The sequence below is a fragment of the Asparagus officinalis genome, chromosome 3 (assembly GCF_001876935.1).
Source record: "Asparagus officinalis chromosome 3, Aspof.V1, whole genome shotgun sequence".
NCBI lineage: Eukaryota > Viridiplantae > Streptophyta > Magnoliopsida > Asparagales > Asparagaceae > Asparagus > Asparagus officinalis.
In genome coordinates, this window is record NC_033796.1 from 103,272,358 (window position 1) to 103,325,594 (window position 53,237).

The 53,237-nt window shown below is 36.8% G+C and overlaps 2 protein-coding genes and 1 pseudogene across 2 annotated transcripts; 2 read left to right on the plus strand and 1 right to left on the minus strand.

Annotated features, from left to right (window-relative positions):
* On the plus strand, positions 3,938–25,003 carry LOC109835474 (WD-40 repeat-containing protein MSI4-like). Its single transcript, XM_020403452.1, is given in 16 exon segments — positions 3,938–4,118; positions 4,121–4,151; positions 8,890–8,953; positions 9,314–9,400; positions 10,325–10,387; positions 11,499–11,564; positions 11,669–11,743; positions 12,293–12,368; positions 13,733–13,940; positions 16,645–16,726; positions 20,449–20,522; positions 20,715–20,826; positions 20,950–21,024; positions 22,070–22,149; positions 23,675–23,774; positions 24,623–25,003. Coding segments are annotated over 16 exon segments (1,371 nt in total). The 5' UTR covers positions 3,938–4,045; the 3' UTR covers positions 24,728–25,003.
* LOC109835512 lies at positions 27,684–34,993 on the plus strand (annotated as a pseudogene).
* Positions 30,720–31,608, minus strand: LOC109835475. Its single transcript, XM_020403453.1, has one exon. It carries the CDS (start codon positions 31,571–31,573, stop codon positions 30,794–30,796), a length of 780 nt encoding a protein of 259 aa, XP_020259042.1. The 5' UTR covers positions 31,574–31,608; the 3' UTR covers positions 30,720–30,793.

Sequence of the window (53,237 nt, forward strand, 5' to 3'; positions counted from 1 at the left end):
GCTGAAGAAAAAGAGAGAGAGAGAGAGGATATATAATATATATATATATATTAGGGTTTAGGGTTAAGGTTAAAATAATTAAAATAAATACTTTTGGGTACTTAAAAATTAAACTAATTACATAATAATTATCTACAATTAAAAACGTACATCTTGTGCTATTACAATAGTTGATACGGAATAGTCGAAATATACCCATATTATACAATTAAACAGAATAATTAATAAATAAAATATATTTACTTATATTTATAATCAAACAATTATGGGATAATTATATACACAGTGAAACGTACAAGTTATACTAATGCGACAGATAATATGTAACAGTAGAAATAATACAGCAAATTATACAAATAATACGTAATTAATAATACAACGTATTATACGAAAATATACGTAATAATAAAAATAATACAACGTATTATTCAAAATGACATGTAACAGCATCGATAACGCAACAGATAAATTTTATAAATTTTCACCGCATAAAATTAATTTATAAATATTAATATCATTTAAATAAATATAAAACTTAGACTTTAAATCATAAAAATTGTAGAAATTCGAGAAAAATATAAATACTATTTTAAAAATCATAATTAAATATTTTAAAATACTAAAAAATTATTTTAACCAGTATCAAAATTCTCGGTCATTACAGTACTTGTGCATATGAATAGTAATAGTACTTATGAATAGTTCGTACGTATGAATAGTAATAGTACGTATAAATAGTACTCGTGCATATGAATAGTAATAGTACTTATGAATAGTGCTCGTACGTATAAATAGTGATAATATTTATTAATAGTTTCCGGTACATATGAATAGTACCGTACTTATGAATAGCTATGTATGTATAAATAGTAACATTATTTCTGAATAATACCCCCGTACATATGAATAGTAACCGTACTTATGAAAAGTATCCGTATGTATGAATAGTAACAGTATTTCTAGCGGTGGACATGTACATATAGTTTTAATTAGTAATATCATGTCTTTAGAAATTTGGTCTTATATTTATTCATCAATTTTCATCAATATCATGCATTTTCTTTTTTTTGGGATTTGATCTAAAATTCATCAATTTTCGTCAATATCATGTTTTTTCTTTCAATATCAAAACTAAAAGGAGATGGATTTGGAAAGAGATAAACTTGCCTTTATTGATCTCTGAAATTGGAATCTCTATCCGTTACTGTTCTCCGAATTGCCAAAATCCCATTTCATTCCTTCCTCTCTCTCTCTCTCTCTCTCTCTCTCTCTCTCTCTCTCTCTTTCTCTCTCTCTCTCTCCCTTTCTTTCTTTCTGCGTTGTGTGAAGAAAACGTAAGGGGAGGGACCCTTTTATAGGAATCAAATGAGGGGTAGGTGAGAGGAGGTTAGGTGGTATTGGGTTAGGATTATAAAATATAACATTTTATGTTATTTAAAAAATAGGATTTCAGACTCCGTTCTCAGAAAGCAACGAAAATTTATAAATGGCACCGTCTCGCCATTCTAAGATCAATGACATAAATCTCGTGCCCATCTAATCAATAGAAAAATTACTGAAAATAAAATAGTATCAGTTTTCAGTAGACTCACGATACCGAGGCTAAAACTGCGAATCGATCTCAAATCGATTCCAATCTGATCTATTCATCCCAGAATAATCACCAATCATAATAAAACTCATTTATTATCTTTTATAATAATATTTTCAAAATTTTCGGGGTTTTACAATATGCACATATATACAGCTGGGTTCGAAACAAAACGAATCTAACCCAAAACCTCTAAGAAATCTGAAAATAACCTAACTAGTCGACTAATACCACCATTAGTCAACTAATGGCCTTATTAGTCGACTACTAAGCTTAGTAGTCGACTACTAAGACTCAAATTAGTCTATTTGAAAAAAATAAGTATTCTGTATTTTGACTGTAACTTTCACGTCCGACCTCGGAATGAGGTGATTTAAGATGAGTTGGAAAACTGTTGAAGATACCTACAACTTTTGTCTTGTCTTTGAGTTTTTCCAAATTCGATCTGTATCTATGTGTAAAACATAAATATTCTTCACTGTCGATTTTTCCAGATTCAGACTCGTGCATGTCGTGCATGATTTCACTCATATATTCATATATATACATTGGATTGATCTTAAATCAATCGCTAGCATACTCAAACATCAATATATGTTATTTATCACCATATAATATATTTATTATTATTTATCACCCTATATTTAAATTTACGGGGTTTTACAAAATATTACATTTAAATCCTAATTAAATTAAATAAATTAAAAGTTTTAAATATAAAAACATCTCTCTTTTATTTGAATATAAAACTACATATATAACAATATTTGTTTTTAAAATATAGCATAAAAATGTTATGCTATCAGCTTTTATTCTTCGATAACAAATCCTAAGAATATCTCTGAAAGTGATGTGACCCTTTTATAGAATTGGATTGGAGATCTTTTGAAGAGGCTGACGTTCGAAAATTTTAATGATTTGTCCCTGTTTTTTAGAAGTAGGAGTTGGGGGAAAAACTTTCATTGGTCAATACTGCCCTTGGCTCTTCTAAATATTACATTTAGATCCTAATTAAATTAAATAAATTAAAAGTTTTAAATATAAAACATCTCTCTTTTGTTTGAATATAAAACTATATATACCAATATTTTTTAAAAAAAATATAGCATAAAAAATTTATGCTATCAGCTTTTATTCTTCGATAACAAATCCTAAGAATATCTTTGAAAGCGATGTGACCATTTTATAGAATTGGATTGGAGATCTTTTGAAGACGTTGATGCTCAAGATTTTTAATGATTTGTCCCTATTTTTTGGTATTTACCTAGATTTTTTGGCAGGGTTTTCAATGGACTATTGCTTATTGAAGGGGTTTGTTAGAAGAGAAATTTCCCAAAAAAATTGGTGTACTTTCTTTAACAATTCAAGGTAACTATTTTGGATTTTGATGGCAATTAGAATTCGGGTTCAACTAAAGATCTGATTAGAAATGGTAAACGATTGAATTGAATCCTAAGGTGTTTGTATTCGTATTTGTGTAAAATTATCAAATTTAAACCCGAATTTGAATATCCATATTCGGAGTTTTTCAAATTCAAACTTGAATACTCAGTAGTTGATAAATATTCATGAATATTTATCGAATATCAAAGGATAATGATTCTGCTAAAGAATTTGATGTTGAAATAATATTTAAATTTATTAATAAAAATATTCATTTATAATTATGATATTTATTTATTTATTTTGAATATTAATTTCAATTATCTATGTCTCTCGAAATTAGTATGTAGAACTTAAGCAAAAAATGATAAGTGGGTTGAAAATATAACATAATTTGCATAAATTATATAAATGATAAGCAATAAAATTTAATTGAATATTTGATAATAAAATGAATGGAATATACACCTGGTTAAAATTCTATCCGTTCATGAATTCGAATGCTAACAATTATTTGTTTAGTGCTAAATGGACTATCGAATCAAATATAACTATCTGATTCACACTTATTCTCTAAATTGTTTCCATTCATTTCACTTTTAAATTTATAAACTATTCTATGTAAATATTCAAGACTTCTTTTCAATTCTTTAATTTAAATATTTTTTCTTTTGAGTCAATTTCTCATTTTTGTGTCCGTGGAACAAATTAGGACATAAAAAAATTTGTCCACATGTGCATTATATGATAAAAATATTTGACAAGAGAAAAAAATGAAGATATTCAATTACCTACATTGCGCGTGCATTAATAAAAGTTAAAGTGTTAATAGTTCTAAAAGTCTTATGCTTCTTATCGGACTTGAGCCCGACAGTCCCTAAACGGGGCCACAAGTGAATATAGGAGGATCCGACCCGTTTCTTTCCCCAAAACAAAAACCCTAAAATTCTCAGTGCTCTCTCCTGCTACTCGAAGAGCGAAGAGGGTTTTGGGGAAAAAATCGAGAGGAGGGAGAAAGAGAGGGAGGAGGTCTTGAGGAGAGAGAGAGAGAGAGAGAGAGAGAGGTTGAAGATGAAAGATAGAGCGAAAACAGGGGAGACGAGCGTCGACGAGAGGTACACACAGTGGAAGTCTCTGGTGCCGGTGCTAACCTCGTCTGGCCTTCACTCTCCTGCAGGTACACCGCACCGCTATCTCTCTTAGGGTTTGCCGCTTTCGGACTGCATTAGGGTTTTTGTACCGAAATCTAACCAATTAGGGTAAATTTGGCTGATTTGTGGAGGTTTATGGGATGTTTATCATAATTTTTTGGTTATTTTTTTTAGGAATGTTTGTTTGATTAGGTATTATAGGTGAAGGAGGTGATTTTAGAACGTGTGTTGATGTGGTCTGCGAAATTTCCCCAAAGATACCATCTTTGGAATGGTAAGAGAACGTGGGCAACTAAGAAAAATAGTTTAAGCTATAAGGGAAAAAATGGGTTTTGTACCGTTTTCGTACCATATTAGGGATTAGGGTTTTGTACCGAGATTGAACCACCTTGGCTAAATTGGGCCAGTTTGATTCTCGTGTTGGAAAGGGACAGCTTTTTCTCTAGCAGTGGTGTTTTATCAATTGCCTTTGATCATAGTTATTTGGCTAATTCCTGCAGGTACAACACACCGCTCTCTCCCCTCTTTATATACAGGGGTTTCCAATTTCAGATCACATTACTGTTTTTGTGCAAAATCGGATCACTTGGGGCAGATTTGACTGATTGTACTCTCTTATGTTGGAGAAGGGTGTCTTTTTAGAAGTCATATCATGTTTTATCAATTGGGTTTGTGGGCGTATAGGGATTTAGGGGTCTATTATTACTATTGGTTATCTGTTTAGGAATATTTGTCCTTATTTGGTTTCTAGGTTGTGTTTGTTGTTGATAAGAAAATCTGTGAGAGAGATATTGGAGAACTCACCTTAGAAGCTAGTTGTTAGAGAAAAGGAATCCAAATATCTAATAAACCCATAATGATTCCCCATATAATCAAATGTTGGGTAAATGGACCCTAATTTAGGGTTTGCCAGTTTCATGTTGCATTAGGGTTTTTGTACCAGAATCTAATGACTTGGGTAAACTAGATTTAAAAATGTGGCTACCTTATGTTGGCAACAACGGGGTATATCAAGTAGTGTGGTGTTTTATCAATTTGGTTCATGGGGTTTCAAGGATTTGGCCTTCTATCATAATTATTTGGTTACTTGTTCGTTAATGTTTCCTTTCATTTGGTTTCTAGGTTAAAGAGGAGATTTTAAAACAACTTTTGTTGTTGGTAGCAAAAATTTTTGTCTAGTTGTTAAGAGTGATCAAATCCAAATCTCAAATTAACCTATAAGGATTCCCTATTTAGTCTATGTTGGACTAAATGTACCTTATAAGCTATCACACTTCCACAATCCTGACAGCCGCACAGGCTGGTTTTGCACTAGTCTAGTATTGGTCAAATATTGCAATACGGACCTTACCCCTTTGGCTTTGTACTAGACAAATACTGTAATGTGAGCATCACCATTTGCTCCAAACAGCAATCCTAGACAAATACTGTAATATGAGCATCACCATTCGCTTCACATATTTGCAATTGAGAAGGTGCGGTTAGCACTGCTAATGCTTACATAAACCTAGGAGAAGTCACCCCTAAAAGCTAGTTGTTAGATGGAAGCAACCGAGATCTCTAAAAAACCCACATCACATTTCCATCTAATTTGCTTCCATCTATCAACTAGCTTTTAGAGATGTGGGTTTATTAGAGATCTCTAATAAACCCATTAGTCAATATATTGCAACTAGGAAGATGAGGTTAGCTCCGAGACCATTTGTAAAGACCTAGGATTAACTCATCCATAAAAGCTAGTTGTTAGTAGTGTACTAAATATTAGATTGGGGCATCTCAGAGAGAAGAAAAATGCCATATTGATCGGTGGATATTGGAGATTCAGATATAATTAGTAGATATCGGGGTTGCAATATCAGATAGTGCATTCATGCGTTCTCTGTGCATGGTTGTTGTGGGCTGGTTTGTCTGCAGATGCACATACGCGTAACATGTGTAGGTGTTTGCGCATGCATTTGTGTGTGGGCTCATGGGCGGGTGTCTATGCAGATGCACAGGGGTGTACGTTTCTATGCATGTGGGTGTGTCTGAGCGAGCGAGTTTATGTGTATTATAGATGTTCATACTTGATGCCATTGGAGATGGAGTTGTGGAAAGATTGTATCTGTTTTTCATGTTTATTGAGGATGGATTTGTTGAAAGATGGTATTGTTTTTCATGTTTAAACCCTTAGGTCATGTTTGGATTGGGTAGTGTTTTGAGGTAATAAGCCTTTATCCCTTAAACTAAAATAGTTGAATGATTGGGTCAAAATTATGGGAGGGATTAGGCTGGGCTACTTAGTCCTTCAAAACTAAATAGTCAAGAGACTTTGAAAAAACAAGGGAAGGGAGGGGATGTTATTGTAGTCGCGAGAATATTTTCACTTGGGATGAGACCTTAAAATATCAACTGACCCCTTTCTTAAAAATTAGCTAAGGTTTGCTCTCTGATTATTTAGCTCACCCAATTTTGTGAATCACAACTCTGGAGAGCGTGGAGCATGTTAGTCATGGCAGCAATTTAGAATGGAGAACTCAACTCCTTCGATTAATTTTTATAACGTTAATGAACCCAAGACAAGAGTAATGCATCCGTTTTTATCTAGTATAGAAATTTTCTTATGTTGCCTTTGCTGCAGGAATGTGGTCCGATGTAAAAATATCTCATTTAGCATATTTCTCAAACAATAGCTAGGTTACAACTATTTTGCTTCATATTTGATTGGGCTATATCCTGTGTGTATTGGACTTTGTAGTACTTTCTTTTGTCATACTTTATAGAATTATGTATTGGTATGTGTATTATTTTATAGTGTTGTTCAATCAAATAGTTTTGCATTGGGCAACGTTTAACATCCTTCCAAACTTTGTCAAAATTCCCTCAAGACTTGTATAGTTGCTAGGCATAAGGGTGTTGTGGACATTTGTTGTTATGTCCTAATCCTATACCACCTTATAATGATAAGTACATATGTATTGGAGGTGTTTATAATAAATTGAACCAAACAGATCATTGAAAATTTAATTCATTATAGTCTATTGGATTATTTTATCCCAAGATTATAATGAGATAAATTAATCCCAGAATAAAATAAATCCCAATCCAAACATTGTCTTAAATTATTAAAAAAGTTACAAGTATGTCCAAATGTATATTGCTAGAACTTGATCTATTTTGTATACAACTTCAAGTTATGACTCTTTGTCATCTTGTAGGCTAAAGCTTACATAGTATTAATGATGAAAATGAAGGAGGGGTGGGGGGATGGGGGCTGTTTAAATGGCGCTATGGAAAAAGAAACTTATCAACAAGCAATCAAAAAAGATAAGGGCTTATTGTTAGAAAAAATAGTGATGAATGCATGGTTAGGGCAGTGTTGCTGGATTGTTAAATAGTTAAATTAAAAGTCTAACTCACTATAGTCTACTGAATTATTATATCCCAAGACAATAATGAGTGAAGTTAATCCAGGAATAAAATAAATCCCCAATCCAAACATGGTCTTAAATTATTAAAAAGTTAATAATATTTCCAAATGCATACTGCTAGAACTAGATCTATTTTGTATATAACTACAAGTCATTACTTTTTTCCATCTTCTAAGCTAAAGCTTACATAGCATCAATGATGAAAATGAATAGAGGGGTTTCAATGGTGAGAAATCTGTAGAGAGAGAAACGTATCAACAAGCAATTAAAAAAAAGATAACTTATTTGTAGCATCAATTAGTGATGAATGCATATGGGGCAGTGCTGCAACACAGTCCTCCTTTTAAGGCAACATGATTCACCTTAAGGAAAACGGTCGGGTATATAAAAAGCAATAAAACTTTTGCAAAATAATTTTGTCTTAATTAAACCCTAATTTTCTTCTTTTACTTATCTATATAAGTGGATATTTGTTTGGGTTTTTAGACCTCAATTGAGCTCTAAATCCAAACTTGATCCTGAATACAAATAAAAGCATATCGATTTTTTGTAACCAAAATGCCACACACTATATCGTGAAAATCCCAATATTTTACCAAAAATTGCTAAAAGTGATAAATGATAGTGAAGCCATATTGTTTGTGTAAGCCTTATAAAGGACTCATTGGCGATCGGCCATGTTGGTCGATATTGAAATTAATGGTTGTTAGACAAAGGGAACCCGAATCTGTAATAAACCCACACTTGACTCCCCTTTTGTCAATGTGAGAGTAAATGTACTTCGACAATTTTTGTTTTCGTATTTGAAAGGGTAGGGGAATGTGGACAACTAAGACGAAGAGCTTGAGTTAGGAACAAACTTACAACTTGAAGTGCCTAGCTAGGGGCTATCACCACTTCACCTTTTCTCCCATCAAAATTGCCATGGATTTGTGAATGACTTAAGGAAGAATAGGTCAAGGTCCGTTGACTGGCCGTCTACATGATCTTATTAGCCAGTGTCTGAGGTGGAAAACTAGCTATTGGAGAATCGTGGTAACTAACTTGGGGGAAGATAAAGCAGAGAGCATTCTTAAATTGGTTAGAGATCATTCTTTTAAGTTATTTGTATAGATAAAAACATTGAATAAATACTTGCTATCTATGTATTACGTGCAATAGTTTTTTTGTTTCAGTCCCTGGAATGGAATTGAAGGCTCCTGTCTAAGACGACATGAATTTTTTGTATTGCCTATTCATCTGCTATCTATCTATTTATATGTTTGTTATGTATGTTACATTTATAATAGCTACCAGGGTCGCTTACCCCTGTGTACTCATCAATAACTTCTGATTTTTTTTCCTTTGCTAAAAGGTGGGGTCCACAACTGGAGAAAGCCACATACAAGAATCGTCAACGTCTTTACCTTTCAGAGCAGGTAGTGCTACTTATCTTAATCTAACATGGGTGTTGAAGGATTTCATCACAGCTCTTGAGCTATAAACCTTTTGGCTTCATGTATTCGGACTTCGAGAACATGAGGCTTAATTGGTAGTTGTAAATGCTGTTTTAGCTTCTCCTTAAATAAACAAATTAGTCTCTGCATAATATTTCATTTACCTATATTGTGGACCTTTTTAACTTGTTAATTGGTGAAAAATGAAACAATTACTTAAGTGGCTTCCTATGTAAAATGACTTTGCTGAGTAAATTGACCAATATAATTTTGCATTCATAACTGTCTGGCTGATTATTGTATTCACTGGTTCCATGATCTCATTACTATCCTTTTTTGCAGACTGATGGCACTGTTCCAAACACTCTTGTCATAGCAAATGTTGAAGTGGTTAAACCGAGGGTTGCAGCTGCAGAGCATATATCCCAGGTTGTTTCAGTATTTTATTTATTTATTTATTTACGTACTAATCATCTAGTTGACTCTGCTTTGCTTGAGGTGGTCCACATATAGTTTAAGGTATACCATGTAGACCATGAACCTGTTAAGCTGTTTTCTCTAAGAAAACAGCAAAGAACAAATTTAAGTTGTTCTGTATGCTCTGCTCTGTCTTTTCTTTTTCTTTTTGATGCATGTTGGGTTAATTCGAATCATATGGTATATGATGTCTTGAAACATTGTATGCATATTTGTTGTTTTTTCATTTGAATAATGGTTGCCCTTTTATTTTTGTACTATTTTTTGGCCCAATGCCATTTGGTGTTCTTTTTTTTTTTGGGGAGCAAGTGTTAAACTAATATATCTAGTTATCATTCTCAAGTTGTCTAATCCGGTAGTTCCTTTAGATGATTAGTTGGTCGAATGCAAGTTATGATGGGAAATGTTTATATAGGACAATGTACTTCTAGTTTTGCTTTCTTTGGATGATATTAGTGTATATCATATGTAGAAGTTCATACTTTATGCTTTAGCATGTCCGATGCATGTTGACTGAAAAATTTAGTTTTGAGCATTTCAGTTTGGTTTCAAAGAGTTCATAACTTGATACACTAAACTTGACCAAAAGACAGTTTTTTGCCTACAATCCTGGTACTTAAAAACAGTTATTTTGGTAGTTTTTTGCAGAGATGGTCAGCTTTTTTGAGTTCATCTTTGATGCTGCACACAAATATTAATGCACAATTGTTTGTTGAATGCATTGATGAATGTGCCTGAGATTTTTTTTTCATATATGACTTATGCCTATGATGCAGAAATAAATGTCACAAAGTTTGTTCTCTCAGTACTGTAATTTTTTGCGCTTAGAATGATATAAATCTTCATGATTATAATAGCATGATAATCACTTTGCAGTTCAATGAAGAAGCACGTTCTCCCTTTGTGAAAAAGTACAAAACTATTATACATCCAGGAGAGGTATAAGTTTATCAAACCCTTGCGTTTCTTAATCTCACTTTTCCTATTTTTATTATGTTTAGCCGGTGGTATCTGAAAATAATATGCATGATAAATGAATTATGTGCATAGAATTGCTTTCTTTAGTTTTACTATATTAAGATAAGTCAGGGAATCCATGTTTACTAAGCAAAGCACTGCATTCTTGATGTCTTTATAGATTTTTGGAACTTAGTTATTCTGCAGCTTGGTAGTTCAAATTTCAAAATACTTTTTAGCTGATACATGCTAAGCGAAAAGTAACTAATTGATTAATTGTAGCCAACTCTGTTCGACTATTTAATACGATAAAATGAGGTTTTGCTACAAAAACTATCTTTATGCAACCAGTGAGTTACAGAATTAGAAAAACACTTCGTGTATGCTATACCAATCTTTCGTTTTGCAAGAATTGTGTTAGAGAATGTCTAAGAACTTTTTTCCAGATGTCTTCCTTACTAGATATATGTGAAGATGGATTCATAAGCAATATCTCTAAATGACATGGTTGGCTCGAGGTCTAAGATTTATTTTTATTTTTTGAGAAAAAGTTCAAGGTCAAGACTTATCTCCATTATCTAGAATATATTGAACAAGTGCTTGGATCTTATATCCTATTGTAGCAGTCATATTTCCTGTGGTGCTTTCAGCACTAATGCGGTGCTTGCTAAGTGCAAAAACTTTGAATGACATTTTCTTTTTGAAACACCTGGTTCCCTGTTCTATTTCTTGCTGAAGATGGCTACCATGCAGATATAGGCATCCTACATACATATATTAAGTTAAAGTATAACTACTAAAAATGTAGTCTGTTAATTGGTCTGAAAATGCTATGTTAGTTTGGAATAAATGCTAAATGATTCGAAGGCCTAGCCCTTTTGGATTATGTTTGGACATCATTCTTGTGCACTGTTGAGGGCAGAAGAACCTATCTTTCAACTTGTGGAATATTGTTGAAACTTAGGTCCGAGTCTCTGTCTACCAATTCCAAGATTGTTTCGTTCTATTTTCAGATAGGAATTGTTCTAATTCTGTTGAAGTTTGTTGAGTTATATGAAATTTAAGTGCACTATTGACTGGTGATGTTGTGCAGGTCAACAGAATCAGGGAACTTCCGATGAAAAGCAATATAATAGGAACTCATACAGACAGTCCTGATGTATGCTGTATTCTTCTCTCGTCTACTTGCAATAGCTTGCAATTCACAGTTATTTTATGCAATAATATGCCTGCTCTTAATCAAACTTTTTTGCTGCTGGACAGGTGCTCATTTGGGATGTGGATGCGCAACCAAATCGTCATGCTGTTCTTGGAGCTGCGGATTCTCGTCCTGATTTGGTCTGTTACTAATGTTATTACCTGGTCATGTGCATCCCCAAATGTTATCCTGATATCTAATATATAATATATAACATGTAATATATCAAGTGATATAGAGGGGTCTGAGGGAGCTTATTTTTAGAATCTTTTAAGATATGTTAGCTTTTGGTAGCTTTTATGATAATTTTTTTATAAAAATTGTATGGGTACAAAAGTCATTTACTTAGTAAAACCTAACTTATCTGGATGAGCTATACACTAGTAACTAGTTTTCCATACGTTGGGGAATCCCTCCTTTTTGAAATGGTATTTAAAAGCTAACTTGAGATGTTACCAAATAGTTAGACGTGGAAAAGCTAGAAGCTATTTTCACAAAATAAGCTCTCCTAAATACGCTCATAATGTGTCATAATCCTTGATAGTGGTAAGGTTTGGTGTTGAAGGACAATGTGTAACTTGCACGGGAATCGAAATAGGAGGCAGTTAGTTTCGATGTTCTCACAGATAGAGACTTTTGCTCTTTCAGTGACTTAATTGTAAGTTAGTAACTCAATGGTTGACTTGCAGGTGTTGACAGGGCATCAAGAAAATGCAGAGTTTGCACTTGCCATGTGTCGTTCAGATCCTCTTGTTCTATCTGGAGGTCGGATTTTGGCATCTAACCATTATAATTTATACCGCGATTCAACTTTCTTTATAAGCATGAAGCCTATTCATTGTTGCAATTGCTGTCTGTTTCTAAGTCACTGCAATTAAATATCATGAGTCAGTATGATGAGTTTGTTTGCTTTGAAAAATAGAGGAAATGAGATGTTTGTTCTGTAACATTTCTGTTGTCCATAATATATACGATGAAACACTGAACAAGGTTTCGAAAGAGATAGGATGCAGGTCAGGCATTTCAATTTATGCCAAGATTCCCAGGACTAAATGGAACTCTATGATAATGCAAGTATTGGATTCTCTGTGTTGGAACGCTTTTTGTTCATGAATTACTATATTTTTCTGTCTAGAAGATTTGAGAAGAATCCTTGGGAACCAGTTAGATACTAAAATCCCACTCGATAAATAATCTAGGCTAGCTTGCCTGTATGGAAGTGTCATTATCATTAGTCATTTTGATATACTCCCATGGTAATGGGCAATCCATATAGCATTTTAAATCTATAAAAATTGCCCAATTTTGGTAATCTTTATTATGCTGAACTTTTAAGTAAATCCCTGTCAGTTATAGGCAAACTGGGGGTTGCTGATTGTAGGTACTACTGTACTAGAATTGCTTCATTTGCATCTTTATTGCACAGATAGAATTGTTTTATTTGCATGTTTATTGCGTAATCCAGCTAGTTAAGCTTTTGACATGGTAACATAACTAGTCCTTCATCTAAGGTCTTATATGTCTCAGGTTAGAAGGACATTGGTTTCAGTTTAAATGTATTATTACCTTGGTTATTTTACCTTTCCAAGCAAGTTATATTTCTGGAGAACCCTTTCAATATGGAAAAATGGATCATGAAAAGGGGATTTTAGAAGGATTTTAGAATTGCTAATTGCTTCACAAGCGTTTGTGGTTCATGGCCCAATTTCTTAGCTTTTAGATAAAGTAATGATATGATACTATTGAACTGATAAGCTGTTGGGTCATGCAGTTTACGATTATGCCACCAAGCAATTATTACTTGGACAATCTTGTGGGTTGTGATGCAAAAGGAAGCGGATAATGCTTACTATAGGTTATGCATTCATCTCTTAGGATAAAGCGTCACGTGAAATGAAGCGGATAAAGCGTCCCTTGAAAATGCATCTCCAATTTCCTTCTTATTTGTAGCCACGTCTGATTCTTGTTAAGATCTTGTAGTTGGTCTATTTTTTGGAGTGGAATTGGTAAATTTCTGGTTTATTTGCGTAAAGGTATTTTGGTAACGTTATTGTACTAACTTTATCTTTGGCAAGTTTTCACCCTCGTCTCTGCTTGTTCCTCATTGTAATATGTGTTAATTTTTGCAGGGAAGGACAAATTAGTTGTCTTATGGAGCATACAGGATCATATTTCCTCTTTATCAGACGCCTCAGCTACTAAATTGTCTGGATCCAGTGGCAAGCAGCCCACAAAAATCGGCGAGGAGAAAAATTCAGATAGTCCTAAAATTGAGCCACGAGGCGTATTCCAAGGGCATCAAGAGACTGTTGAAGATGTCCAGTTCTCTCCTTCCAGGTATCTATAATTTCTAAAGATGCTAGATATGCAATTATCTCTCATTTTGTTTACCGTTGTATTCAATCTTTTGCCTCTCAAAAATGGAGTGGCCTTATATTGTTTACTCTAGAAATGATGTATTCTAACATCTTAATGCTAGCCATTCGTATACTTGATCTTGTTTTTGAAAATAGACAAGCTCTCTGGTTGCTGCAAATGGATAAAATATCTAGCTACTACCTAAAAGTGTGAAGAATGAAGATTATTAAATTAAAACTGTTTGGTCCATTGTACTTGTTTGGTTTGGCAGAACTTAATTTAGCCAATTTTTAGGCACTCCCTTCCTCTCCCAACTTCCCATCCAGTTCTACCACCTTCATCACCTCTTCTTAGCCGCCTTTCCACTTTGTCATTCTCTCTTTCCATTATGCCTTTTTGGTTATCTGAGAAAGCTAAAAGAGAGCTCTACCGGCATTGGATCTATTCTAGCAATAGGTAGCGTCACCCTTTTTGTCTAAATTTCTTCATGACTTCCTGTGCACTATAAGCTAACTCTACGGAAACAGATTGAAGTGGATAAGGGTGGCATTCTTGAACTTGCACTGCTCTCGTTGTTCATTGTAGGAAAGAGAGGGGTGGTGTCTGAAGTTCCCAGTTAAATTTTCATTATAAGTATGCTCAAATTATTCTATAAGTTCATAGTTCCAAAAATGCATGTGCTGCAATTTCCATAGAATCCAAGGTTAAGCTAAAAGTGGTGAGGAACCGCTTAGGCTTTTTGGTGTTTTAGCGGCAAAAAACACCAATAATAGAAGTGGTCCAATTTAATTATATATAAATATGTTGGAGGAGAGGACTGCGAGGAGGAAGTGGCTTAGACTGCAGAAGGAGGTGGAGGAGCTTCGACGGAAGATGTTGATGGTGAGCTTCGATGAGGAGTTCAAGAGGAGTTGATGTCGTGATGGTGGTGGTGAAGGCAGAGCTTTTTGGAGAAGGATTTGGAGGTGGATGTGATGACAGGGGGCGGATTTGTCAGTGAGAGGTGGCGGAATTGGCCGAAGGCAGTGGACGAGATGGCTGGACCAGGAGTTAGGGTTAAAGTTTATTTTCATCCAGAGTTGCAAAAGCGGAGAGGAGAGAGAGAAGTAGAGGGTTTTACGTAAGAAAGTGGGTCGTGTTTGGGTCGGGCATAACATGAACTTGTATTTGTTTTTTCACAGCATTGTTAAGCTCTTAAAAGCGCTTTTTGATGCTTTTACGAGCTTTCTGCTATGTTTTTGAGCAGAAAGTAGCAGAAAGCGCCATGTCTGCTTTCAGTAGCCGCTTTTGACGAGAGTGGAGCGGTGAGGCACCGCTTCCACCTTGCGGATCCCTTTAGTGACCAAAAGTGGGATTTGTCTCAACACTAGAATCAAAGATGCCCTTACAGGAGTTTAATTTGTGTTTCTCTCTTTACCATTGTTTTTGAAACATCTTATAATAGCCTCACCATTATAAAATTATTCATTTTAGTTGCATGAGCGTTGCATATGCCAAAGATGTTTTATTTTATGGTTTTTCTCATATTAGACGCTAGTACAATCATATTTTTATATTACGCCTCCCCATCTTCCTATTTATAGTTTGCATTCTCAAATTCTCTTTTAATTTTTTTAATTGCTCCTCAATTTTGTCCTAATCTGTTATTATGGTGGGATTAATTCTTAACCGTTGTTAGTAATCCCTTGATACCTTTGGTTTTACTCCAGTGACTGAACTTGGAAGAGGAGAGTGGAGAGTGAACTAGGGAAAGGAGAGAGAGAGGAGAGATTAGGGAGAGAATCTGCTTAGAGAAGAGAAAGACGTGGGAGAGTATAGGTCCATGGGAGTTAAACAAGTGTAGTACAGCCTAACCAAAGGCACTAAGGGAAATTATCATTTCTTCACATTTAAGCACACCATCATAACATGGACAGAATTTTACTTTAGGTGTAACTGAGAACATCTTAAAGAATTTTGGGCAATTATTAAAAAATACGAGGATTGAGGGCATAAATATATAAAAATATGATAGAGCTTAACATCTAATATGAGAAAGCCCCTTTATTTTAAATAGGGGTAAAATTCGGACATCTCTTATAATTTTGTTTTACAATAGAGAATCGTGTCATATTTATAAATTTATCATGATGCCCTCCTTTATTTTCATTTAATGAGGATTACTTGTTGGAATGAGCTAATTTTCTAAATACCCCTAAAATATATCAGATCACCATTCAGTTTATTGCGTCATGCTATTCAGAACACGCAACCAAGATTTCAAACTCCAAGTATCTCCCATGGAAGTCGGTTGTGTCAAGTGAACGATACACGAGACTTGTGATAATTTCTTCTTGCAGTTGGCAAATACAATTTATTGTGCATGCTATTTCAACAATACAACTAATGATTCCAAACCCTGATTTTTCCCAATGGAAGCAGGTTATGTCAATTTTAAGCTACATGAGGGGCATCATGATTTCTTTATAAATGCATGATTTCTGGGATCTTAAGCCAAAATAGAGAAGGTGTTAGGAACTTCCCCCTTAAGATTAACCCCAAGCTCGGTCCGTTTATTATGCATTCTTTTTGGTGGACCTTAAGCCAAAATAGAGGAATCTGGAAGTTCCCTCTTAATAGTTTTCTAATTTCTTTTGTGTATTATTCGTGCTTTTGATATTGACATCTTTTTATTGTGTTGAAGTGCACAGGAATTCTGTAGTGTAGGTGACGACTCTTGCCTCATTCTCTGGGATGCTCGTGTTGGTAGCGGTCCTGCTATCAAGGTAAGGTGTTTCTTTTTGGCTGAGAGCACATGTTTCATAGTAGTAATCGGTGTTATTAATGCACGAGCCTCAATGCGGGGTGCAAAGCCAGTTTACGTGCACATGCGCAATGCGCAATGCGATGCGCACGCCCGAGTGAAGCGAGGCGCACTACACATAGAATTTTCCAGGATATAACAAACATGCATAAAGAAATATGTGATCATGAAACTTCACATAAAAAAGATATCAATGACTCAAAATAAATAATATAAACTATCAAAGTCATAAATAGAGTCTTAAGTCATAATACTAACACGCCCAAGTATTCACTAATATCGATGAAAGTTAAGTAATCTACTATAACAAAGCAAATAAGTAGCAAGATAATAGTCTAATGACTCTAATCATCCTCCTCAACAACAACATCCCCTTCAAGGGGAATATCTTCTTCAGTTTCCTCTACTTTGTTAAAACTCTTCATTTTCCGACTCTGAAAGCGGTTCCCTCCTTCTCGATGATGAACCACCACCACCACTCGAAGATCCCAGACCCCTACAATATTTATGAGTCTCAAAAAATATTAAATGAACAATGTAGCAAGCAACTACCAGCACATATCTAATAATCAACCAAAGCTTAGTGAATATTACTGCAGCAGCAAGCATAGGGCAATCAGTTCTAACTCAAAAGTCTCAAACAAAAGAAAAAGAAAGCCAAAAAAAAGAAGAAAAGAAAAAGACGAAGCAAGAAAAAGGAAAATGAAGAGAAAAGAGAAGAAACGTACCTCAGAGCTGGATTTTGATTGTTGCTTGTGGATCTCGATCATCGCTGGATGATATTGAAGAAAAAAAGGGAACAAAAGCGTAGAAAAAGAAGCCCTAGTTGTTATTTAGGATTTGGATTTAAATGTTAACTGGGTCCATACCTAATAACCCTCGAATCTGTTTTAAAATATGAAACAACATCTAAGTTCTTGAGGTCATCGACTCCTGCAAGGCGCACAGGGGCGCGCACATGATTGAAGATCACCCAATGCGGAGAGCCAATCTTGTGCGCCGAAGCGCCCGGCGCCCGAGGCACGTGCCGGACAATGCTTTTAATAACACTGGTAGTAATGATCTTTTGCACCTCTTACCCCTCCTGCTAGTACCTATACCTGATTTGTTTGTTTGTACCAAGCATTGAAACAAATAATGAGGAAATAACCTATACATTGCAACGCACAAGAAGAAATATATCAATTAATGTTTGGAAAATATGGCATCTTTGAACCCTATTGTGCAAATTATCCATAGTTATCAATTTTTTTCACTGTTTTAAATATTCGCGACATGGGCGATATATCGGCTGATTTATCCTTTCATAAGGCTTGCCACAAAATGATATGGTCTGTATGTCCTTTACCGCTTTTTGGCAATTTTTGAGCAATATAATCCTTGACTTGGCCAGCACATAGATGGATATGCCCTTTTATAATATTTCTTGTAAAACGATATGTTGTTTTTGGCAATTTTTGGGCAATATATCGTGACTTTTCTGATATATCAGGTGACATTTTGTCCTAACAAATTGGCAAAAATGTTACAGTGGTGATTTGGATTAGTATTTATTTTAAAAGATCAGTTTGGATTTATGGTTCAATAAAGGTCTAAATCCAAACAAATATCTGCTTATGTAAGTCCAAAAAGAAGAATTAATGCTTAACTGAGACCAAATTCTTTTACAAATGGTTTGCAATAGATAGTACCTTTCTTCACAGTTTCTTTCTTTAGTGCATCAAGAATGAATATCTATGATATAAATATGCACATTATCCGATATGACACTCCAATATTTAATAAGTATCCCCGATATATCCCGATATCTACCATCTACTGTGGAATTTTTTTCCGTCCGACATGTCCCTGACATCTGAAATTTAGGATACCGCTTCTTTGCAATTGCTCATAATTCTTTATGTACCTGTTTCTTTTATAGTCATAGATACATGTATACACAACTTCATGAAAGATTGGAATTAGCGCATCCTTTTTAAGGGTAGAGTTGTCCGCTGGTGAAATACACAAGCACATCTCCACGCTAGTAATACAACATTGAAGTTTTTTTCTTTTGAAATTGATAATGTTTACGACACAGAAGGCAGATGCAATCATTGTGATATCATTATGTCTTCAGAATTTATTGCTGGAGATGTGTACTTCAATTAACTTGTCAATGCTAATCAATTGAAACATCTATTTGATGAATGAAAGGTTATCTTCTGAAAGAGGAGTGGTTATATTACCTTATTAAGTGAACCGGACAACATGTAGCCCAGTCTTGGGCGTGACCTATGTTTAAACCATAGTTTTAATGTCTTGGGTGTGACCTATGTTAAAACCATAGTTTTAACCTGGGAGCCTGACTTGTGTAGTAGACCTGATTAGTTTGACCACATTATTATAATGAACTTAGTGTATGCGGAATTTGAATATCTTTCGTTTTTCAAGGGGGAAAACGCATACTAATAATCTTTTTCATAGATAGAATAGAATAACCTAACTTCTTATTAGGATTGATTTCATCGTACCTTTTGTTGAGAGTTCTTAACCTCTGTGTATGTATTCATTTAATTTCAGATACTTGTTGGTTGTAACTTAGTTGATCGGTTAATAATCATCCTTTTTAATCTATGTAAAGTAAATATGAATTGGTCAATCTTAATCTGTCCCATAGTTATTGAGAAGACAATCCTCCTTGTAACTTTAGATACTAATTAGTTATAACTTAGTTGATCGCTAAAATTGTCTATTTTTCCACATAATGATTAGTCAATCATAATCTGTCCCATAGTTATTGAGAAGAATATCCTCCTTGTATGAATTTTGGATTTATTCAAGCAGCCTTTTCTTTTTTGAGATATGAGTGCTCATAGCATTCAGACTAATTCTTTTCAGTAGATGTTTATTTGATGTTTGTTCTACATATCGAAGAGTACCGAGATGGATGAGTAAACTTAATTAATTTTGGTCACATGCTTTATAGTTGCTGGAATATACATACATAATCCTCATCCCTCATCCCAACTTCGGAGGTTTGGTGCAGTGGCAATGACTTTAAGATGGTATCAGAGCAACCCAGGTTCAAATCCCCCTTGACACAAATTTAAAGCGGATTTTCAAATAAATGACACCGCTGCATGAGTCAAGGTCTAGGCCCATAGAAAGGGCACTCGACTTGTGGGGGTATGTTAGAATATATAGTATAACTCTCAACCCTCACCACAACTTTAGAGTTTCGGTGCAGTGGTAGGGACCTTAAGATGGTACTAGTATGACCCAGGTTCCAATCCCTTGGCCACTAATTTAAAGCGAATTTTCAAAAAAATAAGACTGCTGCATGAGTCCAGGTTTAGGCCCATGAAAATTGCAGTCGACCTGTAGAGGTATGTTAGAATATATAATATAACCATTGACCCTCACCACAACTTCGGAGTTTGGTGGAGTGACAAAGACTTTAAGAATAGTTTTTAATGGAATATCACCCTGCTTATGCTGTCAGTCTGAAGCAAAGATGATATCTGGTTTGCATTTACAATATTGTAATTGTGACAGTTAGCATATATTCTTTTTTTTTTGTCCACCTAATCATTACTTGGAGCGGCTTACACTTTTTTATTCTCTACTTGTGTTTTTATCAGTTCACTCGAAAGAATTTAGGATATTGCTTTGGGTAACATCGAATCTTGGCTTCAATGACAGGTAGAAAAGGCTCATAATGGTGATCTTCATTGTGTTGATTGGAACCGCCATGATGAAAATCTTATACTGACTGGGTACGAGGCATGGCGTCCTTCTATTTAACTTTTCTACTGTAATTGGCATGTCATATGTTGTTTAAATTACTGTTCTTACAGCATAGCGCTAGAAGTTTTATGATATTTACTTGGCTGTTTGGCTTCAATGATTCAATCTCAAACTAGTCTCACCGTCTTTTATAAGCTTCATTTGTGATATTGTCTTCTCAGATCTGCTGATAGTTCTGTTCGTTTGTTTGATCGTCGTAAACTGATTTCTGGTGCTGTTGGATCACCTTTGCATATATTTGAAGGTCACACATCACCGGTTCTGTGTGTGCAAGTAAGTGGTTCATCGATTTTTATTCACTCGTCTTTTTAAGTTATTATTATTTTTGGGTTGTTTTATGATGCTCTTTCATACCTTTCTTGGTTGACTTTTAACTATTCCTAATTGTTCTTCCAGTGGTGTCCCGACAAAGCATCAGTTTTTGGTAGTGCTGCAGAGGATAGTTTTTTAAATGTTTGGGACCATGAGAAGGTAAATATGATCTTCCATTTTCTGTATGCCTCAGAACTAGAACGAGTTAATAAAAGATACAATGAGTTAATAAAGATATTTAGCTTGCAGATTGGAAAAACCAAATAATGGTCTATAGTATATCACGCTAGTTTAACATTTTTTTGTCTATTTATTTGGGAGGGGAATAGTTGGTTGGAGTGGCACAAATGGTTATATAAGATTGGTTAGCGAAAGGAATTAGGAATCCTTTCTATTTGTTTTTATGATATATGGTATGTGAATTTTATCCTTCAATAATAGTATATTCTTGTTATCTTTGTCTGGTATCTTTTAGTTCTTTTAGTTATTTATTTAGGTTTTTCACTGTTGAAGGAGGGAAAAAGAAAAGTGGGTGAGCATATGGTGGTCATTCTGTAGTCAGAAGTTACAAGCAAAAGTGCTTCCCAAGAGTCTTCATTAGACTCCTTTAATTTTGATAAATACCCATCATTTGTTCTTGTATGTGGCACTCATTGATAACTCCAGCTCCTAATATGTATACCGTAGTTTGCGTCTTCATACTAAATAATTCAAAATAGTTGGCTACATCTCATTTTTATCCAGAATCACAAGTTACTAGGCCTAAACCTCAACTACTCTAATGACAGGTCAACTCAATCCTTGAATGAAGTAGGTTGACTTGACTTTATGCAGGATTGACATTTTCACTCCAAATGGTGGTGGTTATTATATGCTCAAGTTCATTAGAGATGTTACTTGTATATGTTTTGGTTAGCTTCCACCAGCTGTATTTCATGCTGTGTAGGCTTACATGAGATGTACACTGTAGTTAATGTGGAAATTCGATCTGTTTTTAATGGTTATCATCATTCCTTTGTCTTACTTGCAGCATGCTTCTGTTATTACTGATATTTTTGTTATCCCAGCAAGGAAATAATTATATATAGTTTATATGTGTGTGTGCACGCGCGCATGTCCAGTTCACTAATTTTGTGGGTCCATAGTAAATTCCATGTTTTTGAGACCCTTATATTTACTGAATAACGCTAAACTTCCATGTTAGGTTGGCAAGAAGCAAGATCAAGTGGGAACAAGGACGCCAAAATCACCTCCTGGTTTATTCTTTCAACATGCAGGACACAGGTGATAACCACTCATGTATACATGTGTTTATTCTACCTTTGAAGTAGAATGCTTTCGCATTTTCTTATGATTGAGATCAGAGTTCTGGTTCAGAACTATAATTATATTTAAAGAAATGATGGAATTAATTTCTTTTTTCCCCTTAAAGTTATTTTTTTCTGATTCGGTCCGATACTATGTTTTTTGGTATATTCTGTCTGAAGATGCAGTATTTTTGTTTAGTGTGTAGACTTTGACTATTTTTTTTAATAATGTTCTATTCAGTTTTTTTAACATTAGCATATCTTTTTGGTATATTCTGTTTGAAGATACAATAGATTTGTTTAGTGTGTAGGTCCTGAACATTTTTATTTTCTATTTAGTTTTTTAAACATTAGCATATCACTATTCTATTTATAATAACATTACTTGGTTAGCTCATCATCTTCTTTTCATTAGTGGTTCTGGATGTTTTCAACTGGAATTGTAATGTTCTGTTCAAACACTTGACGTTCTTCAGCAGGTTGTCAAGCTTTGTTTCAGATTCTCCTTTAGATCTGTATGATGATAGAGAATGTCTTTTAGTCGAATGATTTAGTTACATGCTCTAGGACAAGATGATTACCTTTTTATATGGAGAAAATCATGAGTTGGGTTTCTAGTAGCTCTCCACAGCTAGCTATCAGCTCTGTTCCATCTTTGTTTTATTTCAAGTCCACCATCTTTTGTTAGCATTATGATACTTTTTCCTTGTGGTGGATACAATATCAGTAGGACAGTTTCTAGATCATGCGAAGAACATCCCAACAATTACCATCCCCATTATTATTAGGATGAGGGTTAATATAACTATTACCGAATTCCCTCTCATGCCTTACCACTAGGCACTACCAAATTCCCTCTCCTGCATTGCTACCCTTGCGCACTGCATTTGTGAATCTAATTATCCTATTCAACCCCCCCCCCCCCAAAAAAAAAAAAAAAAAAAAACACACACACACACACACTCAACCGACACCCAAAGAAAGGGAGAAAACGCGCGTGCCTTACCACCAGTATACATTATGTTTCTTTTTATTCTAAGTCTGCCCATATCCATGAAAGGTCAAAATAATCTTCACAGGATGATATACTTAGAGTGAGTGCGACAAGCGTAAAGCTGTTTCTTCTTTGTCTTCTCTGTTTTTCGTGTGTATATATTTTCTGGTTTTTGAACTGACGCTTGACCTCTAGTTAGTGAACAGGTGGTGGTCTGGTTTCTTATTCAAAGGGAGTTGTGTTCGTGTCTTTATATTTTCTGGTTTTTTGAATTGATGCTTGACCTCTAGTTAGTGAACGGGCGGTAGTCTGGTTTCTTATGCAAAGGGAGTTGTGTTTCTCTAAGATGGTCTTGCTAAAAGATCTAGTTTAAATCTGTATGCATGCAGGAACTGATTACCTGGAACTTAAATAAATAGGTTCATGCTTGGTTGTTATTATTTCTGTAGTTAACTTTTCAGTGGTAACATTTCCTTATTGTAGTTTTGTTTCTCATCTTTGGCTGCAGAGATAAAGTTGTTGATTTCCACTGGAACACTGAAGACCCCTGGACCATTGTTAGTGTATCTGACGACTGTGAGAGCACTGGTGGTGGTGGGACTCTGCAGGTATGTTTGTGCTTATTTTGTTGAAAGTGTACTAGATGATAAGTTTGTTGCATGGAAATTGAGAATAAACAAAATTAAATATGGTATTTTGGTCCTAATTTATTGTCCCTTATTGTCCCTTTCACATTTCACATCATTCAATTCTTTCTATACTAGAAGGGGTTTAGTTAGCAATAGAGCCGAATTCATCTATGAGGCTCGAAAAGAATTAAGTTAGATTCATTAATTGTGGGATTGTTAGCTAACTATTTCCCTTTTGAAGTTCAATAGTTCTAATTTGTCATCTGATTTAATATTTGGTGCTTGCATTTAAATGGAACAATTGATCATATTTGAGATATCAACCTATCTGTTTGATAAGATACATGCACAACCAGGTAGCATCCCTGCAGATTCCATTAAGAACTAGAAAAGGTGAAAGGAAGACGAAACTATATCCATTTAGGCTGATAATTGTACCTAGTCATGCAATTTAGATAGCCAAAATCATCTACAACACGGACCAAAAAGCATCTACAACGCGGACCAAGCATCTTATATTCGAGTACCAAGCATCTACAACACGGACCAAAAAGCTTAAACAAGCATAAATGTGATGTCATTCTTTATCATTGCATGCATGCATGAGAACTGTCTTGCTAAAGCCTTAAGCTTCAGGATTATGGTGCTAGTGTTCCACAATCAACTAAATTTGCTTGCGAAATCTTTTCTACTACCTTTATTAAAAGTGCAGTGTTTCCGTAATTTCATCATAAAATTTGATGTTATGTGCGGGCTTTGTTAGCTAATATATGTCTTTTGTTTCGGTTTCTCTCTGCCCTCACGAGTTTACGTCGTGTTTAATGCAGATATGGCGCATGAACGACCTAATCTACAGGCCGGAGAGTGAGGTTTTAGAGGAGCTGAACTCGTTTAAAGATCACATACTATCATGTGCACCTCTTAGGACCTGAAAGCTTGGTTAGCATGCTCCTATTTCCCCCAGGGGTTCAATCTGGTGTCTTTGGAAGAGCACATATGTTCAGCATTTAGCATCTGTAATAACCATTTTAAGTTAATGTGGGATTGTATGTCATTAGATAGTAGTAAGCTATCATCATTGACAATTGGAAACTGCTTTAACTATTAACTGTTTTGTTGTTGTTGTTGTTGTCACTATTGCTGCTGTTGCTGCCTGCATTGTCATTGAGCAGTCATGAAACTGTGTTGGCTTAGTGTTTTCTAAATCTCAGTATCATGTGTTCATGAGCAACTTAGCATCATGCTTTCACTGATTTTCACAGCTTCATGTCTTAGTGGCCTCTTTGTAGTAGAAGGCTGGGAAATTATGTGAATTGAAGATGGCAGGTAGAAATGAATGAGTTCAATGTAGTCCATTGGTGTACTTGGTTGTAGAAGTTCTTGGAATTTCCTTTTTACTAATCTTTTATGTATTTCCATGGTATCTAGTTAAGGCTAAGTTTACCAATTTTACAGTTTGCTTTGTTAGGGGGGAATGCCATATCAGGTTGTATTTTATGTGCATTAAGTATTCACTTAGCTAAGTTAAATGCGATATATTTTTACAGTTTTTTTCTTTTTTTCTTTTTCCTTTCTATGCATTTTAGATACAAATGCCATTTTGTATTGATCGTGTTAACAAAATGCGCGCAAATGATTCAGGTCATTTAATTTTTTATGTAGGTCTGTTCCGACCAAATCAAGCAAATAACTTTTATTTTAATCAAAATACTACTTAGTTGTTGAGATAATTTATCTTTCATGTTTAATCTCTAACCATTTATAAATAGCTTTCAGTAATATTAAGATTAATTAATTATTGATTTAATTAACATAGAAAAATGTGCTTAAATAATTTCGTTAAACAAATGATCATTTTAACTTTGTAAATTGAGAAATGAGCAGTAAAGTGATGTGGCACTTAATAATTTTGAAATCTACCCCTCAAATCATGGAAACTCTGTTTAGGGTTGGACATAGTCTGGGTCGACCTGTGGACTAATCCGGCCAAGCCCGTCATTGGTCACAACTTGGCCAGCCCGTAGTGGGTCGGGCTTGATCCGGCTCGTGATATACTCAGGTCACGCATTGGGTTGGGTTTGGGTCTAGTCCTTGACCTGATATCAGAGAAATAGACTCAGCCCACCATTGACCCAGCTCGATGCAAAATAACGATCACAAGGATAGCAAACAAGACATTTTCTTGAAGAATTTGATGAATATAACTCGGAGGAATTCGGCTCTTTGAACATTAATGGTTAACATTTTTTTTCTTTTTCCCTATTGTATTTGTAATTTAAATTTAAATTAAAGGAAAGTTGTTAACTTCTTGTGGATGTAAATCTTTCTTCAAAGTCCAAACCATAGACATCTATGTTTGCGATGTTTTTCTGTATGATGTTTATCTTTGTGTGTGTATATATCATCTTATATAAAGAGTGAAGTAGCAAAAAAATTATTAATAGATATGAATACAAAGTTAATACAGTTTAGAAATTAGAAATGAAAAAATTAGGAAAAAGTTAAAAAAACCTATGGGCCGACCCATGACCCGTGGGCCGTGGGCCAACCCAACCCGGTCCACCCCTAGGTTGATCGTGGGCAGGGTAAGGTCCAATCTCAGACCCGGGATCAGAGAAATAGGCCCGGACTACTCTGACACGGGTAGCCCAAGTCAGACCTGGCTTGGCCTTGAACTCAGCGGACCGGGTCACAGGTCTGAATTGGTCCAACCCACGCCCACCCCTACTCTTGTTAGACCCGTAATTATTAGAAGCCAATTAGCCAAAATACCAATTTAGCCTATAAAGTGACACACTCTGACCAATAAGGCTTAAAAAATGGTACTGACGATAATAACACCTATAAATTAATACAGTTCCACTTAAATATACTCCGGTCACCAAAATTTTGATTTGTGCTAGAAAATTTTGAAACTTTGCATATATACCCCTCGTATCTCTCACACTTATAAATTTATCATCGAAATTAAAATATTTGCATAAAAATCTAACTCTCTTTCATTTTAGCTTCTCTCCCCACTTCCCTCACTTTCCTTCTCCACTTCCTCCGCTCCTTTCTCCACTTTTAAGTTAGTGTTTAAGGGGAGAGAGGAGAGAAGGGAATGAGAGGAGAAGACTGAGATGAGAACATAGAGACGTTAAGGGGAGGAACATAGGTGGAGGAGGGAGAAGAAGAGGTGAATGTGAGGATTTTGGGAAGGAGGAAAGATGAGAGGGAGGAAGAAAAGTGAGAGGAAGAGGATGAAACAGATGGTGGAGAGAGGGAAGGAGAGTTTTGGAAAGGAGAAAACAGAAGAGGAAGTATTTTGGGAATGGGGAGAGTGGAGAGAACAAGATAGATGGGAGAAGAGGAGGATGAGGGAGAAGAGAAGGATGAGATGGGGAAGGAGGGGAGGGAAGAAGGGAGAGAGAAAGAGAGAGTGTGTGCAAGAGAAATTTTTTATAGATATTTCAAAATTTAGAGGGTAAATGTGTAAGTGTGAGATATATTAAGGGTATATACACAAAAATTTTATACTTTTCACCGACAAACCAAAATACCGCGGAGTAGGTTTAAATGGTTAACTAATTAATTTATATATGTTATTGTCACCTGCGTATTTTAGCCGAAGGCGATTCAAAAACAGCCCCTCAAATCATAAAATTTGGTATTAGGTTCTCGAATTCTCATACCCTGTCCACCATCTAAGGCAGAGGCAACAGGACACGAGACTTGGGGTCTTCATGCCAATTTCAATGATCTGAGGGACTAATATGAATTAAACCCAACGTAGCCTATGATCAGAAAATATTTTCGAGATTCTCATGCTTTGCGGGTATTTATATACGTAGTGATAAATGAATCCCGTAGTAACTTCCAAAACCCTAGAACCCCCCACCGTCATCCATGGCCCAATCCTCAATTCCCTCCTCCGACGTTGAGGCGGCGTCCCGCAGCGGGTTTCTGCGCATGGGCCTGATTCCCGCGGTTTTTTGCGGGGTCACGGAGACGGGATACGCAGTCCCCAGCAAGATCCAGCGAAAGTCCATCCCTTTGATCCTCGCCGGCGCCGACGTCGTCGCCGTGGCCCCGACGGGATCGGGAAAGACCGTGGCTTTTCTCGTACCGATGATCCAGAAACTGAGGGAGCACGTGCCGGGAGCCGGGGTTAGGGCGCTGATCCTGTCGCCGACGAGGGATTCGGCGATTCAGACCTTGAAGTTTACTAAGGAGCTCGGGAGATACACTGGTCCGCTCTTTAATTTATTTTTGTTGGTTTTAAAAAAAAAAAATCCATTTTTGGAGTAGGGATCACTGAAAGGTTAGATTTTGATGACAATATGCTAAGCATGTATTAGATGTGTTATAACTGAGATGAATGTGGCGCAAATCATAATTTTTTGCTCTTTTCACACGAAAAGGAAAGCCAGAATGTGAAAAAAAAAACGATTTTTGAATTAGGAACATATAGAATTTGGTTGCACTTAACTAGTAAGTCATTATTCATTTTCCTTGTTTAGCTCAATGTAAAAGGTGATATTTTTTCAGGGTTAATTGAATATTGACATGGTTGAAATTTTTTATTCCTTTGCTCTGGTTGAAATTTTGGCGGATATTACCCCTCGGTGAAGTAGTTAATGTATCTTAGGTAAAAGAGTGAGGGGGAAAACAATCATTTATGGGGTCTATTTGCAAAAATCAAACTAAGGGGTAATACATTTTTGCGATATTACATGAGGTCTAGGTGCGAAAGAAGGTGAATTGGGTGTCCATAGAGCCAAATGTAGTTATTTTTTAACTGGATTTGTATGACATATGATCTTGATGACGTAGCGCAACACAAGATTTAAAGTATGTGAAGATACAAAAACAAATAGTATCAAAGGGGCACAACTAAAAGGTGATGTTTTGATGAGATACGCTTATTATTTATCAGACATACTATCACTAAAATATATAAGCTATAAATCATAATTTGTTGTTCTTTCAGATGAAAAAGATAGGTAAATTGTGTATCCATAGAGCCAAAACAAAGTTAAAAAAAAGGAACACATGACTACATGAATATAATTTTGATGGCGTAAAATAAAATTTCGAGTATTTAAGTTTAAAAGCAGCTTTACTTGTTTATTTTATTGGGTTTACTATAGTAATTTTGACAGTTTGTCGATTTATGTAGATCGATCTGTGCGCTGGTCTTTTGGTTTGTAGAGATGGCATGGAAGACCAATTCGATGAACTGGCCCTTAATCCTGACGTAATTATTGCGACCCCTGATGGTCTCATGAATTATATCATTGAGGCTGAAGGAATGTCTCTCCGTACTGTAGAATATGTGGTGCTTGATGAAGCTGATAGTCTCTTGAGCATGGGGTTTGCTGAGCAACTGCAGAAGATTCTTTTGCAGCTAAGCGAAACCCGCCAGACTCTAGTATTTTGTGCTACCCTGCCTAAAGCCCTCGCTGAAGTTGCGAAGGCCAGCCTTCGTGATCCGAAGCTCCTGTTGCTCGATGAAGCAATCAGCTCAGATCATCTTTCTTTGGCGTTCTTTACAGTACGCCCTGACGAGAAAGTTGCTGCCTTGCTGTATTTAATCAGGGAGCAGATTGGCTTGGGACAACAGACGATGATATTTGTTTCTACAAAGTATCATGTGCAGTTTCTGAATGTTCTTTTTAGAAAAGATGGCATTGAGTCTTCAATGTTATATAGCGATATGGACCAAGATGACCAAGATGCTCGAAAAATCAATATCTCGAATTTTAGAGATAGGAAGACTACGGTGCTTATTGTGACAGATGTTGCTGCAAGGGGCATCGATACTCCCTTGATCGATAATGTGGTGAACTGGGATTTCCCTCTGACGCCTAAAAGTTTCGTTCACAGAGTTGGCTGAGTAGCTCGTGCAGGTCGAAAGGGTATGGCCTGTTCATTTGTCACACCGGAGGACATGCCTTATCTCTTGGACCTCCATCTCTTTCTCTCAAAGCCTCTTCGACCTGCTCCAACAGAGGAAGAGGTCCTTCAGGACATGGAAGGAGTCTATTATAGAATCAACCTGGCACATGCAAACGCAGAAACAGTGTATGGACGTTTTCCCCAGAATGTCATAGATCACGTTTCTGATAGAGTTCGAGAGATCATCGATGGATGCACTGAAGTAATAAAATTGCAGAAGTTATGTGCAAAAGCGTTTCGCAAGTATACGGAGAGTAAAGCTCAATGTAAACCTTCAACGGAATCCTTACAAAAAGCAAATGATTTGCCTCGAGAAGGGCTGCATCCAATGTTTATGGGCAGCTTGTTGGGATCCGACAAACTGACAGCAGTTGCATTTTCTGATCGTCTGAAAATTTAAGAGCATTTAGGTTCGTGCTCATTTAGTTGAATTTTGCTTAATTTGCTAGTTTCAGATGTAGTATTTGTTGAGTTCTGCTTAATTTTAGGCCTTAATTTAGTAACCATGGATCCAACTTTTTTTTCCCAGTCAACTTCACTGTTTGATTGGTATGTAGCTAGAGATTCTGAGTCCATCATGAATTAAGTTCAACATTTATCAGATGGATATTTGATTGATATTTAATGATTAACTCTCTTCTATTTGTATGCACCTATGCGACATAATCTGCTTCTCTGTGCATGTATATGTGTATTTTTCTTACATGTATTTGTATATATTAGAGAGCAGCGTAGCTACATACAAAATAGCAAACAGAGAGCTTATGGGACTAGAAATCATAATATAATGAGGCCATAATATATTCCACCCATTAGTGCCTGAGCTATGGTGGAGATAATTTCACTCCTCATGTATCAGTAAAGACCATAGGGCACTTCAATCTTAAATAAAAGAATTAATTAGCGAATTAAAGATACAAATTCTCCAGTCATACAAGTATTTTTTTTATTTAAAAAAGAAGAATACAAAGAACCATCAACAGTCTTAATAATAACAATTTTCTTACCTGTCAATGCTCAAGCTCTGTTCATGTAGTATTCTCTTTTATTGCTTCCGTTTAAAATGTCAATTTCCATATCTGAACCGAAAGCTTTACATCACACCTCTTACTCGAGTTCGAATGTGGTATAAGTCTCTTCTTACCATTGGGTACTGCTACCTCAATTCCAGCACAGGCAATGCGGACTCCAATCATTTTGGTCTTCAAGCCAGCAATCTTAACCGCAACCTCTGTCTCCATCTCAATCTTTATCCTCAGGCTCCTTTTTCTCTTTAAGCTCTCTGTCATTCTCTCGTCTATCGCCCTCCCAGTACCTTCCACCAAGGCCTTCAGTTTAGTCGTGTTCCCTGTCCTATGAACAAATGCCGGAAAATACCCATCGCCTATTGGAACTCCGTCATAGGTGGCAGAAATGGAAAATGGGCTGTAGAGAAATTTTACCTTGGTATTTTGATTGTTCGCAATGACGGTGAGGTTTAAGGATGAAGCAAGTTGGTTCTTGCTCAGTTTAAAGGAGACAAATCGTAAGGAGGTGATGGAATAATCTGGACGATGGGGATGATAAAGAACGTAGAAAACACCAGTTGCTATAGCAAATATGAAAACAAGAGCGAAGAGGAGAAGCACGAGCCAGAGGAAGAGGGTGCACGAGCGATTCTTTTGGCGTTGGCGAGCCCGAAAGGGTGGAGGCGGAGGCTGATGATAGGCTTTTGCGACAGGAACGAGACGAGCAACATGACCAGTAACGGTTGCATTTAATGGGCGAGGAGGTCTATGATTAGGATTTGGATTTGAATTATGGTCTGGCTTAGAGGAGGAAGGAGCTTTCTCATCCATCTCTACTACCTTTTCGTAATGGAGATATCAGAGGAAGAAGAAATTATCTCTTTTTCCTCTCTACTCAGTCACTATTTATAAAGGATAAACCAATCTTTCCATGAAATGGAAAGTGTTCAGTGGATGGAATTGAATTGAGTTGGCGAGGGAAATTTCTGATTTTTTTTGAATTTTGAAGGTAATAAACACATTCTTCTTTTACTTACAGGTACAATGTGCTTTGCAATTTCATGATTGGCAATATCTAATCAGTTGAATTTTAATGACCCACATATTAAAACAAGACAGCTATATACATGCACATATGAATATCTTTTTGGAAATAAAACTGTGACATGCAATAAAAGTGCTGGTATATACATGCGGCCAGGGTATCAGCAAGTCCTATTGAGTGAGTTGTGTAGCTATATAAAATGAATTTTCTATGAAGAATTATAGCTTTCTATGTTTAAACCTCCAACAGGCATCATGAAAATAATAGGAATAATAAGATTATACCTCCAAACTAGCGTCGCCGCTTAATTCAGTAAAATTAAGTATGTGTAAGCACGAATAAATGAACTTGAATAACAATGAAATTCTCTACGATATATTCAAAGTTAGGCATACAGAAAGGTAAATTATTAAAGTTGAAATTATCTGAACTTCAGTGCTAAGTTTAAATACCTGAGAGAAGTTACAGTTCTATCTGATATTTTTTTTAAAAATTAAAAATGCTGATCAGATCTGATTGAAAATAGAATCAACCTATGAACTTGACAGATCAGTCACTTTTATTCCGATCCTCAAGCTTTTTTCTTGAGTTTGTAAGTAAACATTTAGTAAATGACTTATTTAAGAAGTTTTTTGTTCTCTACATATTATTTGTGCAAGTACCTTTATAGGATTCTAGTTTCAGAGCCGTGCATGGGATCAGCCAGTAATAATTTAGATGGATTGGGAGGTAACAGCTTGCCTAGGAGCTAGAAGATGAGACGAACTTTAGAAACCGTTCTAATGACTCTTCGGAAATTTTCAACAATTAAATCTACTATAACATGTAGCCTAACCCTCTTGGGCATCAAGAAAATCAAATTTAATAAATCAAAAGAAGCAAAATCAAATTTATATTTTGGTGCAAGCTCCTTTATAGGACCCTATTTTTACAGTCGTGCATGGATCAGCCAGCAATAGTTTAGTTGGATCAGAAGGTAACAACTTTTGCATGAGCTAGAGGATGAGACAACCTTTATCAATTGTTCTAATGACTCTTCCGAAATTTTCAACAATTGAATAAACTATGACATAGTGCCTAAACCTAGTGTGTGTGTACACGACACCCCCCCGCCCCGGGGCATCAAGGAAATCAAACAGTTCTAACTAAGAATTAAGAAATTAAAAGAAACAAAATGAAAATTAGATGGACGAAAATGGTAAACCATTTTATTGTTAATGGTTTTTTTTTTTTAATTTGCCCCAGTACTTGTGCCTTTGGAAATGGTGTGCTAGGCAATATGGTGTCAGAGACCGATCCATTTATTTTAGATATCACTCAAGACATAGAGGATCTCGATAAGTTCATTTGACCTGAAGACGGAAACTGGTTCCTATATATCCTGATAGTAATACAAATGTATATAAGGATTTTACAGTATCCTCGTAGGAATTTTTTTTATACACGGGATTAAAATTTACTTTTGGTGAGTATATACTGTTGAACCAAATGTGCTCGGAATCTACTTATAGATTATTGCTCAGATATTAGAGGGGAGGGTTGTGAGGGCAAGAAGCTTGTAATTTTCTTGCTTGAAGACAAGCTTTCGAGTTGACTAGAGATCCTTGCCTTCACATCGGCTACTTTAAAACACTCAAAACTTGGCATGATAATTGACATCCTTTTATGACACCCTCAGTCCTTAACTAGAGATTTAATTCAAACATCGCAGGGCGTCATTTATCAGTTCGACTCTAATGCAAATGGCATCAACCTTTGAACCTGTTGATAGTTTGGTCTGAGTCAGACTCTTGATATTTCCTTTCTTCTTGGCTCAATTGTTCTGCTCGTGGTTTTTCTTCAGTCATCTGACTGTAGAATGAATTGCTAAGAATCCAGAGTTATGTTCTATGAAGTGAATGGATATAGGATAGCAAGGTGGTTTGTTTTGGTCAGATTTTGGAATACATGAAATACACAGACATACCTTAGATCCCTTCTGTTTAGCTTATGCAGCATGCTGACACCCGAGGTCAACTAATCGCGTTAAAGATATATCCCAGTCAGAAACTAGGCAACTGGAGGTCGTTAGATTTTGCTGAGTTAAGAATAAAGGGAAATCTGACATTTATTTCGCCAACCATTTGATTCCTTCATCTAATTTCTATTGCCTAAATCAGATTATCTCTCAGAACTACTGGATTTGGAATGAGTTGCACTTTTTATTTTCAGAACAATCTTGAAAATCAATTCTATCAGGGTATTGACTGTAAAACATAAATAGAAGATTGGAAAGGCTAACTTGGAAAACAAAGGGAAACGAGACTGCATAAAAATGTATTAGTACAATGGAAATTAGTAATTAAGGGTTCTTAGCTAAGCTTATTATCAAGTGAACTGAAAAGATTGTGTTGCAGATTTCCAGGTTCAATCCAATTTGATGTGCCTGTAGAAGTTCGCAAAATGGTCATCATTATGTGTCTTATCTGAAAAGACCAGTATTTACATGTTAAGTATCCTGTCATAATAATACAAGTTGTCTGAAAATTCGATATGATTATATACTATGATCGTTCTAATCCTTAAACTATATGGTTCCCTAAGATCTATGTTTTAGGGAATTGGCAAACATTTGATAAATTTTCTGAAACTATTGTGTTGGTAGTTTTTTTTAGCTCTTGTAGGTAACACAGGCTACTGATTATAAGGATACTGATGCTCCTAAGAGATGAGAATAACATCCTTGTGATTGCTCATGCTACTTGTTTGTACTCGTATCTGCTACTTTCTTAGTATGATAAACTTAAAATTTGCGGCTTTTGTTGACTATTTCATGCAAATAGTTCAAAATTTAAGTGTTACTAACAATTTGATTATATCTTAAAGAGTTGCTATTTATCTACCGAAATCACTTAAATTGTTAGACATCGACATCTTCCATGACACTGACATCGGCATGTACACTGACACTGATTCATGAGACACCACACTACTGATCCTTATGAGCTTTATTTTATATTATAGTTCTTATATTATATTATTCATTATTTACTTCACTTTTCCTTTGTAAACAATTTGGATTTGCTCTGACAATCTTGGAATTGGATACCAGATTCAAGGCCTGAGTTCGCAGATCGAGAGTAGTTCGTGAAAAGCATCGGTTAGCTGCGTCAACGTCATAGTCTTAATTTTCCTTTCCAGTCAATATACTATTTTCTAGTTTACTCTTCAATAAGAAGATTATTTCCTAGTTTAGTTACACGAACCACTTTGTGATCATATTTTAATTTCCTAGTTGAGACATTGATACCGTACTTGTCATTTCTCTTGATATATCCTTCTGTTATTGGGACTTTTTATTACTGAATTTATGCGCGACGCATAAAACAAAGTATCAAATTGTCCACCATATGTTTTTGTTTTTGGTAAGCAATAAAAAGTAAAAGGAAGTAGAAGTGTACCTGTTGAGGATCGTCGTCGCTTATTTGGCTCAGAAACCTGCCGAAATCAGTCCTGTTCTTCCTTCACAGTGCACCACCAAGAACACAAAGGGAGAGTTCACTGATCTCCTCTGATTTCACTCACAAAGAGGAAAGGGATTGCACAAAGGGGTGAGAGCACAAAGCTCACAGGAGGGGGATCGCACAAAGCTCACAGAAGGGAGATCGCACAAAGCTAGAGGAGGGCTCAAGCTCAGCTTTTTTCACTCTCTCTTCTTCCTTCTCTCAACTCTCTCTTTATCATGGGTTCATCCGACAGGAAGAGATGGGCTAGAGAAGAAAAACGGAGGGAGCCGACCTATGGATGGGCTAGGGCATGGAAAAATGGGAGCCGACATCAGAGAGAGAACGAAGGAAATAAAGTCAGCAGCAGAAGACAAAGGGTGAGGGAAAATGGGAACTGGGCCTAGTAGCATGGGCCAGTATATTTGGGCCAACTAAAATATCAACAATCTCCACCTTTGGCCCAAGGTAGTGCACAGAGAAACAACACGGAACTGCAGGACTCATCATCGCCAAATTATTACTTGTATGATCACAAAGAAGATACAAGCAATGGAAGAGAATACACAAAGTAAACTCAGATCACTAAGATCGGGGTAAAATCACCAAGCATACCAAGTCCACAAAGGACCGAACTCTACCAAACGGTCATCGAGTTCAAAGAGAAAAACACAAAGCTATTAACAAGCACAAAGCAAGTTAATAGGCCACAAAGGCAACAAACAAAGCAAAGTCAAATTACCCAAAATCAAAATTCAAGATTCTTTGACACGAGATAAATTTTTCAGCAGGCAAACACTTAGTACCCATGTCAGCAGGATTAAATTCTGAGGGAATTTTCTCTAACTTGACAATACCCTTTTCAACTATATCCCGAATGTAATGAAATCTAACATCAATATGTTTAGTTCTATCATGAAAAACAGGATTTTTGCAAAGTTGAATAGCAGATTGACTATCAGAAAATACAACCACATTTTTATCAAGAAAACCAATTTCAGATATAAGGCCCCTAAGCCAAATAGCTTCTTTAAAAGCTTCAGTGGCAGCAACATACTCAGATTCAGTAGTAGATAAAGCAACAATGGGTTGTAATTGGGATTTCCAACTTATGCAAGAGCCACACAAAGTAAACACATAGGAAGTGGTAGATTTTCTATTATCCCTATCATTTGCATAATTAGAATCTACATAGCCAGCAAGTTTGACACCTTCAGAACACTTAGAAAAGGTTAATCCTACATCCACAGAGGATTTCAAATATCTTAAAAGCCACTTCAAGGCATTCCAATGAGGCATACCAGGGTTTGACATATATCTACTCAAGCAACTAACCGCATATGCAATGTCAGGCCTAGTACTAACCATGAGATACATGACAGATCCTATAGCATTCGAATATGGCACCTTCTTCATATCATTTATTTCAGTTTCAGTATTGGGAGATTGATCCTTACTTAACACAAAATGGGAAGCAAGAGGCACATTCACAGATTTGGCATTAGACATAGCAAATTTACTCAAAATTTTTTCAACATATGAACTTTGGTTTAAAACTAGAGTAGATTTGTTTTTGTCCCTAATAATATTCATGCCTAGGATTCTTTTAGCATCACCTAAGTCTTTCATGTCAAAATTTTCACAAAGACAATTTTGAACATGCTCAATAGACTTCAAACAAGGACTAACAATCAACATGTCATCCACATAAATTACAAGAAATACAGGCACAGAGTCTATATTCTTATAATACAGGCAATGATCAGCAGAACTCCTTTTAAACTTTAAAGATTGCATGCATTTATCAAATCTAATATTCCATTGCCTAGGTGATTGTTTTAAACCATACAAAGCCTTTTTTAACAAACACACATGATCAGGCAATTTAGGGTCCACAAAGCCCTCAGGTTGGTGCATATAAATATTTTTATCAAGATCACCATGCAAGAAAGCAGTAGTTACATCCATTTGTTTTAATTCCCAATTAAAATGAGCAACTAAAGCAAGCATAATTCTAACAGTAGTGAATTTGACAACAGGAGCAAAAATTTCAGCATAATCAATTCCCTCCTTTTGAGTAAATCCCTTAGCTACTAACCTAGCCTTAAACCTAACACTTTCAGATTCTTGTTTCACCTTAAACAGCCACTTACAGTCCACTACAGAACAACTAGCAGGTTTAGGAACAAGTTTCCATGTTTGGTTAATTTTTAGGGATTCCATCTCACTCTTCATAGCACTAATCCATTCTTCAGAATATTTTGACCTTAATGCTTCTTTATAAGTCTTAGGTTCATTGCACTCAAGGGATTCAAACACATTAAAGGCAAACTCAGACATATTACAATCAATCAAATTGCAATCTCTATATCTTTCAGGTTTCCTAATGGTTCTTTTATTTCTATCCCTAGTGAGTTGATAATCATTCAAATCATGCATGTTATCTATTTCCTGCATATCATGCTCCACCTCATTTGGAATAATCTCATCTTGATTTTCAATAATTATATCATTCAATTTTTCTTCAGGAAATGATTTGGGTTGATTAATAATAGGCTTTTGCTCCACCTCATTTGGAGCATCATTTTCAGGAATAGGAACATGTAAAGGTAAACAAGGAAATTCATTTTCATTAAAGACAACGTCTCTGCTTATCACTACCTTAAACCCCGGTTCACTCTTATTCCAAAGCCTATAACCTTTTACCCCTTCAGGGTATCCTAAGAAAACACATTTTTTAGATCTAGGTTCTAACTTATCAATCTTTTGATGCACATAGCCAGCACTCCCGAAAATTCTCAAATTATTTAAATCAATAGGCTTGCCCGTGAACACAAATTCAGGGCATTTCCCTCCTAAGGAAACAGAAGGAGACCTATTAATCAAATAGGTCGCAGTACAAACAGCTTCTCGCCAGAACTTCTTGGAGAGCCCAGATGTGGCCAACATAGCCCTCACCCTCTCTAAGAGAGTTCTATTCATCCTTTCAGCAATCCCATTCTGCTGGGGTGTGTAGGGAACAGATTTATGCCGTTTAATACTCAATTGTTTGTTACAAAACTCAAGACCATTGTCTGTCCTAAGAGTTTTAATTTTCTTTCCCGTTTGGTTTTTAATCATAATTTTCCAGTTTTTAAATTTATCAAAAACTTCAGATTTTTGTTTCATGAGTAAAACCCAAACTTTCCTAGAATAATCATCAATTATGAAAAGAAAATATTGGTTCCCTCCATGCGTAGGCACACTAGAGGGACCCCACACATCAGCATGCAAATATTCAAGAACACTAGTGCACTTAGACTGATTAGGAAAAGAAAAAGTAGGAAAAGTAACCCTATGTTGTTTTCCTAGCACACAAGATTCACAGAAAGGGACGTGGGATATTTTATCACTACCAAAGTGACCTCCTTTATGCAAAATTTCTAATCCTTTATTACTCATGTGACCTAATCTATTATGCCATAAAACAGATTTATCACCTATCACAGAATTAACAGAATCAAGCACAGGTTCAGCATGACAAATATACAAATTGTTTTGTTTTTCAGCAGTAAAAACAACAAGAGACCCTTTTTGAATTTTCATAACCCCTTTACCCCATTTTCCCTCCAAACCATCATTTTCTAGAGATGCACCAAGAAATCAAGTTATAACGTAAATCAGGAACATGCCTAACATCCTTCAAAGTAAACACAGAACCAGAGGAAAACCTAAGGCATACATCACCAGTTCCTAAAACATTGCATTTCTTTTCATTTGCCATTGACACAAAGCCATTCTCTATTTTCTTGTAGTTTGAAAACAAGGTTTTAAAAGGAGTCATATGAAAAGTACAACCAGAGTCTACCAACCAATCTGATTTACACAAAGGATCAGATAACACAGAGTTCAAATATGCATAATCACACAGATTATTAATCATGAAAATCTCACCCATTTTGCCCTCACAGACAGCCATATTAGCATGTTCATTTTGCTGATTTTTCTTAGGCTTAGGACAATCTTTAATAAAGTGACCAGTTTCATGACAATTATAGCATTTTTTAGCTTTAAACCTAGACTTAGATCTACCCCTTCCATTTTCAAACTTTTTCTTACTTGATTCCCCATTACTAGCATTCTTTTGGTAATTAGACCTATTCTGAGGCCTACCCCTCACATGCATAACCTCACCAGAATTTTTATTTCCCCCAGAATGTTTTAAATCTAATTCCTTACTCTTAAGACCATTGACCACAACATCAAGGGTAACCTCATCTCTACCATATTTAATAGCAGATTTCACATCACTATATGAGTCAGGAATAGCATTTAGAAGGGCAATAGGAGTATAATCATCTATATGTTTATCACCAGTTAACTTAATATCTGAAATAAGTTTTGTGAAAACATCTAGGTTCTCCTCAATGTCCTTAGACATATCCAATCTAAATTTGAAAAAATTTTCAAGCAAAAACATTTTACTGGGCAAAGAGGTTTCAGTATAGAGTTCTTCAAGTTTATCCCAAAGAGTTTTAGCACAGTCCAAAATTCCAACTTTTCTAATCACAGAGTCAGATAAGTTCAAATAAATTGTGGAACAAGCATTTTCGTTCATTTCCGCCCGTTTATTTTCAGTGTCAGAGGTTAAATAAGTCTGACCAACAGCCCTAACGGACTTCTGTTGAATTAAGATGATCGTCGTCGCTTATTTTGGCTCAGAAACCTGCCGAAATCAGTCCTGTTCTTCCTTCACAGTGCACCACCAAGAACACAAAGGGAGAGTTCACTGATCTCCTCTGATTTCACTCACAAAGAGGAAAGGGATTGCACAAAGGGGTGAGAGCACAAAGCTCACAGGAGGGGGATCGCACAAAGCTCACAGAAGGGAGATCGCACAAAGCTAGAGGAGGGCTCAAGCTCAGCTTTTTTCACTCTCTCTTCTTCCTTCTCTCAACTCTCTCTTTATCATGGGTTCATCCGACAGGAAGAGATGGGCTAGAGAAGAAAAACGGAGGGAGCCGACCTATGGATGGGCTAGGGCATGGAAAAATGGGAGCCGACATCAGAGAGAGAACGAAGGAAATAAAGTCAGCAGCAGAAGACAAAGGGTGAGGAAAAATGGGAACTGGGCCTAGTAGCATGGGCCAGTATATTTGGGCCAACTAAAATATCAACAGTACCGAGCACAAACTGTGCTGTGCTAATGTGCTGTTAATCTCTTCTTAGGACCGTGATTAAGCAAGATATCGATGGACACTCTTGCACTCCACCCATCGACCTCTGTCCCGTTATGTCAATCTTGAAATAATTTACGTGTGCTTTCTATTTCAATGAAGTAGCACCGAGCAAAAATTTGTATCTGATACAAAATCTTGAAAGAAGTTTTTTTTTGAGGCTTTTATGTTTCCTGACACTTTTACTGGAGGTTTGAGCTCCACAGTCACTTGTGATTGTTGATGATAATAAATCTAACAGTACATCATCACTGGAAGCACTTTGTCCAGAATGCCTTGAAGAACCCTCCACCATGCCGTTAAGATACACACCAATAAGAATGCCTCGAACGGAGACACAATACACAGAATAAAGGTACAAAATTAATCACAGTACTCACGGATATACGTGGTTCACTCCTTCGGAGCTACTCCAAGGTGCAACGACGACGCCCAATTCTTTTATATTCTAAAAGAATTGGATCAAAGAGAACACTCTCTCTTGATCAAGATACACTCCAAGAACTCTCACAAACCCTAACTCATCCCCAAATTTACTACAAACCCAAATCTTTAAACTCTAATCAAAACATGCAATGAGAGGGAGGGAATGTCATTTAGTGGGGGTGAATTACACTGAGGGTATTTTGGTAACTTACCATCTATAGTTAATATTAACCCAACCATGGTTTAGATTTTTTAACATAAAACCTAACAGAAGGACTAATATCAACAACTTAAGACAATCTGAGGGACTTATATCAAAATACTTAGATATAAGGGACTAATATCTAAATTGCTCATATTTAAGGGATTAATATCTAAAAAACCCTTTGAACTTTTGTGTGTTAGTCTGTGTAAATCATAGTATTATATGCACTTGTAATAATAGGACATCTTGATAAAAATGGTCTAGCATTAAGGTTGTCAATGTGGCTCTGTACATGTTGATTGCATTAGTGGAGTTTTTTCATCTGTTACAAATTGTGGTAAATTTTTTTACAAATTTGGCATTTCATGACTTATCTGTTTTCTTGGCTTGATCTAATATCAATTATTCTATGCTTCAAAAGTCTTTATTTATTCTCTCTGAGCTCAATTTGTTTAAAAGCTTATCGGTAATTATTCGGACGGTGTCAATCGATGTTAACATCTTTCGGTAAATCTTAAGTACACACTACTTAGATTTTGCACAGAATTTAGCATTCAACAACAGAAGGAATGAGCTTTAAATCATTAAGCTAAAGGTGGTGGTATAAGCAACTATGTTCGATTCTCTAACTTGTATTTTTGTGTTGAATTCTTTTGTGTAGAAATTTTACTTCTTTTTGGGTAAATGAGATCATTTCATTAACCAACTAGAAAATTATATGCACACTCTCCCCAGTCATATGCGTGTAAGTAATATGTGTGTCATTTTGAGATGATCATTAGCATATATTTGGGGTTCAAACTATTCCAATCGGTTTTTATTAGATTAATTGTCATCGCTAAAAACTATCTTTGTTAAGGAGCTTGGATCAAAAGCAAATGTCATGACAGACCAATTAGCTTTGAGTTTGGACATAGAACAGGTATCTTATATGAACAATATGTAACTATGCTTCTTGGACCAAGTGTTGTACCCTTTTTTTTCGATAATAGGAGTCATACTTTAGTATTATACAATGAGAAAAAACCTTCTAACCCGCAAAATAAAAATGCAAATTCGCCTCCACACCAATAATAAGTCAACATGCTTAATACTTCCAAAATCAAATTTTGTAAGCAATCACCCCCCTTCAGCTCATGTGTCTTCATCAATGTACTTTATTTTCGAAAAACGGAACCCCATGTAGAAAGTGGGGAAGTATGGTTACGCCCATAACCGCATAACCCCTCCATCATGGGTAGTTATGTCAACTAACCATGCCCAAGCCGAAGCCTACAAAAGTCTCTCTCCCTCTCTTGTGAATAGTAATCGGAGAATTCAAAACAATGCTTATGGGACTACAGCCATCAAAACTAGAGAGTTAGAGAGGCATTTGAGTTGTGAATTATGTTTCTGTTTCATCACTATAAACGGGAGTTCGACGGCGATTACCTTGAAGTGGATTAATATGGCCGGCGGTAATAAAGATCCCGAAATGCTTCGCATAGGTGACATTCTAATTCCGCATTTCTGATTCGTTGGTTATCCTCTAAATCTAATATTGGTATCAGAGCCATAAGGCTAGATTTCGTGCTCTTGGATTAAATAAGATCATTCATATTGATTGATATTGATATGCCCATTAAAAGAAAGCTTGTTAGATGTTTAATGATAACTTTTAATATAATTGTTGTTATGATCTTATATTGGCACGAAGAATAGATTATACAAATTTGATTATCTCTGCAAAATTTTGTTTGAAACCATCCTGTGGTTTGAGAGAGATCTAATTTTAAATTTTAATACATTTTGAATAACCTAATGTTTGCAGTCATATATCCCTCTGGTTACTAAGTTATTTGATTGGTTATAAATCCCTATGTGTATCTGCATGAGAGCTTTCCATAAACATGTCATTTGTATTTTTTGGATTACTGGTCAAAAAGTTATGTTAATTCAAAGTTGAGATGATGCAACATAGTTTATTGTGCAAGGTTGAAGATGGCATGTGGGTTTTGCAATTCGACCCCTAATTTTTTTCATTACAGACACGATAAAATGAAAACTTGCAAATAGACCCAGTTTTGTGTAAACTTACAGTTTAGTCTAAAACATTTCTTTTTTTGCAAATAGACCCAGTTTTTGGAAAATTGCAATTTTGACCTGTTTTGGGAAATTTCCAGATTTGACAAAAATTTTGGAAAATTATAGCCTGGCCTAGTTTTTCTATAATGTTACAGTTCTATCCAGAAAATTTTAATTAATTGTGGTTTGACCCTATTCAAGTCTATAAGTTCTCATTATTTCATGGGATGTTTTGCAAAAGTAGTTGTATTTTTTCTACAAATTAATTGACATGCTTAATTTTTTTTAATTAACATGCTGAATAACATGTCATGATATATTTTTGAGGGGTAGTTTTTTGGTTGGTAGAATATTTTCTAAAAAAAATTTCTTGCCTAATTCCTAGATTTTGCACACAATTGAATGATTTTAATAATATTGCAACTTTGGTAACGTGAGATGATTGGATGTATTATTTCTTTTAATTCCCTCACTTAGTTAGATTATTATTAAGTTATTAAGGATAATGTAGCAATTTTTTTTGTGAATTTTGCTAGTTATTAATTATGTGCCATTTATTATGTTTCTAGTTGATTATGGCTGCTACAAAGAGCATTGCTGCTGACCTTAATAAGAGGAGAAACTGAATGAGAAGAATTATGATGTTTGGCATCACAAGATTCAGTATCTTCTTAAGGAGCAAGATATGCTGGAAACCATAACACAATCAGTGATTGAGCCTGAGCTGGGAAACACTGCGCAGCATAAATGTGATCATTAAGCCTTCCAAGCATGGAAGATGAATGACCGTGTTGCTCGCATATTGATGCTGAGTAGCATGAGAGATGATATCATGCTACATTTTGAGAGGTATCGGTTATCTATGATAGTTTGGGATGCTGTTAAGTTCCAGTATGGTGGGACTTCCACTAGTAGATAGCACCAGCTCGCTCTTAAGTTTGACAGTTATAAGAAGCATCATGATCATTCGATGAGGTAGCATCTTACTGTAATGTCAAACATGATTAGCAAGTTTCGAGTGGTAGGACATGAGCTTTCTGATGAACAATAGGTTTAGGCTATTATCAGTTCTCTACCTAGCTCATGGGAGCACATGGAATTAACATCACCCATAATGATAACATCAAGACTTTTGATGATGTTGATTGCCATGTGGAGCTTGTAGGCGTCAAAAATTACCTATAGGTTCCCGTACGTAGTTCAAAATGAAGAGAAGATGATGAACACTATTATCCAAGTCAGAGAATATTATCCGTGCCGTAAAAGAGCTAACGATTGTACGAAGCAAGCTAATAAAGTGTACAAGTCAACCAAACAACGAAATGCGCAAAATAGCGGAACAATACCAAACCGGAAAGTTCGGAGAAGCCCCTGGCAGCCGAGCCACATCAAAATGACTCAGCCAAGATCGAGCCACCTTAGGGTGGCTCGCGCCCAAAAACGCCCGAAACGCGTTTTTGACAGTTTTCTAGGATTTTTTCATTCTAGAGCCTCCCCAACTGCTTTGATACTATTTCTTAAATGTGGTTAAGCTGTTGTTAACTGAGGATAAGGTTAAATCATCAATTTCTATCCTAAAATACTGCATCCGAAGTCTATAAATACAAGCCTAGGGCCCCTATACACGGGGGATCTAAAATTAGAGGCGAGGTACTATCAAATTGAAGAGTGATCCTGAATTTCAGAGGAGGGCTAGCAGATCTTGGCGAACTCCAGCATAAATAGGGAACTATTCGAAGGATCTGAGGCCCGTTTCATCATTCCTTGAGATCAAACTTTGTTTTGATCTCGAGAAGAGTAGTAATCTCACTTCGTTGAGATTATTTACTTCTGTGATTGTTTCCTTTGTGAAGCAAGAACATTAAACTTTTATTCTGTCAACCGGATCTGATCCGTAACGATTCACGAACTAACACGTCCCGGGCACAGGCAAAGATCACACGCAAGCAGCGGGCGATAAACGTCATTTGTGCGTGTTTGAAGAGAGTTATAACTTTTTTTATTTTTATTGTGTAAGAAAGTCTTATAAAAAGACTAATTTTACTTTAAAATTTGTAATCGATAAACGTATAATGGATTCAGCAATGAAAACAACTTTCGACACAAACTGAGCTCGAGGAGGATCTCCTTTTGACTGAGAAACCTAGCAAGGAGGAATACATGGCTGAGAGTAGCTTGTGCAGAGCAGTTGGCTCTAAGCACGGAAGAGTAGATGTGGAGCACCTAAATGGGGTAGAGATGTTAGACCAAATCCTAAGAAGGCTAGATATATCAAGCGCAACGTGGACAAAGCGGCGACAAGAAAGGCAAGACTAAGATAGTCTGTCACAATTGTAACAAGTTGGGTCACTTCGCTCGTGAGTGTACTAAGCTGCAAGTATGTGATACAGCATCCGACTCTACTATATTTGTTAGTAATTGTTTGATCCTTGCTAAAACTAATCCTACTTGGACTATACACTCAGCAACAACCGACCACATAGCAAGAGATCAGACAACATACGTGGAGTTTCGTTTGATTCTAGTTGAGAGTAGATGCATTCACATGGGAAACAACTCCAGCATAGAGGTCCTTGGGATCGTCACCTGCAAATTGGATTTGCAAGATGGACGCACGTTGTATCTTCATGATGTACTATATGCACCTGACATCCGTGAAGTCTTGTTTCAATTCTAGTCCTTCTAGGTTTAGGTTTTAAATGTGTGTTTGAAAATGGATGTGTTATGTTGTATGTGGGAACTACTTATTATGGTTGTGGATACTTGTCAGATAGTTTTATGGTATTGGACACTATTTTTATTTGTAACAATATTAGTAGTTGTTTTTCTTTTATTGCCTCTTCTAGCAATAATGTCTGTGATGATTTAAAATGGCATGCTAGATTAGGACATATTGGGCAAGAGAGAATGAAACTGTTAGTTCGAGAGGGCCTTCTTGGCCAACTTGCTAAAGTTGACTTACCTACTTGCGAGCAATGTTTGGCTAGAAAAACAAGTTGATTTTTCTACTTGCAAGCACTATTTAACTAGAAAAACACTTAGAAAACCATTTGGCAAAGTTGTGAGAGCACAATACCCCTGCAGCTTATTAAGTCGTACATCTGTGGTCGAATGAATGTGAGGGCAAGACATGATGCATCATATTTAATCACATTCATAGATGATTTTACTCAATATGGTCATGTCTATTTGATCTCCCACAAGTCAAAAACATTAGATTGCTTCCAACGCTATATTAGATTGGTTGAGAATCAATTAGACGGAAGAGTTAAAGCTCTTAGAACTGGTCGTGGTCATGAATATCTATCTGAGCAATTTAAGAAATTGTGTGATGAAAAAGGGATAGCAAGTTAGTTAATTATTCCTAGAACTCTGCAACAACATGGTGTTACAGAGAGGAGGAATAGAACCCTTCTTGACATGGTTAGATCGATGATAGTGCAAGCTTATTTACTTATCTCTTACTTAGGATATGTATTATTAGCTGCAGCCTACATTCTTAACTGTGTGCCCTCTAAGTTTGTAGCTTCCACTCCACATGAGCTATGGACTAGCGAAAAAAACCAAATTTCGGTAACTTGCACCCGTTAGGATTAGCAGCTTTTGTTCATCAAACTTATCATAGACATGGGAAGTTAGGTCCAAGATGAAAGAAATGTATCTTTATTAGATATCCTGAATATTCCAAGGATATGTTTTTATTGGTGAAGAAGTTGATGGAAGTGTCATAGAAATTGAGTCATGAGATGCCCACCTTCCTAGAGGAGGAATTTCCTAGCAGAGGCAAGGTAACTACGGATCTCCAATTTTATGAATTGAAAGTCTCAGATTTTGTCACTCATGACAAATCAGTTGGCGAAATAGATGAAATTCCTTACCCTCATGCGGCTAGTGAAAGCGGCACATATGGCAACCTACCAGTGGAGCAAAATCAAGTAGATCCTCAACCATGTAAAAGTGCTAGAGGTAGGATCCTCATTATGTGAGTCCTAAATGTTAAAAATGATCTCATTTGTACCATATGTCACTTTTGACTATGTCATGAAGTGGAGAGTTAATGATAGCTACTCTAGTGTGTTACTTATGGTCATGATTGATTCGGCCTAACAAGACATTATTGGGCAAGCAATTAGTTCGAGACTAAGTGGTATGAAGGCAAAAGGAAGATTAATTTGGAATTACACACATCACTTGTATTCATTGGCTAGCTAGTTGTGTCACTTTAATGCGAGCGGACACAATTGTGGGTACATGTGAAGTTTAGTGAGGATTGAGTGTAGATCTAGTGAGGGATTTAGATACGTTTAATTTTGTGTAACCAAATAAGTTTGGGGTGCTACGATACACTATTATTTGATTGCTTTCATGTTTTCAGATTGATGTCTCCATCCTGACCCTAACGTGTTTCTAGTTTGGTGCTCCAAAGTGCAGATGTATTTGCTGGTTGCATGACTCATTTGTATGTATGAACTTGACTCAAAGTTCATCTATTTCAACATGACGGAGGTTGGTTATGCTCGTCACGTGTGAGTGGGAGATGTAGGAAGTGGAGAAGTATGGTTACACCCACAACCGCTTTACCCCTGCATCATGGATAGTTATGGCAACTAACCATGCCCAAATCAAAGCCTACAAAAGTCTTTCTCCTTCTCTTGTGAACGGTAATCCGAGAATTCAAAACAATGCTTATGAGACTATAGCCATCAAAACTAGAGAGTTAGAGAGGCATTTGAATTGTGAATCGTATTTCCATTTCGTCACTGTAAACAGGAGTTCGACTGCGATTATCGTGGAGTGCATGAATCTGGCCGACAGCGATAAACAACCTGGAACGCTTCGATTTGGTAACATTCTAATTCCATTTTCTGATTCGTTGGTTATCCTCTACATCTAGGTCCCCAAAATACCCCAAAAAAATGAAAAAAAAAATTTCCTAAATGATATCGATTGCTCTCCTCTGCTCTGACCCTCAACTCCGATAGGTGACGATAGAACTCGTCCCTTCCTCGAACCTCCCACAGCCTACTGCACTACAACCCTCCCCTTCGCAAACAGCGGGTTTTGTAGTAGCAAGAGCAAGCCCTTTGCTCCCTCTCTCCCACTGCTGCCGAGAACATCCTCCGCCTCCACGTCTCCCCCCTCTTCCTCCCACTCTCCTCCCTCCTCCGATTGATTTTTTTTTCATTCAAATAGATTGATTTTTTTTCTAGTTTGCTCTTCAACAAAAAAGATTATTTTCTAGTTTACTTAGATGACCAGTTTGCGATCATAGCTTAATTTCCTAGTTGAGACATTGATATTTTACTTGTCTTTTCTCTTGATCTCTCAGACATTTACTAGATCTTTCGGATATCTTTTTTGTATTGAAACTTTTTATTAGCTAGTAATTCTGCTTGTCTGTTTGATTTGTACTTTACTGTTGACTTGTTGGATGAATTTGTAGTGTTTCATTACTGGACGTAATAAATTTTGCCAATATGGCATTTCACAACTTATATTTTTCTTCAGCTCGAACTAACATCAATTGTTTTATAATATCAATTGTTTTACACTTTAATTTTTTTTAATTTGTTCTCTCTCTACTTCTTTTCGATGATAAATTTGATCAGTAATTATCAGGACAACGCCGAGTGAACGCCTTTTCAATTTGGCTTGATCTTCTTTTATGCTAACATATCAATTCCACGACCACCACCACAAGTCACTCATTTCCCCATGCCCCGACCTCTGCCCGGAGTTGACATGCTGCGACATCGACAAACAAGTCATTAGAATCCAGACCAAAATTTCATTTACATGTAAATAGTACAGCTGAGCAAGTGAAACTGGGCACAGTGTTACGCGCGCATTAGCTTGAAACAAAATCACAAACCATAGTTCCGGCCACAAGCAGGAGTTATTTGACCGCATAAATTACACGCAATGCAGCATTAACTTGAAAAAAAGAAGAAGCAAATGCCACATATATCAGCAATACAAAAACAGCAGTAAACGGCCAGTCGGTCAGAGACCAGTATTCGAACAATACCAGCCTTTTAAAGCTGCAAAAATAGATCGCATTGAAACAATCAAGTCCAACACATTGAAAGAACAAGGTAAACAAACATATGACCTGTTGGGGAGAACCCCTATATGTCGAGATCCAACCAAATAGCCAAGAGAGATAAACAACCACAACCAAACAATAGCACAAACAATCAAACACCAATTTTTACGTGGTTCGGCGAATGCCTACGTCCACGGGGCAAGCGAAGAGGGTTTTCACTATTAGAAATCAAGAGGAACAAACTAGGGTTACAAATCTCACACCAAAAACCCACAACAAATCACTCTTAATCTCTCCAAATGCTCCTTCAATGGAAGCCCAACAAAACCCTCTCTCTTTAGCTCAAAACCTTGCTTGCACTAACCCTAGAAGTCAGATCTAGGTATTTATAACAAGCCCAAACGAAACGGGTCTGGAAATAGAACCCAAACCCGAACCTGTGTCGCGGTCGACCACAGCGCCATGTGCGGTCGACCGCGATAAGCCAGAGAACTCAGCCAAAGTCTCTAGAAAAACCGCGGTCGACCGCCGCGCCATGCGCGGTCTATCGCCAAAACTCCAGAGACCAAATCCAAAACCTGGGCCAGCCGCGGTCGACCACCGATCAACCAAAAACGTTCCCAGGCTATGTGCACGATCGTGGTTGACCGCCGAGCCACCTGCGGTCGACCCCGCAGCACCCAAAAGCCCTCTAAACTTATCCAATGCAATCTACTCCATACACTCGCCGAATCTACAATTCTCCACCTCGGCGAACGTTTTCCCAAAACTGAGCCGACACTGACTACACCAAACGCCTCACTTGTTGCGTCCAGTACGCTATGGCAACGGACTCATGACAACGGACCCCATCCACAACAAGTTGAGACCCAAACGGGAGTGTGAACACTCACCCCAAACCAACAGTGTCTACTCACCAAATCGGCTGCATCAAACTGACTGCATACGTATCCTCTCCAAGGAATCAAGCATTCACGTAGTTCACCCAATGGCCTCCAAAGGCCCTCAATCCAACCTACGGCTGATAGCATCATCAACGGCCCCAAACTAAAACGATCCAAACACCTTCACCTGAGGTGAACCAATGGCCATATCTAAGCTATATCCACCAGCTGTACTCTGATCTACCAACTCATCATCCGCATCTGAATCCAAATGACTCCCACGCTGTGCCACCTCAGCTGGAATCCCAACCAATGCAGAATGACCTAGAGTAGAAATCCCAACCCAATGTGGAGTAGCATCACCCTCCACCTGCTATGATATCCCTTAGATCTGATCAATACTCTCTACCTGCTGAGAGTCCAAAGTGACAAACTTGCTTAGACCAAAGTCAGAAGCTCCCAACTGATAGCTGAATGAGCCCCTGAATCCCAAATGCGCAATAGGATCCAATCTCACATCCACGATGTGACCAAATGCTAGGAAACCCAATATCCGACGCCAACCAAAATCTGAAGCAGCTCCACCAGATCTAACAACTCTACACACAGCAGTCAGCAACCTCATAAGATAGTCCAAACGTGTCGAAGCCCAAATACCAAATCCACTGCTCGATAACCAACACCGATCCTCCTCCAGAAAAGAACGGCCCACTAAATCCGCCATCTCATCACGTCGCCCCACTGTCCCCTCTCCTCTGAAGTGTCTCCAACTGCCATGAGCTCAACACCAATGCAAGAAAGAACCCCTACTAGAAATAGTATGACGGATAACCTTTCTACCCATACACCTCCAATTGTTGCGGACTACTAGGGCTTCATACCAACGGGACTTGGTTGCAACCCATAAATACCTAGTACAATCCCCAACATAGAAAACAAAATAACGATTACCTCCCAATGATGCATCCATGGAAGGCTCCCCAATGCCTGACTGAACACCTCCAAAAAGACCACTCGATCGATGGATAGAAGTGCCAAACTCTACCTCGGTCTTCTCGCTCATCCCAATGTGCTCAAAGGACTTCAATCTACAGGTCATAGCACTCCTCAACAATCTATGCACGACATAACCAATAATATACCCCAGCACCAAACAATGTCACGGTCTAGCCAAAGAAGTCGTCAGCGCTCTATCAATCACCGTGCTCCCAAGCAGATAATACAAGTTACTCCTCCTGATGCCCTTCATCACAATCATGGACCCCAATATAACCTTCAAACGAGAATCCACCAAAGTCACCTTATAGCCTGCTGCCTCCAATACCCCAAGTGAAATGATGTTCTTCCTTAGTTGAGGAACGAACCTCACGTCAACCAACTCCCGAATCATCCTGTCACTCGTCCGAATCTGAACGGTACCAATACCACTAATAGGGTATCTGTGATCATTACCTATAAGAACAACATCCCCTCTTTCCAACTCCTGAAAGATGGAGAACCAATCCCTCCTAGGGCATATGTAGTAAGTAGCACCCGAATCCAACATCCACTCGGTGGAGTCGGCAACACCAACTGACGAAAGAGCTGGGCATGAATAGCCCGAAGAATCCGAATCTAAAATATCGCCACTAGCCTTGGCAATATTCACCACTGAAGCTTGAATAGCTTTCCCCTTATTCTTCCCGGCTTGTAATTTTGGGCATTCGACTTTTCAATGTCCATCCTCTCTACAAAAGGCACACTGATTCCTACCAACTGCAGGATGCCCCCCTCTAGACTGTGACCTCCAACCACGGTTTGGACTTCTAGCTTTTGCAACCAATGCTTCCGCAACCGGCTCAATGGAAGTCTCCTTGTCCTTCTTTCAGAGTTGATAGTTCACAAGAGCCGCGGTGACCTCACTATACGAAAGAGATGCCTTCCCATTAATAAGAGTGAGGACGAAGGTCTCATACTCCTCGTCGGGCAAGGAACTCAATAACAATAATGCCTTATCCTCGTCTTTAATAATAACATCTACATTCGCCAAATCTGCAAGTAGCTTCGTGTAGTGGTTCATGTGATCACTAATGGATGTCCCATTCTTCAATTGGAAGCGATAAAGCCTCCTCTTCAAATGCAAACGATTTTCGACGCTCTTCGTCAAATATTTGCCCTCTAGGACCTCCCAAATCTTCTTCACATCATATTTTAGATCTTGAGTAAGACAAGACCTAATCACACCACACGCCGTTCTATTCATTTTCTTCCAAACCTTCTTATTAATGTCGTCCGGTTTCCCTTCCAACTCCAACGTATCTTCCAAATTTTACGCATTTAGCGCATCCAAGACTTCGCATCGCCAAAGTCCAAAATTATTTGTGCCATCAAACTTCTTCACATCTATCTTCATAGAATGGATACTCAAACTGTGGACGGTTTTCATACTAGAAGAACCCTCCCCACTTTTATCTTTTTCGACCATATATCTCAAGACATCCAATAAACAATTACGGAACAATCAAGAAATAGATCCAAATTGAACAAAGATAGAAATTTTACCACAAAGATTCCACATTTATCACCAATCGAAGCTCTAGATGAACTTCCCAACTGATCTACACCTCCAAAAAAGCCTAAACGTTGCCTGAAGCTTGATACCACTTGTTGGGAAGGAACCCCTATATGCCGAGTTCCAACCAAATAGCCGAGAGAGATAAACAACCACAACCAAACAATAACACAAACAATCAAACACCAATTGTTATGTGGTTCGACGAATGCCTACGTCCACGGGGAAAGGGAAGAGGGTTTTCACTATTAGAAATCAAGAGGAACAAACTAGGGTTACAAATCTCACACCAAAAACCCACAACAAATCACTCTTAATCTCTCCAAATGCTCCTTCAATGGAAGCCCAACAAAACCCTCTCTCTTCAGCTCAAAACCTTGCTTGCACTAACCCTAGAAATCAGATCTAGGTATTTATAACAAGCCCAAACGAAACGGGTCTGGAAACAGAACCCAAACCCGAACCTGTGTCGCGGTCGACCGCAGCGCCATGTGCGGTCGACCGCGATAAGCCAGAGAACTCAGCCAAAGTCTCTGGAAAAACCGCGGTCGATCGCCACGCCATGCGCGGTCTACT

What these genes read in the sequence shown, in the direction of transcription:
- LOC109835475 (XM_020403453.1), bottom strand. Translation starts at nt 31,573, where the DNA reads ATGGATGAGAAAGCTCCTTCCTCCTCTAAGCCAGACCATAATTCAAAT.